The sequence below is a fragment of the Euprymna scolopes genome, chromosome 19, assembly GCF_053919585.1.
Source record: "Euprymna scolopes isolate OS-2025 chromosome 19, ASM5391958v1, whole genome shotgun sequence".
NCBI classification, from domain to species: Eukaryota; Metazoa; Mollusca; class Cephalopoda; order Sepiida; family Sepiolidae; genus Euprymna; species Euprymna scolopes.
Genome location: NC_136500.1, coordinates 82,120,120 through 82,192,208, shown reverse-complemented (window position 1 = coordinate 82,192,208; position 72,089 = coordinate 82,120,120). Strand labels below are relative to the sequence as shown.

Sequence of the window (72,089 nt, the reverse complement as noted above, 5' to 3'; positions counted from 1 at the left end):
CTGCAAAGTTGAAGCTACAGACTTGATGCAGACTTGGGAAAATGTTTCTTTCGGTACAATTAGCTAAAATGGTTATTCTAAAATGAGTTCAAGTGGTTTCGTTTGATTTTTGTCTCGTTTGAGAACAAAAAAGTTAAAACAAAAGCAATGAGTTATTTACATTGTGTCTGTTTACAAGTTGATTGTATGTCTGCCATTTTGTATAAAAATAAACTTGAGATCCTTTGCCAGATAATCCAGCCACCCAAAAGTGGTGGTGGTGGTAGGATGTGTTGGAGGATGCATGATGTGGGCATTTGTTTCCTTTCTTTATCTGCAACAACTGTCATTTTTCTGCTTTTAGAAAATGTTTGTTTACACTTGTTGATTTGTGTCGAATTAGTTTCTTTTCTGTGTATCCAACGTCCGTCTGTGAATTGGCAATTCGTTAGCTGGAAGATGATGTCATGACCGTTTCAGAAGAGTGTCATTTGTGCACTTGGTCTCTTTCCCATTCAAGAAGAGTTTCTCTTTATAGAGATTGTATCAATTGAATATGCAAACAAAGTTGTGTTTTATCTCATATGAATATTAGGCACTTACAGCCTCACACGCATTCACTGTTGTTACTATGAAAAAATAAATTAATAAAGTCCTACCAGTCCTCCTCACAAATATATATATATATTTTTGTAGTCATCGACGTACAGTCCTGTTTCGTTGTATCACAACTCATCAGTGCCGCTAGACTAGCATCGCTCCCTAGCTAAGGATTGAACCTAGAACCGTCGTATATATATATTTAATTATTTGCTATGATAATTAAATACCTACAGACACTAGTGTTTCATCCTTTCGGGAATCTTCAGTGCAGGGTGTCACGATTAACACCAGTAGATAGATTTGAATCGAAATTAGCAAAGACCGTATCCATTCGGCTACCATTAACCGCGTGAAATAACGTTGAATTTAAACATTTTATTTTTAAATGTTTTTTACGTCAGTCACAGTGATCAAATCGCTTTACGATGATCTATGCATATGAGCTAAATTGACCGACTTAATTCAACTGAAAGTGTTCAACGATAAGAAACGAGTTTCTTAAAGGAGCTGGCATAATTATTTACTATAATAATTAAATAACTACAAACGACTGTAATATATTAGACTTTTTTTGCATGTTAAAAACGAAAAAGTTATAGCCCGTTGATTTAGAATGAATGCTTTATGCTTTATGTGGATAAATTTCTTCTCATTTTTACATTAAATACTGACGGTTATATCCCACAGGATTAGTGAATCTCTTGACAAAGGCTTCCTTTCTAGGGCAATTGCTCTTGACATATCAAAGGCCTTCAACAAGGTATGGCATAAGGGTCTACTTCACAAGATTTCCTGCTACGGTATAACTGGAAATGTTTTCTCAATCATTAAATCATTTCTCTCCGATAGGCTCATAAGAGTAGTGGTAGATGGTCAAAAATCGGAGGCCTGCAATATAAATGCTGGAGTCCCTCAGGGGTCAATCCTAGGCCCAACTCTCTTCCTGATCTACATCAATGACCTCCCTAAACACATACTTAAATCATTCGTTGACATCTATGCTGATGACACGACCATCTACGGCAACACATCAAAGGCTGTAAATGACAAAGTTCTGATTCTCTCTCCTCTGATCTCGAGCGCGTGGTTCAGTGGGGGAAGATGTGGCTGGTTACCTTTAATGCATCCAAAACCAAATTCCTATCCTTACATCATCAACGCTCTGAGCCCCATCTGGCATCAATTGAAATGGATGGCTCTCGTCTGGGTGAGGCCCCGTGTTTTGACAAGCTTCTGGGTTTGACCTTTACTCCTGATCTGAAATGGAACACGTACATCAAGTCTGTTGCCAAGGTCGCTGGAAAGATGGTGGGATCCTTCTACCGCTCCAGAAGATATCTCACTACTGATGCAATTCTCTATCTATATAAAAGCCAAGTACGTCCAAGGATGGAATACTGTTGCCATATCTGGGCAGGAGCTGCTAAAAACAGCCTATCCTGCCTTGACAGAGTACAAAATAGACTTTGGTGCTTAGTGGGGGATACCCTTTTCTCTACCCTGCAACCTCTCTCCCACAGAAGAGACGTTGCGAGCCTATCCTTGTTTTATCGTTATTTCCATGGCAGGTGCTCGTCTGAACTCCAATCTCTGGTCCCCCCTCGCCAATCTTTCATGAAAAACACCCGTCTAGCTGAATCCACTGTGAAAAATTTCCCCCACTCTATATCTGTGCCTAAATCAAAATGCGGATTCCATGAACAAAGCTTCTTTCTTAGAACTGCACGCCTATGGAACTCTGTTCCGTGTGCCTGCTTCCCACCGGACTACAACTTGGATGTCTTCAAGTCCGATGTTAACAAATTCCTAATGAACCGCCCCCTTAAGTAAACACTTCATCAAATCTCCACACTAACGTAATGTACTTGCAATAACCCTTATCCCTGAGTGGCTTCCGGGCCTTGATAAGTGGTGATCACTGTGTAAAAAAAAAATCCCTATTAATCATTAAGTGCACATTGAATGAATACCATAATACTTAGCTTGCTGCACCTTATCGTGACAAAAATCTATAGAAAATTTCAGCCAGATTGGCGCAGTAGTTTCTGAGAAAAAGTGAGTACATGTGGTATGGTGATAAGTAATCCCTGTTACTTATTAACTTTGCGCATCAAATGGATATCATAATACTTAGTTTGCTGCACCATATCATAAAGATCTATAGCAAATTTCAGCTAGATCGGCTCAGTAGTTTCTGAGAAAAAGTCGAACAGACTAAGAAATATATATAATTATTTTTTAATACCTACAGACGCTAATGTTTCATCCTTTCGGGAATCATCAATGCAGATAGTTACGATTACAGCTGGTCGGGAGATTCGAACTCGGCTACGAAGCCATTTTTGACTGCATTAGCAAGGAACAAACCACATGGCCAACGTTAACCGCCAGAAATACAGTTGAAATTAAAATTTATGTAAATGTCTAGACGGCGAGAGTGATTATAACATGATCTGCGCACATATATATATATATATATATATATATATATATATATAAAATTTATTTATACAAACATTGATGGGCCTACATATGTGCATACATGTTTCTGTAATCACCCGTTATTGGGGAGATTGCGTCTTCAGGCCATCCATTATTATATGGCCTGAAGAATATGGTCTTCAGGCCATATAATAACGGATGGCCTGAAGATGTAATCGCCCCAATAACGGGTGATTACAGAAACATGTATGCATATATGTAGGCCCATCAATGTTTGTATAAATAAATTTAATATACCTGCTCTGTTTACTCATTGAGCACTTTTTGGTAGACACATGTTGTTTCATTGGATGTACTTCTAGGAAACTAAACTCTACTGCCATAATATATATATATATATATATATATATATATATATATATATATATTATTCTTTATGTAAATACAGTCATATCTTGCTACAATGTGCAGACCGTTTCAATCATATTTGATTTCATCAGGCAAGAAAAATTAAAATACAAAAATTAAAGATTTCAGACCTTTTCAAATTTTGAGGAGAAAAAATATGCCATGATTGGCATGAAGCAAAGCTAAAGTTCTTACCTCCAAATTTGAAAAGGTCTGGAACCTTTTTAATTTTTGTATTTTTATTTTTATTGCCTGATGAAATCAAATATAATTGAAATGGTCTGCACATCGTAGCAAGATAATACTGTATTTACATAAAGAATAATAAAAAATATATAATTTGCTCTCTTTGATCGAGAACTATCAATGACCCCTGTTGAAATTCAATTATTCTTAATTTTTGAATATTTTTCTACATAGTACAACACTTTGTTGAAATTCAAAGACTTACATTTTTTTCTTTTTTATAACTTTTGTTTATTTCATCTTGGATTCCTTCATTACAGCCGTTTCGTTAATGGGATGGCAGCTTTATGATTTTATGTGTTCATAAAAATCTCCTTTTCCTCACCAACTCGTCAGATGTTATTTTCATTCGATGTTACCAACAAAAAGTTAATTTTGTACATGATAGTCCTTGATAAGATGATTTCAATATTTTTTACGATTCCAATACAATTACCAATTCTGTTCTAAATTTTTAATTCTGATACAATTACTGATTCCAATTCCTGAATTTTTTACAAAAAATAGGATTTAGTATGTTTTTTTGCCATCAAAATCTGTCAAATTTAAATCAAATTAATTGATTGCCTACTTTTAGTTGAGGAAGCTTCACATGCCCTCCTGCAATGACTTGGTCCACAATATATTGTAGTCGGCATTGCACTGTAGAGAACCTAAAGTTGATTTTATAAAATTATTTTTATATAATGGCTTGAAGTAAAGTTTAAAATGCAAAAGTCAAGTATTATGGTTCAGCTGTACTCTAAACAGAAAAATTCATTTGGAACGCGCCCCTGTCTTATCAAAGAACCTACTGTTGATTTTATATGCCAGGCTCTTCTGTTTGTGCAGTGATAAAGCTTCTCAAATGAACCTGATGTTAGACTGTATAATGATGTTAACTTTGGTCAAAATTGGATTGTTCCTTCTTTAATCAGATTTTTTCGATTACCGATTTTGGATCCATATTGAAGGCATTCTGATACAAAACCTATCTAAGAACTCTGACATATAAAGCACATTTGTGTGGAATTGAAAAAATATCGGCCCAGCTGTTTGAATCAATAAGGAATGAACACACACACACACACAAAGTGCCTTTTTTATATAAGTAGAGATAACTTGATTTGCTGTATAATATTTTGATTTCTTTACTTTGGTCTTGATCATATATTCAAGGTTTCTATTTGATTTCTGATCCTGGTGCTGATGAAGAGGATATTCAAATGTAAAAAAAAAAAAAAAAAAATTGTCTCAGAAACAATCGTACACTAATTGGTTGTTAATGCTGTGTTCTTGGTGCCTAAATGAATGATGTTTCCATAAATCATTTCACCATTTCTTATATACAAATTAAGTTCAATATAATGATCAAATACAATGAACTTATAATCAATATTTTCTCCAAAAATGCTCAATACGAGGTAAATCTTTATAAAAATAAACTTCTATAGACATTAGAACTAGTGTTGGGACGATTCCTAATTTTTATACGATTCCGATTCCAGGAAAATATTGATTAACGATTCCGATACCAAGTACGATTCCGATTCCGATTCCTAGGGAATTATTGTTTTGAAATATACCAGGTAGTTTTATACTTATGGTCGATATGTTCCCTAACTTTGGAAGAGATATTTTATGTCTACACCTGTACACCGTCGTGTTTTGGTTTAAATAAAATTATTATATAATAAACTAAACGGAAAACTTAGCAAAATCTATTTTAGAGAAAATTTATTTTACTTAATTGGAATACAGAAAAAAAACTCGAAGAAAATAGAATTTATCCTTCAGAGAAAAAACAAATAAAATAGAATTTATATAACAGAACAAAAACAAGAAAATTAGAATAAATACACACGATTCATTATTTTGGTCCTCATAATTAACAGATTTAATGAATTAAATAAAAAAATATAGCGGAAGAGAAAGAAAATATATACTAATTAAATATAAAAAAGATAAATATTTAATTTAATAATTTATAAATGAACGTGCGTAATGAAAAAAAACAATATACCATGTGACATGGCGCCATAGATACAAAATAACCTTTCCAAAGTTAACGACCATATATGAGAAATACCATTAATCGAAAGTTTTTGTGTTTTATACCAAAAAGGTAGGTATAGCGAAAAGTTACAATTAAAGGAATTTCAAAAACGATTTTTTGTTTGGCTATTGATAGTTGTATTTGTGATGGCAGTTCTTCAGACCTCCATAATTCACAAGGAGTAGTTAACACCTATTATTTTTTCTTACTTTTTCATTGCTTTTACACGTTTCTAACGTGAAGAATAAGTTTAGCCAAACTAATTTTGAAATAAGGTATATCAAAGGAACACATATAAAAATGATACCACTATAAAAAACAAATGAAATACTAGATAAAATTGAGCAAACATAATTACCAAAATTACAGAAAACGATAAAAAAAAAAAATGGTGAAGTTTGTTGAGTGAAATGAATTATTGAAAGAAAATTAATTGAACTAATAGAAATGTTAAATAAAAAAATGTCACATTTCAATATTTTTTTAATAATTAAATTCTCAGGGTTGTCGAAATTAAAAATTAAGTGATTTTTTTTTTTATTAGACTTCTTTCGAAGCTTGTTAAAAAATACATTTAAAACCCTGTTTTTTTTTTTTTAAATAAATTGAAAAATAAATGCAATTAAAAAAATTTAATTGATAATTGAAACTTTAAAAGCATATTAAACATTGAAAAATTACTTATCTTACAAATTAACGTCCAATAAAGTAGATCCAGTCTTCATACAAGAATTCGGTTATAATAAATATATCTTTCCCAAACTTAAAAATTAAATCTTTTTTTTTTTTTTTTTTTTTTGAGAGAGTGCTTTAAAATCGCCGGGGAGTGCCGCCTAAAATTTTAAAGAAGTAAATTTTAGGAGTTTAGTGCCTTTCAAAGACGGTTATCATAATTTATTATCATCATTTAATTTCCTTTTTTTCCTCCCCCCCCCACACCTTTCCACGTGGTTCAGTAGTTAACCAGTGCTCCTGTTGCTGTCAGTCAGCTATCTTTACTGAAGTTTTAATTTCTAGTTAAAAGAATTTTTCATGAATAGAATCAGCATTTTTAAAAATTAGTTTTTTAGCTGTATATATTGTATTTACTCTTTGAAGTTAAGGAGGGTTAAAAAAATTGGTGACACCTAGATGGTGACGTAGGCAAAAAAAAAAAAAAAAGACACTGCGATTTCAACCCTCACTAATAAAACTGCTCTGAGTGACTAGTTGGTAATTTTTTGTTCCTTTTCTTTTTTATTTTGCTCCTCCAATTTATTTGGATGCATCATAGTTAAATGTTTTAACATGTTGGTTGTGGTCATGTTAGATGGTTTTATTCCTCGCGATATTTTAATTTGACAGACTTTGCAAATGGCTTTCAACTCATCTTCATCAACTTCAAAAAGTTTCCATGGAAGACTTTTTTTGGACTTTGGCGTTGTGCATTCTATCCCAACCATTATCAATAGACCAGAGGTCATCTAGTCAGCGTCAGACAGGGCCAAACTATTTGCAAAGAACTTTGCAGCTAATTCTACCCTATGCGACGAAGGCCATCAACTCCCCATATTTCCTCCTACAACACAGAACAAGCTAGGTAATCTACAAATATCCGTGCATGAGGTCGCCAAGCTAATCAAGAACCTAGATTCTAGTAAGGCAACTGGCCCTGATGGCATCCCAATTATAGTGTTAAAAAAGCTTCCACCAGAACTTGCTCCCATACTTACGAAACTATTTAAGCGCTGCCTTAAGGAGAAGTGCTTTCCGACCCCCTGGAAGACCTCATCAGTTTGCCCTGTGTTTAAGAATTCAGGTGATAAGTCCTCTCCCTCTCAGTACAGACCAATAAGTCTCCTGTGTGTTATGAGTAAGTTGCTGGAATCCATATTAAATAGAGAAATAGTCAACCACCTCAGCAGGAATAACCTTCTTAGTGACACACAATATGGTTTCCGCTCTGCAAGATCTACCGCAGATGTGCTGACGGTTATATCCCACAGGATTAGTTAACCTCTTGACAAAGGCTTCCTTTCTAGGGCAATTGCTCTTGACATATCAAAGGCCTTCGACAAGGTATGGCATAAGGGTCTACTTCACAAGATTTCCAGCTACGGTATAACTGGAGATGTGTTCTCTATCATTAAATCATTTCTCTCCGATAGGCTCATAAGAGTAGTGGTAGATGGACAAAAATCGGAGGCCTGCAATATAAATGCTGGAGTCCCTCAGGGGTCAATCCTGGGCCCAACTCTCTTCCTGATCTACATCAATAACCTCCCTAAACACATACTTAAATCATTCGTTGACATCTATGCTGATGACACAACCATCTACGGCAACACATCAAAGGCTGTAAATGACAAAGTTCTCTCGGATTCTCTCTCCTCTGATCTCGAGCGCGTGGTTCAGTGGGGGAAGATGTGGCTGGTTACCTTTAATGCATCCAAAACCAAACTCCTATCCTTACATCATCAACGCTCTGATCCCCAGCTGGCATCAATTGTGATGGATGGCTCTCGTCTGGGTGAGGCCCCGTGTTTTGACAAGCTTCTGGGTTTGACCTTTACTCCTGATCTGAAATGGAACACGTACATCAAGTCTGTTGCCAAGGTCGCTGGAAAGATGGTGGGATCCTTCTACCGCTCCAGAAAATATCTCACTACTGATGCAATTCTCTATCTATATAAAAGCCAAGTATGTCCAAGGATGGAATACTGTTGCCATATCTGGGCAGGAGCTGCCAAAAACAGCCTATCATGCCTTGACAGAGTACAAAATAGTCTTCGTGGTTTAGTGGGGGATACTCTTTTCTCTACCCTGCAACCTCTCTCCCACAGAAGAGACGTTGCGAGCCTATCCTTGTTTGATCATTATTTCCATGGCAGGTGCTCGTCTGAACTCCAATCCCTGGTCCCCCCTCGCCAATCTTTCACGAAAAACACCCGTCTAGCTGAATCCACTGTGAAAAATTTCCCCCACTCTATATCTGTGCCTAAATCAAAACGCGGATTCCATGAACAAAGCTTCTTTCTTAGAACTGCACGCCTGTGGAACTCTGTTCCGTCTGCCTGCTTCCCTCCAGACTACAACTTGGATGTCTTCAAGTCCAATGTTAACAAATTCCTAATGAACCGCCCCCCTAATTAAACACTTCATCAAATCTCCACACTAACGTAATGTACTTGCAATAACCCTTATCCCTGAGTGGCTTCCGGGCCTTGATAAGTGGTGATCACTGTGTAAAAAAAAAAAAAAAAAAAAAAAAAAATCCGCTAAAAAAGACAAAAAGAAAAAAATATAAAGGGATGGGGCGGTAAATTGTACCAACCGGTAGTTAACAAAAAAAACTTATAGAATTTAATTTTTGAAACCAATGTATAAAAGTTTACATAATGAAATGCAAATATGCATTTTCTTTTGAATTTTTTTTTTTTTTTGGTTGACTGTGTTCAATTCATACATGGTTGATGCGGTTCAATATTGCTAAACTATAAGTCTTAAGTAAAATTCTATTCATAAATACTTTTTAAAATGAAATTATTTAATTAATCGTAAATATTATTTAGACATAAAAATTAATTGATTACAAAACCTTTTAAAAATATATATATTTCTTTTTCGTTCGGCAAAAAACTGCGCAAAACACTTTTAATTTTCAATTTAAAATTCTAGAAAAAAGATTATATTATTCTGCTTTTAATATAATCAAATTCAGGGTTTTATCTTTCTGGAGAAAAAAATTTAAAAATGGATTTTATTTCAATGAAATTAAAAAAAAAAAAAACTTGACTGAATTGAATTAATTACCCTTGAATTAACGAAGGGGTAATTTAATAACTTTAGGTTTGGAAGAGATGGGTATGGGGTCGATTTTTTGGAAACATCAAAAGAAGCCACAACTGTCAAAACTTTGCGAAATAATACAACGTGATCAATTTCATTTTAGAGATATTTCTTTCAAAAGCCTTCTTTTAAAAAAAGAAAAAAAAGTACATTGTTCTATTAAACCGTTTACTGTTTAAATAATTTGACTTTGCTCGTTTTATTTTAAGAAAATATAAGTTGAAAAAGCATTTTCATTCAGTATTAGAAGATTTGTCAGTAAAAAAAAACAATCGCCAAAAAGATAAGCGTTTTTTCTAATTTTTACTCGCAATGTAGAGCCCTGCATACTTCTTTTCAAGTTAACTCTTTTGTAGTTTTGATTACAATAGATCTGAATGAATGAACCTTGTAAGGGAGGGGCACTAAGCATTGCCCTGTTAATAATGAATTTCTTTGGTTTCTTTTTATAACATGCTACATTTCTCTCTTGCGGTTAGAAATATCAGGATTTTTTTCTTTTTTTCAACATCAGACTAAAAGAATCGTAATGAAGGAATCGGAAAATTAAGGTATTTTTTAACGATGCGATTCCGATACCTCCCAAAATACACGATTCTTACGATTCCGATTCTGATTAATCGTCCCACCACTAATTAGAACGCAACCTATATGAGTTAACCAGCATTTTAATGCTAATGCATCTCCTGGGGGTTGTAAGATGAACTAAATGTTAAATATTGGCCGGTAAAAAAATTAAAAAATTTAACTTTTTACAAACTCATGTGATGATTGTGGTGAGACTCTTCTAAGTGTTTCACCAACTGACATTGACCCCCTTCCTGCAGCCCATACGCATTGGAAGAGCCTCGGTGTTACTCGTACATATTCATAAAATACACACACCACACAGTAAGCATAAAACTTTCCTACCCTCCATCTATTCTTGCGCACCCAGATATTATGCATGCTTGAATTAATAGAAAACAAGCTTAATCTAGATTCACACACACATTTTCATGACAGCCACATACATATTTCACCATATATTAACTCTTTACATACACAGATTATATAGAAACAATATGCAATAGTGCGCGCACACACCTTTACTCATTACATGTTCAAATATACCCTCAAATCGATAAAATTATATATAGATTTAAGTAAAATCGCAGTCATTTAAAACAACTTTAATCTTTATTATATTAAACTGGGATTCATCGTCGTGCCTGTTAATTAGATGGTTGGTTGGTTGTTTTTGTTTTACGGCATATCAACCCTTTTCGGGTCATTTAATGCCGAATCCAAAGATTTTGAAGAAAAATTTTTTTGATAGAGTATATTTTTTTAGTAGAGTATTTGTTGTTTTCACGTCGGTTTCTATTTAACCCATAGTTGGGACCCTAACAGGTACTACCACTCCAGGTCAGAGTGGACCTGGGAGCAATGGTAATTAAAGGGTGGCTCCACACTCCCCAAAGCCCACAAGCTGGGGCCTCACCACTGGATATAGTTTAAGGTCATATCCAGGACCCCCATTGAGGGACTTTTACCCTCTGCAGGGGGGCAGTCGGCATATTCTAATGCCCCACCGACAGGGCCCCTGTTAATTAGAAGATTTAATTTAAAGCTATTGATTTAATACTAAAAAAAGGATAAATGAATAAATGTTTTTTCAAAACTATTTCAAGACTGATCAGGCTGTCTGAAGATACTGGCTTCTTGACCAAACATTGATGTTATTTTTTTTTTTTTTTCCTTTCCTGTTCTGCAAAAACAAAAGCAACAATTTTTCTCTACAACCAAACCAAACCAAACCAAACACCATGGATAAATATTTGAAAATATAAAGAACTTAAAACATAAAAACTTTTACCAAAATGACTGAACCCGAAAAGGGCTTACACGCTATAAAACGATACAATCAAACCGAGCACCATGAATAATTATTTGAAGATATAAGGAACCTGAAGCATAAAAACTGTCTTCAAAATTGATTCGGCATTAAATAACTAAAAGGTTTGATATGTCGTAAAACAAAAATGACCAAGCTAAGTAAAACACTATAAAAAGATATTCGAAGATATAAAGAACTTGAAGCATAAAACGTTCACCAAAATGAACAGATTCAGCAATAAATAACCTGAAAAAGGTTGATACGCTGTAAAACAAAGTAACCAAACCTATCATAATCAAACCAAATCAAAATTCTGTAATTGCATATCTATTATATCTACAGTTTGGAAAAATAAAATTGTCGCCCTGGAAAAAACGACATGATTCCATTTCCGTTTGATGAAAGCCGGTTTTCTTGTTTTGTTGCAGACCATCTACTAGTTAGCCAGCTATATACAAATCCTAAGAGCGATAGGAGCCTTTTATCATGCCTGAAAGTAACACAATGTTCAATGAGCGTGATCGGAGATGCACCACTGTACTACTCATGCTCTCTACCAATCCAAGTTATGACAACAGGGCCATTGCCAGCAGCCTCAAAATGCACTGCTAACTGTTTCATGAATGCACATGCATGAATGGTTCACAAGACAGATTCCTTGTATTAAGAATAAGTAGGTTTGAAAACAGTTTTTAAAAATTGTGTCAAGCTGGCCTAATGGTTATTGCACTTGATTCAATGTCTTTGTTTTGGTTTCGATCTCAGTATTTCTGTTTATAATAAATAAGAAATCTGCATTAATTAAAATATAATATTTGTGCGTATTTTACGACCGAACAACGCAAGTTGGACCATTTACTGCAATAATATACTGATCATGTACGTGCCATTAACATCATCAGATCAACTAATTTGCATATTGCCTTGCAAAAGGACATCTCATTAATAAACTGTTCATTTTTATTCTTTACTAAATCAATGATGTTTTCATATTACACTAACACAAATATTTTTATCTCTTGGATAAATGCTTACAAAAGAGACTTTCTACTCTATTTACTTCTGGGAGTTGCAATTCTAGGTTCCCCCAATTCTCACTGGCAGCGCCTGGGTACAGATCCTGCTATTATGTATATCTCTACTTTTTTTTTTGTATTTTACTTCAGTAAGTTTTAAGAGATCAAGGGGCTCCTTCCTGGATTCCGTTATGATTCAAATTTATATCCGAGGGCTCTTTTAAGAATAGATGTTGTTCCCTTTATGGCTGCTATTTATATTTCGTTACAGCTTGGTCTTCCAGTGATTGCTTCTAAGTATTTATGAAGATTCTTTTTTATTAAACCAGTTGCTCCTATCACAACCGGTATAATGTTTATTTCTTTCAGAGACCATGTCGTTTTTAGATCATTTTTTAGGTCCTGATATTTTGTTATCTTTTCCCGTTCAGCTCTGTTAAGGCCAAAATCATTTGGGACTGTGACATCGACAATGAGTGCAGTTCTTTCAGGCTTGTTCCATATAACAATATCTGGTTTGATGGCCTTGTCTTTTATGTATCTGCCTGCCTGTGTGTCTTTGTCATGGAACACGGTCACATTTCTGTTTGATGATATTGGTGGTGGTTCATGTTCCCAAATGTTTGGCGATCTGTTAAGTTGCATCTCTCCACAGGTCTTCCAATGGAGGTACTTGCATACTTTGTTGTGATGAGCAGTATAATGGCCATCTGCCAATAAGATTGGGCATGCAGACATTAGATGGCTTGCGCTTTCAATCGCTGAGTGGCAAAACCTACACTGGCAATTTGTTTGTAGGCCAGCTATTTTTTTTAAATCCATTTGTAAGTAAGCCCTGATCTTGCCCGGCTACAATATTCTTTTTTGCATCAAATGGAAGTCTCCCACACTTGAACCATTGGAGTGAAGCATCTTTGTCTATGTACTGCTGGTTCAGCTCCTCTAGGAACTTCCCTGCTCGTTTATTTTGTTTCCATCCTTCTTTTCTTGTCTCTATATCTATTTCTGTGTATTTTTCCTTTATATTCTTGCAATCTGTGTCCGTAGTTTATCGTGCACGTCAACAGTGTTCTCTGGTATGACTTCTCCAAAGTTTTCAGCAAGCTTTGTGATTGAGGTTTATTGAGAAAGATGATTATGGTCTTTCACCATTCTCATTGTCACGTCCATTGAACTTTTAATATATTGGCCAATGCTTACTATAGTGGCTCGATATGCATGGTTGAATTCAGTGAGGCCTAAGCCCCCTTCCTTTCGTGGTAGGTATATCCTGTCCATGCATTGGTTTCGGTATGTTACCTTATGTAGGGATAGTTGTTTCCTGGTCTTCGTATCGAGCCTGTTTATGTTATATTGAGGCCAGTCTATAATACCGAAACCGTACGTAATCACAGGTATTGCAAGCTGGTTTATAGCCATAATTTTGGTTTTAGGGGTTAGTTCAAATTTGAGGATCTTTTTCAAACGTACTGTATATTCTTGTTTTGCTCTACGTCTCATTTTTTCATGTTCCACATTTATGTTTTCCTCAATGCCGAGGTATTTGTATGTATAAAGTTAGATATCTATATATAGAGGATTTTATCCTAAACTAAACTAATTAACCGATCATTACAAATTTTGGAACATGACATTTTCTAGAATCAAAATCCTGTAACAAATCTTGATCACAATTGGAATAAGGATTCTAGACATAAAGTCTAGTAACATTATATTTTAATTTTAATCTTAAGGAGACATAAAAGTGGTGCAAAACTGTTCTGTTTAAGGGAATTAATTTTACTCATCTCTACTTGTTTTTTGGGGGGGTTGACTGTTGCAATATTTTGGACATATTAATGGGGTATGATCCCACACAATCGGATGATTCTATTTATAAACGATGCTGCTAAGAACTGACGAATCAAATTAATTCACGTTCTGCTACGGGCCAATAAGAGACCAGAATTGCTTCATAAATATTAAACCTTTTCTGGAGCAATTTCACATGTTCTTTCCCGGGTTTCGACACGGTAAGAATATTTTGTTCTGTGGAACTGTCTACTACAAACAAGTAACCTCCCAGGACTTGTGTGTAACAGCGAACCATCTGAAACTGTTCTGAAACTCAAAATGGCTTACACTTCTAGAGGTTATGGGCCCAGCACGCTTCCACTGCGACGTCTGTACGCAAGGGAAAATGACAAACTATCGAAACAAGATACCAGACAAAAAGGCAAAAATAAAAGAAAAATCCTATCAATGGTGCATTGTGACTTAAACGGTCCCGTAGAACCGATGGCCAGAGAACATTATAGATATGTGTTGAATTTCGTAGATGACCATTCAGGTTTAATAATGGTTTACTTTTTAAAGAACAAATCTGATACCCTGCTAGCAACTAAGAAATATCTAGCCGACATGGCCCCCTACGGTAAAATCAAGTGTATTCGCTCTGACAACGATACGGAATTTACCAATAAAGACTTTGAACTTTTACTAATTAACCATCATATCAGGCATGAAACATCAGCTCCTAGATCGCCACACCAAAACGGGACTGCTGAACGTGCGTGGCGGGCACTTTTTGAAATGGCAAGATGCCTACTCATTGAATCAAAACTCCCTAAAAACCTCTGGACGTATGCACTTATGGCGGCAGCCTATATACGCGATAGGTGTTTTAACAAAACACTATCTAAAACTCCATATGAATCTTTCTGCGGTAAAAAAACAAATTTAAGTAGAATGAATATATTTGTTTCAACTTGCTTCGCATATATAGAGAAAAAGAGTAAATTGAATATTAAAGCCGACAGAGGTATATTTCTTGGATACGATAAAAACAGTCCAGCCAATTTAATATTTTTTCCCGAAAAAAATAAAATAAAAAGAATCCGGTGTGTAAAATTCACAGACACGTTTAATTGTAAAGATGAAAACCTGTCATATGAAGAGGATGGAATTATATTACCTCAAATAATTAGAACAAACGAAAACAATAAAAATGACGGAGACGAGAGTGTCCATGATGGTGATGATGATGATAAAGTCGAGAGATATCCCAAAAGAAATAGACGACCCGATTTTTTTGTGGTCGACAATATAAAGGATTATCAAATCGACTATTGCTGTTCAATGGTAAATGTGCCAAAAAGCTTCAACGAAGCAATTAATTCAGAACGTTGTGATGAATGGAAAATTGCCATGAAAAAAGAAATAGATGCCTTAACCGAAAATGATACCTATACGGTAGTGCCTCTCCCAAGAGATAAACATGTTATTTCTACCAGATGGGTTTTTACAAAAAAAAAAAGAGTACAGCATCGGGCGTAGAACAGTGCAAAGCAAGATTTGTTGCTAAGGGGTGCTCTCGGATTTACGGTAAAGAATACTTTTCTACGTTTTCACAGGCCTAACGGCAGTCAGAATTTTACTGCAAGTCGCATCACAATATGACCTAAACATCCATCAAATGGACGTAAAAAATGCTTATTTGAATGCCCCAATAGACTGTGAAATTTATATTACCCCTCCAGAGGGATTTATAATGAAAAATAAAAATAGCGTGTGGCGACTTAACAAGTCATTATATGGTCTAAAGCAGAGTGCTCAGTGTTGGAACACAGTATTCCATGATTATATTATTAAACAACAATTTATACAATGCGCTGTAGACCTCTGTTTATATACCCAACACAAAGACGATAAACTACTGATTTTGGTTTTGTGGGTCGATGATATTTTAATCGCATCAAATTGTGACATAATGTTAACTGATGTTAAGAACAAATTAAGTAAAAGATTCAAAATTACCGATCTTGGCAAAATATCCTGGTTTCTGGGGATAGAATTTACTCAAAGCAAAGGACTTGTTACGATGACTCAATCGAGATACATCGACAAAATACTATTAAAATTTGGAATGGGAGAGTGCAAGAAACGCTCTACACCGGTCGAAAATGATATTAATAAAAATATACACACAGAATCTGAAATAATAAATGACACACAATATCGCGAAATTATAGGTAGTCTTATATATTTAATGACTGCAACCAGGCCCGACATATGCTATACAGTAACAAAACTGCCACAAAAATTATCACGACCGACAATGAAGGATTTAAACAGAGCTAAACAAGTCCTACGTTATTTAAAAGGAACTAAAGAACAGAAGTTCCACTTATGAGAAGGCTCTTACTTTTTTTTTTTGCATGAATATCAGCGGAAAACCCTAGGGGTAATGCTCAGAGTATATAGATTTCTATATATCAAAAAAAAAAAAATAGTCCTGGACAAGACGTTAAACTGTATCCATTTTTATTTGTATTAACACTTTAACCTACTAATACTTTTGCTTAAAAAAAAAAAAAAAAAAAATCTTTGTAATTTTCCTTTTTGACATTTGAACACAATTAAAAATGGCGTCTTTTTAAATGCTAAAATTCTAAGATCCAAATGATTTCTAATTTTTGTTATGTCTAAGTAAATATAAAAATATATATTTATTTTTGAGCAGAACAAACACAAGGGACTTCCCCATTATAAAAAATAGGGAGGATGTTGCAATATTTTGGACATATTAATGGGGTATGATCCCACACAGTCGGACGATTCTATTTATAAACGATGCCGCTAAGAACTGACGAATCAAATTAATTCACGTTCTGCTATGGGCCAATCAGAGACCAGAATTGCTTCATAAATATTAAACCTTTTCTGGAGCAATTTCACATGTTCTTTCCCGGGTTTCGACACGGTAAGAATATTTTGTTCTGTGGAACTGTCTACTACAAACAAGTCACCTCCCAGGACTTGTGTGTAACAGCGAACCATCTGAAACTGTTCTGAAACTCAAAATGGCTTACACTTCTAGAATGACAATGGTCTAATGGTCAACGACATGGACTGACAACAACCAAGTTCGAATCCAGTTCATTCCACAAAAATCACTTTCACTTAGGATGTTGGCAACCTTAATGTGGTCCTTCCCATAATCCCGATGTCTTTCTAGAACAAATTCTGACTAGAAAGACATTAATGACTAACCAATGCCAACAATAGAATCATCAGATTCATATATGATGATGATGATGATACTTGTTTTGTTTTTTGTTTTTTGTTTTTTTTTAATGAATTTTAGAAAATGGATTTAAGCCTTTTCTGTTTATGAATGAATGTTTTCAATGCAAGACGTTTTACACCACTGTTTGTGCCAAAAGTTAAACAGAAGTTCTGTAATTTAAAATAGAAATTTGAAAAGAAAAAAAAAACATTTTATCAGAATGTCGTACATATTAAAGGTCTCCTTTGAGTATTCAAAAACAATAGATGCCCATTGTAAGAGTGCCTGGGTGGGAAGAGTCTCGTGAAGCAAGTATCTCATAATAACTGCATCTTTCCTGAACCAGCACAGGCTGTCTAAAGATACTGGCTTCTTGACCTAAAATGTACCAAATACTGACTTTTTTTTTTGCAAAACTTAATCATATTATGCAATCAAACCAAACACTGTGAATAATTATTTAAAGATATAAAGAATTTAAAGCACAAAAACTATTCAAAAATTACTATGCTTGGTCTTATGTTTAAGGTACAGTAAGTTTTGTAAGAAACAAAAAAAAAATGCAAAATATTTTGATTTTTGCAAATTTGTTTGCATTCTTATTGGACTTTGCTTTTGTTGACACGGACTTAGGTTAAGTGATAAGTCTGGGCTAACAGTAACAAAGACACAGCAACAAAATTGGAACAAATTAGTCAACAATTAAATGATTTGTTTTACGAACAAAAATTGTTTTAAAGCAAATACACTTGTGATATTCACCAAAAATGTTTTTTCTTTGCACATACATTTGTTACCTAAATTGTTAATATTTAATAGAATTTATGGGTCTTGTTTCGGAGTGGGATGTGGCAAAATTTCTTTACAGAAACTGAAATCCTATTTTAATAATGTAAATTACTTACAGTGGATCATTTTCTGATTTTTTTTTTTTCAGAATTTATACTCTAATAGTTATTTTTTTTTAATTAACCCATTCTTTCATATTCTCCCCAGACAATTTGTGACTTATTTGCATTTAAACTATTGATATTTGTAAATTTTATTTAAAGAAAGATCTCACTGCTGATGCTATTCTCTATCTATATAAGAGCCAGGTACGTCCAAGGATGGAATACTGTTGCCACATCTGGGCAGGAGCTGCTAGAAAGGACTTGTCCTGCCTTGATAGAGTTCAAAATAGACTTCATAGCCTCGTAGGAGATGTCCTTTTCTCCTCCTTGCAACCTCTATCTCACAGAAGAGATGTTGCGAGTTTGTCTCTGATGTATCGTTATTTTCATGGAAAGTGTTCAACTGAGCTTCAATCTATGGTCTCGCCTCGCCAAACTTTCACAAGAAACACTCGTCTAGCTGTAAACACTATCAATAATTCCCCCCACTCTTTATCTGTGCCTAAACCTAAACGTAGATTCCATGAACAAAGCTTCTTTCTTAGAACTGCACGCCTGTGGAATTGTCTTCCGTTTTCCTGCTTTCCGGCTGACTACAATATGGTTGTGTTCAAGTCTAAAGTAAATAAGTTCTTGATGAGCCGTTCCATATAAGTTATCAAATTTACCAAATTTTCATTACTAATGATTACTATATTGTCCAATTTCTACTGTACACTCTTTAACCCTTATCCTTGAGTGGTCTCTGGGCCTTGATAATGTGGTGATGCCTATGAAAAAAAAAAAAAGGTTAAAGCCATTGTTGTAATAGAAAGATGTAGTAATTTCAAGCAACAACAACAAAAAAAAAAAAATGTCAGCATAAATTCAGTCAGGATTAGCATAGTGTAGTGGCTTTTTGAGCTCCAATCTTTGATCCCTCCTCGCCAAACTTTCACAAAAAAAAACACTTGTCTAGCTGAAACCACTATCAATAATTTCCCCCCACTCTTTGTCTGTGCCTAAACCTAAATGTAGATTCCATGAACAAAACTTCTTTCTTAAAACTGCACGCTCATGGAACTCTTTTCCGTTTGCCTGCTTTCCACCTGACTACAATTTGGTCATCTTCAAGTCCAACGTAAACAAGTTCTTGATGAGCCGTCCCCTTAAGTAATCCAATTTACCAAAATTCCACTACTAACGATTACTACGATATTGTCCCATCGACTACTGTACACTCATTAACCCTTATCCTCGAGTGGCTTCCGGGCCTTGATAAGTGGTGATTCCGATGTTTAAAAAAAAGAAAAAGAAAAGAAAAGAAAAAAAAGACAAACAGCTGTCACTGAAGAATTCAAAGAAATTATATATATTTTATAAAGCGATTCTGGCATCTGATTGGCTTGTTCCACAGTTATAAATGTAATCGTCCAAGTCTTTGTAGTCGTACTGTCTTATAATGTTAAAAATATTACGTCATTCTCTCTCTCTTTTCTTTCAGCTCTCAGCTGGTCACTCGAGAGTCCCCGTGGTTGACCACGACAAAAAAATTATCGGAATTCTCTTGATCAAAAATCTCATCATCCTCGATCCTGATGATGCGACTCCTGTGAAAGGTCTCATAAATGGAACAGCTTTCCGACAGGTGCCGCACATTCCGATTGATATGCCTCTCTTCACACTTCTGAACCTTTTCCAGACTGGTAAAAGTGAGTCTCAATTTTTCACTGTTCTATGAATGATCACGTTATCTGCATGCGGTTATAATTTCCTCCAGAGGATGACTGAAGATAGTCGAAAGCTCATAAAATAAAAATAAACATAGTTTAGAAGTATGGCATGGTTTGCTTGAAGCATTGTTAACGGATAAAAGGTATTTTTCAAGGCTTACAATGCACGAATGTACAGTCGTTATGGGCAGATAAATGAATGAATAATAAATAAATAATTCAATAAATTTTTTTTTTATTTATTTTTATTTATTTATTTATCTGATTTTTTTTTTTTTTAACTGTGGATAGTATTTATTCCATAGGTCCTTTCTGATCAGAAAATTTACAGATAAGTAAAAATAGAATTACTTTCCTTGAACATATAACGGAATTAGTTAAACTCTGAGCGTTTGGATTTAAAATCTAAACAAAACAGCTGCTTTACAATTGACAGCCTAGAGAATGGATATGTTTCTCCACTGAAGATGGGTTATACACCCGAAAGGACCTATGGAAAAAATACCATCCATAGTTGAAAAATTAAACAAATTTAGATAAATAAATAAATAAAAATATATATAAATAAAAAAAAAAAAAATTATTGAATTATTTATTAATTCATTCATTTATTTATTTATCTGCCCATAACGACTGTACATTCCTGCATTGTAGGCCTTCAAAAATACCTTTTAAACATGGTTTAATTTAATGGCTTTCAAAAAAATGTTATTTGTACTATTTGCAATCTTTATCTTCTATTATTATACAGGCTTAGTAGTAAACAACATGTCAGCAACCTATCATATTCAGGGCTTTACATTGCGAGTGAAACAGTCGCATTTGCGAGTGATTTTTCAAAGGGGCGACTAGAAATAATAAAATGCTTATCTTTTGGCGATTGCAATTCTTTCACTGACAATCTTCCAAAGCCCACTACTGAGTGAAAAATATCTTTTCAACTTTTTTTTTTTTAATAAAACGAACAAAGTTAAATTATTTAAACAATAAAAGTTTAATAGAACAATATACTCCTTTTTTGACGAAGGCTGTTTAAAAAACATCTGAAGAAAACAGAATGTGTATACCTTCAAGTATCAACATAAAATGTGTTGCATATTTAGAATTACACTTATTTAAAAATATACAGAAAAAATTTTATGATGTACATACTCGTCACAGAACGAAGATGTCATATTCTAAAAATCATGTGGGTTTGGCTAGTAAACGAAAATATTTAGTTGTCAAAGGTCAACTAAAGATAAATTTACCCATAGATCCCTGATATTACTGTACAGGCTTAATATACTACATAACATCTCACTAACATCTTATATTACTATATAGGCTTATTCATATTATTTGGATTCTTCAGACCACTGTTCTCATCTTCAATGTTATTTTCACGATATTTCGGTCAATGCAACCTCCGACTGTGTGCATCAATACAACATGGCTCAAGTGGTGTGCCATCCGTTAGCATCCTCTGCGACCATCTAAAATCAAAGATCTGTAAGAATGTTGAGAGATTCGTCACTTTGTACAATTTTGAGTGCTTAACAAAGCAGAACAAAGATTCATTCGCATGGAAACTAAAACGATCCGCTGGTTGTGTAGAATGCTGCTCAACCATGTCTGATATGACGATATCCAAAGGTGCAATTGTCCTGATTGAGGGTAAGATAAGGGATTGGTAGCTCAGATGGTTTGAACATGTGTTGACGGCTAGCGACAACACTGTTACAAAACTTGCATTTGCATTAGAAGTCGCCAGGAAGCCACCAAGCGGAAGGCTGACGATAAGATGGGCGCACACTCCATAAAACTGTCCCTCACCCGGAAAACTGATATATTGCAAAACTCTGAATTGATGTCTTATACATATGGTTTCATCATCATCTCTCTCTCCCTCAAGGTATTCATGAATTCATTGTTGCTCATCAGGTATTCATGAATTCATTGTTGCTCATCATTTTTAATGTTGCTCAGGTATTCAGATTGTCAACATATGCTTCTTGCTGTTGTCCTCTACTTCTACCTATGATCTTTCTTGTCCGGCTAATCTGTTCTATTCCGCTTTTTCTGTAAACATGACCCATGAATCTCATGTGTCTTTTTCGTACTGTTCTTATTAGAGACCTTTCTGTGTTTGCCATTTCTAATGACTGTTGGTTTGTTTTCTTTCCTGCCCAGGATATTTTCAAAATTCTCAGGAACCAAGAGTTGAGTTGCCTCTAGTCTCTTCCTCGTAATGTTGGTGATTGTCCAGCACTCACAACCGTATAAAAGAACAGACCATACATACGTTCAGAGTATTCTGGATTTGGTGTCTATTTTAATGTTTCTGTTGGTCATAATTGATGACAATCTCTTGAAGGCGACTTTGTATTTCAGTAGGGCACCTTCCATCATATAGTTTACAGTTCATTAAATTCAGTTATACATATTTGAAGTTTTAAGAGTGTTCTGTCCCAATGTGTCACTTGGAGGTGGGGCACTTAGGTATATGGTAATAGAGGGTAACGTAAAGATTCAAGAGCACCTTCGCTCTCTTTCCCGGAGAATTTTATACATTTCAACTATATTAGATGAAATGAAAGTGAGGAGACAGTGAAATTAAAGAAGTAATATGGTGTTATGAGCATTGTGAAATAGTACATGATAGTGATTGTTCGCCAATTCTAAGTAACGTCAGCTTTTCTTGCTAGTTAAAAATAATTTTGTTTGATTTTTCCAGTGTCAATAATAACACACTCTGCATCTTGTACTACATATTTATATACATACAAGTGATTAATCTGGGTCCTTTCACCTTGCCATCCCCGGCGCAAAGGCCAGGATGGGTTTGTTGAGTTCCTTTCATTCAGTTCAGCAGACTCTGTTGAAGTCTGAAATTCTTGGCTGTTTGTCTCCTTATTTTAAGGAATTTCCAACTTCGCACTGGCTTATTACTTTCATATATAGGTGTTATTTTTTGGAGCTTGGAAAGATTTCAGTTGGCTAAAAATTCTTTGCTTTAACACCTTCATGTTAAAATTTGTTAGCTTTGGAGATTGAGAAGGAAAGTGAATTCCAATAAAATGCAGAAGGAAAATGTGTAAGCATCATTCGTCATATTTGTAATTCAATCATCACAAATATGACAAATGACGTCGCAGTTTTCAAGCTGGGAGAAACACTGATTTTTCAAATCAGTCTCTCTGTGGGTGCTGTGTGAATGAGACACTAGCAATAATGTAAAAAACTTATAATCAAAAACGAATGTTACTGAGATGTCTGTCTGTGTGCGTCGCTCTTTTTGTTAAGTTGGAAAGTTAAGTTTAAAAAGTAGATAATTAAATAGATAATATTAGTCTCTCTTTCTTTAAATAAAATCCTTGAAGAAAACTCTGCAAACGTCTTCTTGTGTCTTTCCTGCATGAAAAGAGCTTCATTTGTTTTAAACAGACGAGACACTCAAAGGCGACTCATGAAACGCAATGAAAAGAAACGGTGGCATCAGACAAGATGATAAAAAACCCATGTATAAACATCCCCGCACATGCATACATAAAGACCTTGTTTTTTTATTGAAGATGTTCCGCCTTGACAGAATACGGAATCAACCTTGCAATCTAGTGGGATGATCTCTTTCTCCCTACAACCCCTTCCTCACAAAAGAGACACTGCTAGCATTTCTCTACTCTATCGTTATTTTCATGATTGACTCTATTGTTATTTTTATGGATGGTGTCTCGACTGAGCTCCAATTTTTAGTTTTCCTCTGTAAGATCTTCACAGCAAAAACTGGTCTAACTAAAGAACTTTCCTTTCTTCCTCCATATACCTAAAACCAAATAAAACTTCCATTAAACAAAGTTTCTTTACAAGGAGTTACAATCTGTGGTGCATAATACCATGGGGCTGCTTTCCAGCTGGCTACAACATAGTTATTTTCAAATCCAATTGTTAACAAATTCTTGAGTCGCCATTGGCCTTGGTAATTGTTAAATTTTAAAAAGTGTCTAACCATTTTGAACCCGTCCTAGGACAAGTATTTCTGCTAGTAAATATTGATTATGTCTAGGTGCATACTAATGATGGGATGATTCCAATATTTTCCCAGATTCCAATACAATTACTAATTCTGATTTTTTTTTTTTTTTTTTTTCAAATTTTAAGTACCCTATTAAAGAGTTTTTTTTTGTATGTGTGTGGGAGGGATTATTGTAAAAGTCTGTAATGTATCCATATATTTTCTTAAAAGTAAAAAAAATACGCTGATGGCAGGGGGAGGAGTATATTACACAAATAGATCTTTATTTCCTCATAATTGATTAAAAATAATGATTTGATAAATTCAATTGTGACATTTTCAGCTATGTTTTTTCATTTGTGCCATTTTTCACATTTATCCACTCATTCTTTTACCTTTGTCATTTTTACATGTGCCATTTCTTCCAGTTCCATTTTTACCTAAAGTCGTCATGATTCAGACTTTAGTTTTACTGGTACTTTAAAAAGCAATAAATATTTATTATTTTATCATTAATACTAACAATGGAAAATGAAGTTTAACAAAATAAAAGTATCGTTTTGAGCATTGGAAATTAGGCACAAATTTTTCAGAATTTTATACCCCCCCCCCCCAAGAGTTCTGATTTTTCTGTTTCTGATACCGCTTAATCATCTCAATATTGGTGCATACTTATGCATGAATATATTTGCGTTTACCCACATGCAAAGTAACTTAATATAAAACTTTTCGTTCACTCTTTTCTTTTGATAGGTCATCTGTGTGTCGTCACAAATGAAAAAATGTCTTCGCATAATGCAGAGGATTGTGAACTTTTAGAAAATGAATCCAAAGAAAAGGTAAGAAAAAAATTTGAATAAAAGACAAACACAAAAATCCAAGGCAATATTTCGTAAGGGTATAAATTCTGAGTAAACACTATATTTTTTTTTTTTTTTTTGGTTTCTCTTTCAAAAATAATCAAAATGTAAAAAGAATAAGAATAACCCGTTTCTTCTGCGTTTGATACAATTTTCTTTCATTGTATGGGTGTCGAAAGTTTAAGATCTGGACATTAATTTAAGCGTCGAAAGTTTAAGATCATTGCATTAATTTGGAGATCAGTATCTAATCCCATCTAAGTCACTCACATATGAAGTATGTCACCAAATAAATTCTTCTAGGTGCTGGTGAATAAGATTTCCTATTCGTATTTCATTTTCTACAGGTTCACTCATAATATATGTCTGTTCAATCAACACTTTAGCAATGAACATACAATTTCAAACTAAAACTTTACAGACTAAAAGAACTAATTTCAAACTTGAGCGTGATAGACCGATGAAACTGCAATTTTAAACTAAAACCTTACAGAGCAAAGAAAATACAATTTTAATCTGAAATCTGTTAGACCAATGAGAATGTAATTTAATACTGAAACGTGACAGACCAATGAAAATTTTAATTCGAACTTTGTGTTCATTCAATCTGCCTATTTAGTCATAATTATGCTATTTTTAATTTAACTCAGTGTTTATTTATTTATTTATTTTTATTTTTGTAGAAAAATGATTTTTTTACACCTCATTTTAAAATGACTCTTAACATTAATTGTATGCCTGAATAATGTATATGACATTTGCAGTAAGACTATCAAAATAAATTTTAAAATTTTACCAATTTGCATATTATGATGGCGGTCATCTTGAATTTATAATGAGGTTGGCCATTTGTAATTTTCTCATGTCATTTTCTGAATTGATAGTGTATATTTGTGCTGTTTTATATTGCAAATAAAACCAGTTTTGCATGTAGCATCATCTTCTATAAGAGATGATAGATGCTTTGTAAGCTCCACACTAAAGAGTTAAATATGACAAGACATTGTAAACTTAAGCATGACAGGCCAATGAAATAATTCAGATATTAGACCAACATTAATTTAAATTCTTAGTACTATAGAAGAACCTGGAAAAGCAAAATAAGATAGATCCATCCAATCTGTGAATTTGATGATGAAAATGTTAGTTTAAACTAAAGTGATTGATCAACTCGTTGCCTTTTATAGAGATGTAAATACACATCTAAAAAAAAACTAATGATTGAAAATACAAAAAGCTTGAAGAATAAAACCTATAAAATAACTGGATACAACATCGAATACTATTCCCAAAACAACCGGATTCGGCATTAAATAACCCACAAAGAGTTGATATGCCGTAAAACAAAACAACGAACCAACCAACACATCTAAAAAGTTTTACTTTAAGTGATCATTTACTATTATATAAAAGTCACTTTGTGTGTGTGAGAGTTCTTTCCTTATAGGTTCCAAAACGGCTGAACCTACCTTTTGCAAATTTCACACAAAGCTAATTTATATGTCTGGCAGTGTTCTTAGATAGATTTTTGTACAGAAATTCATCCAATAAGTATTGAAAATCGAAAAAATCTGATCCTAAAAATAGTCTTTCTTTTTTTTAGATAAAATATTTTTTTACATGGGCCGGTTTTAGGTTGAACCGGCAAGGGGAGATAATAAAATCTCAACAAATAATTTCTTCTTAGAAAAAAACAGATTTGTTGACATCATGAAACATAGCTCAGTGGTAGCGCATTCGACTACAGATCGAATGATCCCGTGTTCAAGCCCGGGTGTACCTCACTATTTTAATTTTAATTTTTTCTTAATAATGAATTAAATTTACGATAAAAGAAAAGATACCATATAAAATTGCTGCAAATCATTTCTTCGTTTGCATATTTTAAAACTAAATATTAATCAAAAGTGACTTTTCCAGGGCATTCATCGTCAAGCCCAAATATCAGCTGACGTGATATTGTAAACAGACAGAATTTGATGAATGACATTATCATTGTTATTTTTTATATTTTTCTTTTTTTTTTTACGAATTAGTCCACTGGGCAAATTATTCCTCATAATATATAATCTATAATATAAATCTCACCTGTCTGTTTAAATGTATGTATGTATGTATGTATATGTACCTAAAACTTTTGACAGATTGGTATTGTTTTAAGCTCGACCTTTCAGACGACAAATATCGAAAAATTGGCTAAAACATTAATTTCTTCACCCTCAACTGGGCACCTTTCTACAGGGAGGAGTCTCTTTTTTCATTGATATTTTTTAAAGTCATCCCCTCTTTTCAATTGACCAGCCTTAATTTAAACTTACGTCACTTCCGGTTTAGCAATGGGTGCAACAGCAAAGATGTCGAGGGGTTTTTTTTTTTCACATTCTTTTTCTCCTTCGCGGTGCAGGTTCAAGCCTGCCTACTGCCACTTCTTTTTTTGCTCAACACACACCTCCAAACACCCCGGCAACGCCGAGCACCCAGGCTAGTATTCAATAAAGGATTCTATAATAATACATACACAATCTGCATAAATTACAGTATCATGTATAAGCATATTGCACGACTGAACAATGCCGGGCGTCCAGCTAGTAAGAAAATAAAGGCTGATAAAGAGTAAGTTCTGTTATGTTCCCTGCTGCTATAACTGTATGAAGTTAATCTCCTATCAAATAAGATTAATATATTGAGACAAAAACTGAAGTCCTGTGACATTTATCTGTCTCTATGGTAAGCTGTTCATCATGTAATGAGGAAGAAAACTTTCTTATCTCTATGGTGACGTCATTGGAAAAGTTAGGTTTCTGATGCTGGTCATGAGCATCATTTAGTAACCCAAGAACTCTTGTCTGTTTTTTAAACATGGCCTTGCCATTGAATTCTCCTCTTCTACACATATCTCCCCATTTAAGCCTATCTTTAAGAGTCACATTACATATCCATCATATCACTCTTATATCATTTCTATGTGCATGCGTGCATGATCCACAGAGACTGTTTCACTGTTCAGTGTAGCTAGACCAACAACTGGCTGAAGCTGAGATCAAAGCTCGACAGTCTAGACAACAGTCAGCGCATCTAATTCTTAAGCTATTGGACTGCTACTAAGTAGGTGCGTGAAACTACAATGATCAACATTGTCTAAACGCGATGCCATAAACAAAAAACGATAAAAATTTTATGCTTCACATTTCTCTCTATATGTGCACATAAAAAAAAATTGGTTAAGTTATCTTGTCAGATTTTTCAAGTCAAAACCATATGACATTTAAGCTGATAAATCAAATTTTGTTTCTGATTAGCCAATTTTTATTGTTTTATTGTGTTATCAGCAATATAACAACATATTGAGTTATAACTTCTTTTTCATTACTTGGTCCGATTAATTATTTTTAAATAATTACCTATCTATAATTTATAATTAACTAATACAAGGAAAATAACTCAGAACTGATTAGTGCAAGGGAAGTAAGTTCAACTTCTGTAATACTTATTCACTTATATTTGTAGGTTGAAACTTACAAAACCTTTCTAAGTAGCTAGCAGTTTTCGGTTGTTTCATTTTTGCTTATATGAAGCAGAGGTATTTCTACAATTTCTGCTTCATATAATAAAAGTCACGTCTGTATACACGTTATATAATCTTCCACACCAATTTACAAAAATCAGACCATTTATTCGTTAAAGATGAAATGAAAAAAAAAAATAAAATAAAATAAAAAAAAAAGCGTAACTGAAAATTAATCGATGTCACTAAGATAAAAAAAAATGACTTTACTCATTTTAAAATGAATTGTTCTAAAATCGAATTCTGTTGGGGTTTTTTTTTTTCAATTTTAATAGTTAAAAAAATACATTCTGCATTCTTTTTGTAAACTCAGTATGTTATTATATTGTCGATAACAATACAACAATAAATAAAAATTGGCTAATCAGAAATAAAATTTGATTTATCAGCTTAATTCTGTAATTAAAGGGAGATAACTCCTATTTTCTGTAAGACGAAGAAAGCCATAAAAACTTTCAGCATCGTTCTGCTAGCTTTTAATATTATTGTTATTTGATAATATTGCTGCTCAGCATCAGTTTTACACGCTGGCATGTGTTAGACAGCTTTTATAAATTGACTTTTACTGACTATGGCCAGGTCTTTATTTACCCTTTCTGTGTTTTCCTTGGCTTGACCCTATTACCTCAACTGTTCTACGTTTAGTAATTCAAGAACTCTCATCCATTTTTGTAATGTGGCCATATTATAATTGATGTCACCAATTCTGTATAGCTTTCTAGTTAATCTTCCTCTGAGGTCATCAGATCTAAGCCAGTCTTTAAAACTCACATTACACATCCATTATATCATTCTCATATTATTTTTCTCCATGAAATGCATGTCCTCAACCCTCATTGGTCAGTTTTCATTTTCATGCATCAGCATACACATCTTGGTTGACAATGGCAACACTCTGCTGGTTAGTAATGACAAAAGTTCCTTCCACTCAACTCTTGCAATCACACTAGAACCTGCTCCTCCCCTGTGCTCTAATGGTATCACCAAGGTCAGAAAATATTTGAACAACCTCAATAGTCTCGCCATTCAAATATATTTTCTCCACATCTGAGTTCTCGTTCCTCTCCATTGTCTTTCACTTCTTGCACACAAACTGGTTATCATCTCTCAATCTATGTGTAATTCCACTGCATTTCTTGTGTACCCAATGCTTACAAGTAAAAACATTGAGTTGCTTCTAATCTCCCTTTCCACCAAACTGAGAAAAGGAATTTTCATCTTCGGAGGAACTTTTCAACATTACAACCAATGATTATCACTTTAGTCTTGCTAACATTCACTCTCGGACGTTTTTATTTCTCCTAACATTCCTGCAAGTCTCTGACAAACAAGTAGGTTTTCCATTATTTCACAGGCAAATACTAACTCATCAGCATCACAACCTGTAAAATGTTTATAAACTCAAGTGCAAAATAAGACTCAGTATGATTTTTTGCAAAAGAACACATGGACAAACATTGATTCAATTGGAGAATACGTTTATTTTGAGGAAAATAACAAATGAATCACAAACCGCAAAATGAAAACAATAAATTCCAATAATAAATTTTAACTAGTAGTGTTTTGGGAGCGGGGGAGGGGGGGACAGGTGTACAAGAAAAACAAATAGGTACTACCATTTCTGGCAACACTTCAAAGGCCGTAAATGACTAAGATCTCTGATTCTCTCCTCTGATCTTCAGCACATGGCGCAATAGGGAAAGATGTGGCCGGTTTATTTTAATGCATCTAAAACCAAGCTTCTATCTTTCTATCATTAGCGCTCTGGCCCCTGTCTGGCATCAATTTAAATAAATGGCTCTTTTCTTAGGGAGGCTCCATGTTTTGACAAGCTTCTGAGTCTGACCTTTACTGCTGATCTGAAATGGAATATGTACATCAAATCCATTGCCAAGGTCACTGGAAAAATGATGGTATCATTCTACCGCCCTAGTTGAGATCTAACTGCTGATGCAATTCTCTACCTGTATAAGAGCCAAGTACGTCCTAGGATGAAATGCTGTTGTCACATCTGGGCAGGATCTGCTAGAAGCAGTTTATCCTGCCTTAACAGAGTTCAAAATAACTTTGTAGCCTAGTAGGGGAGGCCCTTTTCTCTTCCTTGCAACCTCTTTCTCACAGAAGAGATGTTGCGAGCATTTCTCTACTCTATTATTATTATTTTGATGGCGAGCACTCATCTAAGCTCCAATCTGTGCCCCCCCCTTACCAAACTTTCACTAAAAACACTCATCTAGCTGAAACTGTTATCAATAATTTCACCACTCTTTATCTGTGTCTGAATCTAAATGTAGATTCCATGAACAAAGCTTCTTTCTTAAGATTCTACGACAGGGGAATTCTGTTCTGTTTGCTTCCTTTCCAACTGACTACAATATGGTTGTCTTCAAGTTCAATGTAAACAAATTCTTGATGAACTGTCTCCTTAAGTAATCCAATTTACCAAATTTCCACTACTAACGATTACTATAATGTTGTCCCATTGATTACTGTACACTTTTAACCCTTATCCTCGAGTGGCCTCCAGACCTTGATAAGTGTTGACTTATTTGTACAAAGAAAGAAAGAAAATACAGAATCCTGATGTACTCATACTTTAACAATAAAGCTGTCATTAAACGTGTTGTTAATTCTAACACAACTTTGATCATTTCTGTACGTTCTTTGAATGCCCTTTGCCCTTATTTCATGCAAAGAAAGTTTATTGGTTAACAGGCAAATATTACAGAATCTCTTTCAGACAACTTGTATGAAACTCGCTGAGCAATGCTTCTATTGTCATTTAATCTAGCATATAAAGTTATTTGGATGGATTTTCAAAATCAGACCCAAACAGCATTTAAGCTGATGAATGAAACTTTGATTCTGACAAACCTGTTTTCATTTTCAATTTATGTACTGTGTTATTAACATGTTTAACTACAATGTATGTGAATCTGTAAAATATTTGGTTTGACCCAGACGACTGCTAATAGGAAATTTTTAAATAATTACCTAAAAATAAAAATCAGCATCATCTCAAAGTAAAGAATATGATAGAAGTTATCCACTTTAAATTTTAAAATGTGCATACAAATAAAAAATAAAATAACTTCACAAACAACACTAGGGATGTAGAACTAATGTCTATTGAAGTATGTGTATCTATATTATATTTCTCTTACTCTGTCTGTCCGTTCCACTTTTTTTTCAGAAACTATTGGACCGATCTGGTTGAAATCTTATATGGACCTTTATGATAAAGTGCATTGAATTAAGTATTATGGTATCTGTTAGATACAGTTAGGACTTAATAGTGATTAGTATTTAACATAAAAATGAGCACAAATTTAACCATATTCAGCCATCAATTTGGTATAAAACATTCATTCTGAGTCAATGGGCTATAACTTTTCCTCATTTTTAATTGGCCAAAAATGTATGCAAACTACATTTTTTTTTTTTTTTTTTAATTTTATTGTTTCATTTTTCATTGCAACAGTTGGTTGGGATAATTACATTGGAAGATGTTATCGAGGAACTAATCCAAGAAGAGATTGTTGATGAAACGGATATCTTTGTTGACATCCAAAAGAAAATCCAAGTGGCAAGAGCAAAGGTCTCTCGGCAACTTAGCACCAAAGAAATAAAAGTAAGTATTTCAAAATCCACAATGATAAATTGGCACTTGTATAGTTTAATCAAGACATTAAAAAAAGAAAATATCAAAAAAAAGGTTATATTGTACGTATCTCTTTTGAACTGAAGATCTCTGAATAAAAATTGCGCTTAATTTGATCGAGTAGTTTTTTTTTTTTTTTTTTTTTTTTTTAACAACGGAAAAACACTTTATAACGTTGAAGGTAGACATCTTTGAATTTTTTAAATTTTTGTTTGGATTTTTAGAACATGCCACGGGGAGATAGCTTAGTGCTGACACTCCCTCCCCATCTTTAATACTAGCTTTTCTTCCTAAAAATCGAACCTTTTGCTCGGTATCATAAATTGTTTTTTCGCTGTAAAAAAAAAAAAAAAAAAAAAAAAAAATCTTGATGAAATTAAGTGAAATTTTTTTTCGGAGAACTTCATTAACGGATACGTACAATTTAAACTTTTTTTTCAATATTTTCATTTTTTAATGTCTTGAATAAACTTTACAAGTACTGATAAATTTTCTTATAAAGTATCTCTGGGATTGATAGTTTTATTAATAAAATGTAAATTAAAATATTTATGTGGGTATTTATGAAGGCTGATAGCAATACAGAAAAACTGGAATGGTACATTTTAAGATACAGACTTCCTGGCCTAAAATGCACCAAACATTGATTTCATTGGTTCATTGGTTTTCTCTTAATAGTTGCGTAATGACTACATTTTGTATTAATGTTATCAACTTTGTTTACAATTCTTCTACAACTATCGTCGTATTTTCATTGTTACATAAAAAAAAAAAAAAGGTTGCCGCATCTTTAAAAATTTCATCCTTTTTATTTTTTAAGGTTTAAGGGCTAATTTTAAAAAACCTTACCATAACATTTACTTTTTTAAAATAAAAAAAAATAAAAAAATTGCCGCAGCTTTATTTTTAAATGTTTTCATCTAATACAAATATCGTTTGTTCATTAGTTTTTTAGCATCATAAATTATGATATGAAAACAGAAACGATTCTCTTAATAGTCGTGTAAAGACTACATTTTGTATTATTAATGTTATTAATTTTGTTACATCAGAAAAAAATCGTCACAGCTTTCTTTTTTTTTTATGTTTTGATTTAATAAAAAAAATATTGCGTCCTAAATTATGAGATGAAAATAATGAACAGATCTTTTAATAAACGAGAGTTGTCTCCCTCTACACAGTGACAAACTGTAAAACAGCACCAATTATGACGTCCCCCCCTCCTTGGAACCATCTCGATTCCACTTCCCTGTTACAGACTGACTTAACTAACTCATTACGTGTATTACCAAGCTACTTCGGCCCTGTAGGTGTGGCATTAGAATACGCTGACTGCCCCCCTGCAGAGGGTAAAAGTCCTGAATATGACCTTAAACTATATCCAGTGGTGAGGCCCCAGCTTGTGCGCTTTGGGGAGTGTGGAGCAACCCTTTAATTACCATTGCTCCCAGATCTACTCTGACCTGGAGTGGTAGTACCTGTTAGGGTCCCAACAATGGGTTAAATAGAAACCGACGTGAAAACAACAAATATATTCTATTAAAAAAATTTTTCTTCAAAATCTTTGGATTCGGCATTAAATAACCCGAAAAGGGTTGATATGCCATAAAACAAAAACAACCAACCAACCAAGCTACTTCGTCACGTCATTAACTCCTTAAGATCACCTGATGCCATCACTAAAATCATCTCCATTGTATATGTTCTAACATTCACATTCCTGTGAACTATTGAATATAAATATTTTTATTCGTCTTTTAAAATTGGAGCCCTATTTCTATTGTTTTATTTTCTTGGCATTGTGTGTGCGTGTTAACTGTATGTTCCAAATTCATTATGCCCCACAGGCAACGCATGACACCAAAACGAACATATTATATAACCATTTTTTGTGCTTGTACAAAATGTCTTTTGCTACGTCTGAATAACTTGGAGCTGCCTTTCATCAAATGTGCATAATATATACACTCGCTCATACATTAAAATGATGAACACTCGTAAAATATAAATAGAACCTTTATTTACAAATTCAGCTTTCATAGACGAGTGTTATATATTTCTCAAGGTTGATAGTTGCCATGTTTGCGGGGAGTGAGATGGTGATGGTAGTGATAACAGAGCAAAATCACTCTTCGGTGTCGTCTGTTTGTCTGCCCTTGTTTTCCCAGTCTTTATAATGACCTATTACATCAAATAGACATTCTCGGTCAATTCTGTTCTTTTATTTGTATTGCATTTTTACAATTTTCAATTCTTTGGAATGTAAACATTTTTTTTGTTTGCAATTGGAATTTAGGACGATCATGGTTGCTTACATCTGAGTCCATCCAAATCAAAAGCAAAATCAGGAATTGCGTGTTTTAATCACTGGGACATTCTGTTAAACAACTGTTGGGAATTCAACACACACACACACACACACATATATATATATATATATATATATATATATATATGTCGTCTCCTCATGAAATACATTCTAGAATATGCCTTAATAATTTTGTGAAAAAACTATGAAAAAAACTTTCATTTAAATTATGGCTTGGTCTAACAAGCATAAACGTATTGCAGCAAATTTGAAAAATAACTCAAGTGACCTAACTGTATTATATTTCTTTTACTCTGTCTGTTCCACTTTTTCTCAGAAACTACTGGTCTGATCTGGTTGAAATTCTGTATAGACTTTTGTGATGATAAGGTGCAGTGAACTAAGTATTATGGTATCCGTTCGATGCACAGCGAGGGATTAATAAGGATTAATACCTCAATACTACATTTATTCTAGAAGATTTTTCAGAAACTACTGGACTGATCTGGCTGACATTTTGTCTGGGCCTTTGTTACAAGGTCTAGTTAACTAAGTATTATAGTATCCATTTAATGCACAGTGAGGAATTAGTAGGGATTAGTATTTAATGCAAAACAATGAGCACAAATTTAACCATATTCATCCATCAATTTGGTATAAAGCACTCATTCTAAGTCAACTATTCTGTGTAAAACACTGTCTATAAAATCTAGTGCCATACACATGGTGATCTCCCTTGTTTGTTGTCTCTCTTTGTACTAAGATGACAAGACTTTTGCCCGTTTTACTAAGTTTCTATCTATATTTCTCTCACTTTGTGTTGTCTTATCTTTTATTCTTTTTCTCTCTCTCTCTCTCTCTCTTCCTCTTTATTAACAGTTAAATGTAATGTATTAAAGAAAGGAAAGAAAAAAAATTGGAATAGTCCATTATAAACAAACAGGAATATCACCATAGCCCATGATACTATTTTCATATTTATGCAGAATATTGGACAGTCCTATTTTTTTTTATTTTTATTTTTATTTTTTTTAGATAGGATTTTCCAAGTTAAATTCAAATTTTACAGTATCTTTTGTTTATTAAATTGTTAGGTAAAAGTACAAAATATATGGGGGAAAAATACCTCTCCTCATGTTAAGAATTGGTTTCTAAATGATAACGTCATTTCAACACTATCCCTATTCTGCATAAGTACCTACTATTTAACCTGTAGTTTGGGAAAGATAATGAGCAGAAAGAGACTAATTTTGTATTTTTTTTTTCTATTATTCTTGTATTAACTGGTTTTGTATACTCACTTTTTCCTGATTCAGCCAATTTAACCCAATCTTAATGGGTGGTCCAATGAGCACTGACCTGCAGATGTATGTGTGTTGAGAGCGGGGAGTTATCCAATCATGTTCAAATATCTGCCTTTCTCATAATATTTTTCAATACTTTATTTATACTTGAGATTTTGGAGCATACAATCAATAGGTATCACCAGAATATTATCAGACTTCTGCACATCATGGCCTGTTAAATTGTCTCCCTTTGTATTAAGATTAAGTTTTGTTCTTTGTGTTGAGTTCTTAGTGATCTCCCTTGCTTGCTGTTGTAGCTTATTAACTGGAAAACAAGGATGGAGGTTATGATAAATGGTTGTGTGTCTATGATTGTAGTTATGGGAAGAGTAAATTTATATGGCCGGCAGATCATTTTTTTTTTTTAAGTATACTACAATTGTCACCATTTTCTTTTTTTATTATTATGGTATGTAAAAAAAACAAAACTTTTATTCATTATATTTTTTATTTCTTTCTTACCCATAGCCTTTGGCCATCTCAACTGAACCAGTTGAATCTGGCTTTGAAGCTGGAGCAGCAGTAACGGCGGCAGCAGCAGCATCACCAATGCCCCTGGACAAAGTTTCTCGGTTTCAAGAAGCTGACAGTACAATGGATGATAATACCAGTGATATATCCGACACAAAACCTCTCATTGATATCACGTGATAAATGCAGCCATTCTTAAGCTTTTTTTTTTTTTTTAAATCTCACAAATACAAATGTTTCTGGCAGAAAGAGATCTTTTAAACAAAATATTTTATTTTTGTTTTATCAAATTATCTTGTTTTAATAATCATTAAATTATAATAAGATGAAAAAAAAAAAAAACGAAAAAGAAAAAAAGATCTGTAAAAAAAAATCAAAATGGTGATTAAAAAACAATCTTTTATGGTGTTTTATATTTTAAAAACGTGATTTAATTAAAGAAAGATTTAGTAAAATAGAAAATATCCATTTCATTATGGCCACTATATCTGAAACTGGAAATTGTAAACCGGTGTTAATAAAAAAAATCACCAATTATATTAAAATATAACTTGAAGTTTTTGGAGGATGGAGGGGGGGGGGTAATTTGATTTAAACAATTTATTTAATTATCAATAATTAATAAAATCAAACTCTATTTTTATAATTGGAAAATGTTTTCTTAAATTTCAAAATATTTTTTTAATAAATATTCAAATCAACTTTTTTTTTAAATATACTATTAAAATGTTTTTTAAAGTTCTGAATTTTTTTAGATGAGAGCAGATTGCTTATATTACTTGCATTGATCGGACTATTTCTTTCATCTTGCACATCTTGTTCTCATCTTGAGTGTTATTACTAGGGTTGTGACAGCAGAATATTTTTTTCATTGTTTTGACTCTTGAGTATATATCCATTAATATCTCATATGTTTTATATAGACTGATGTGGTTCTCAGTTGATTAACTGTGTTCAATTGCATCAGATATATGCTCGAGAGTCAAAAAAATGAAAAGAATATGCTGTTGTCACAGCCTTAGTTATTACAATCAAGATGAGAAAATATCTGATTTATACAAGTAATATAAAATGTTTTTATTTTTCTCATTTTGAAAACATTTTTTAAATTGTTTCATCATTAATGAAATATAATAATATTACAAAGTAACAAACAATTAACAAATAAATCCAAGCCGTGTTTTATAAATGATTAAAATAAAAATTCGACCAAAAGCTTTTATTTTATTTACACCAGTTCAGAATTTTTGATTTCAGATACTTCCGTCATGATGAAGTGGATACTTTCTATTTTATTAAAGATTTAATCAAATACCTTTTTTTACAAATTTAAAAGTATATGATTAACTTTGAAAATGTTTTTTATTTTTTTATGAATATATAACATTTTTTATTCAATTTTTTTACATTGTATCCCTACATTTTTTTTACATTGTATCCCTACATTTTTTTTACATTGTATCCCTACATTTTTTTTACATTGTATCCCTGCATTTTTTTTACATTGTATCCCTACATTTTTTTTACATTGTATCCCTACATTTTTTTTACATTGTATCCCTACATTTTTTTTACATTGTATCCCTACATTTTTTTACATTGTATCCCTGCATTTTTTTTACATTGTATCCCTGCATTTTTTTTTTTACATTGTATCCCTGCATTTTTTTTTTTACATTGTATCCCTGCATTTTTTTTACATTGTATCCCTGCATTTTTTTTACATTGTATCCCTGCATTTTTTTTTTTACATTGTATCCCTACATTTTTTTTTACATTGTATCCCCGCATTTTTTTTTACATTGTATCCCCGCATTTTTTTTTTACATTGTATCCCCGCATTTTTTTTTACATTGTATCCCTGCATTTTTTTTACATTGTATCCCTGCATTTTTTTTACATTGTATCCCTACAATTTTTTTACATTGTATCCCTACATATTTTTTTACATTGTATCCCTGCATTTTTTTTACATTGTATCCCTATATTTCTTTTTTTACATTGTATCCCTACATTTGTTTTTTTACATTGTATCCCTACATTTCTTTTTTTACATTGTATCCCTACATTTCTTTTTTTACATTGTATCCCTACATTTTTTTAAAATCATATTGCTTCTTTATCATTTTAATTAAGATAAAAATCTATGCACTATAGCTTTATTTTTTTTCCCCCATTTTCACCTCAAACAAGGCACAGTGCTACTTTGATGTAACAAGCTACTATCGGGAACATAAGTTGCAAGGATACTATGTAGAGAGATGAGCAGCAAGATGTCTGTTCACATTACACTTGAATTTCTGGTTGTCAGTATAGTTGGGAAAACATGAACCCGGAAGGGAGTTCGAGAGTCTAGCAGTTCTGGGAAAGAAACTATTATAGTAGAAGGCTTTCTTATATCTAAGGATCTCTAATGTGTAGGAGTGGGATTTTGCTGTTTGTCAGATTTGTTGGGGGTATTTACATCAAGTGGGTACAAGGGCTTGTAATTTGACCATTAAAATACTTGTAGAGGGATGCAACATTTTGTCGATGGGACAGAGGTTGAAGCTTAGATAACAGTTCAGGACCTACCAGTGTTGTATAGTTGGGGACATTTTTAAGGATGATGCTAAGTTCATATTGGGCCAATACATATAATGGATATGATGATGAGAGGGAGACATTTATGCATATTACAGTTCTAGGGATGCTTGGGACGTCATATATATATACAGAGGGTGATAGATGCACAGTTCTTATATTTCTTGTAATACATATAGACAGGAGGAGGAGAAGGAGGAGAGATACATATAGAGAGGAGGAGGAGAGATACATATTCTTGGAAGGGTTGCGCAATGTTCATAATAAGATGTTTATCACATTACCTTTTGGTTGTTGATGACACATGACAACAGTTTTACAAAACACAAAGATGATACTTTATTCATTAGACCAGTCGAATGCTGATGACGTCAGAAATTCAAATTTTGGATCTACATAGTTTAATCTTCTACCCTTCGCTTCCAAAGGGTCAGCTGACCACTGACTGCCAACTGACTGACTCTCAACTCTCTAACTGACTAGCAGACTCAACTCTGACCTGAAATTCGAACCCATAGAACTATATGAAGAATCGTCCTTTGTCTATGACGTCAGAAGTTTGTTTCCCAAACGTGACTAATTCCCGTGACTATGCACACGTTTTTCCAAAACATATTTCTGCAAACAAAGAATCCTCTCTTAACCTATTTTTTAACCTATTTTTTAACCTAACCTATTTTTTAACAATGTATTTTTAATTTGTATTGTTCATTCTTTTTAGCTGACATTTTTTTATATTCAGTTTTATAAAAGAATGAACAATCAATTGTTTTTACAATATAAACAATATCAAACTATTTCTAATAGAATTTAACAATAAACCTTTTTAACATCCCAATTTCTAACATTCTATTTGCTTACAAGGTTCGAGTCGCGGCTTTTCCTAATCTCATTTTCACCTATCTAATGTTCTTATTTACATGGAAAGGGGCAGCCCTTTTTCCTGTAACACCAGGTTGGCAACTCTCTTTTGAACCCTGTCCAGGAGCGAGAGACTAGATGCTCCATCCCAAATGTGACAACAATACTCCATACATGGGCGAATGGTGGCCTTGTAGAGGTACAGGATACTTTCAGGCGTAAGTAACTTTCTAGCCTGGTAGAGAGAGCCCACCTTCCTCGTAGCGGCCCTGGCAATGCTCTCAATATATCTGTTCCAACTCATGTTCCCTGTGAATGTTAAGCCGAGGAGTTTGAAAGAAGTACTTTCAGGTAATGTTTCTTTAGCCAAAGCTATTGGTGGTTGAAAAGGTTTCTTGTAATAATTGAAGAAACCAAGCTTAGTCTTGGCAGCATTGATTCCATTTTTGTCCCCATTCCACTACAGGTAGGAAATCTTCATCTAGTGTTTCTGCCATTTCCTTAGATATGTGTTCATTTGTTTTTCTCCTTGTGCCTGTTATAGAGCATGGTGTCATCAGCAAACATACCCATCTCAAAGACAATTTTATCAGAGACGTCATTTATGAATATCGGGAAAAATAAAAGTCCAAGAATAGACCCCCTGAGATACATCCGCATTTATATCATATTGTTTAAATATACAACCATCGAGGCCACCTGGAGTTTTCTCTTATTTAAGGATTTAATTATGTTAAGTATTCGTCCAGTGATACCATATAATCTGATTTTCCTGAGAAGACCATTGTGCTATACCCTGTGAAAACCTTAGATATATCTAGGGCTACCACTCTACCCTCCCCTGCCTTGTCCAGTGAATGGTATATATGTTCAGAGATTAGTTAGGATATCTGCTGTTGAACGGGTTTGCCTAAATCCATATTGTTGGTCAGTCAGAAGTTTAGCAGCTGTAAGGTGGCGGACTAGAGCTTGATTAATTATGGACTCAAATACTTTGGCAAAAAGCGGGAGGAGGCTAATGGGGCAGTTCTTTCACCAGAATTCTTGTAAACTGGTACCACAGAAGCAGTTTTCTAGCAGTTAGGAAAGCAAGATTCGTTAAGGCATTTGTTGTAAAGTTTGTAAAGGACTGGAGCAACCTCAGTGGAGCATTTTTAATAGCACAGCCGGAATGAGATTGGGTCCACATGCTTTTGAGGTTTCTAGGTTTTTTTATATCATGCACCTGAGAAGGGTTAATTTTCAGATCATCCAGTGTGGTGTCTATCCGCAAAGGAAACTTAGGGAGAAAGTGGTTTGCTGGGTCCAATGTGGAGTTTGAGGCAAACTGACTAGCTAGCATGTTAGCCTTCTCAGTTGCCGTGCAAAAAACCTCATGATTGTTGGATAGTGAGGGAATTGTTGATTGCCTATTATTTACTACACTGTTGTAGATTTTCCAGAAATCACAGGTTCCTAATTTCTGTGCTTTTGATACATTTTCTGGTGGTTTCAATATATTCTCTCATAACTGTCGCTATTTCTTTCTTTCTATTCTCATCTTTGTTATTATTCTCACAATATTTCAGCTGATGTAACCTCCAAGGTGCATCTTGTCAAACCCTGAGATCTATATGGAATTGCTAACTGACCACTTTATTTAATCCATGGGGGTAGATTATTCTTATTCCATCAGTCATATACCAATATAAGCCTTAAATTCAATAGAATTGTTAACAGTAATAATCACCTAATAATAAATATCTAAGTAGAAATAATAAAATTTTTTTAAAAATTCACATTTCTTTTAATTTGCAAGTTACAACTAAAACCTCATTTCTAAACATTTCAGTGAACCATACATGCCGTATAATTTGATTAATAAAATTCATTATGTCTATCTGTCTCCATTTTTTTTTTTTTTTTTTTTTTTCAAAGTGCATCTCCTCTGATGCGCAAGATTTTATTTATTTATTTATTTTTTTTGAGGACCTTGTCTAAGAGGGAGAGATGCACCAGCCCAGATGTGCCATGACTATTCCATGCATGAATGAATGGTAGCTTTCTAGGTATACTGGCAGGTAGGGATAGTTTTCTAGCATGGTAGAAGGAGCCTACTTTTGCAGCAGCTTTGGCAATGTCTTCAATGTATTTGTTGCAATTCTGTGAATATTAAAAGCAGAGGAGTTTGAACAATGAGCTCTCAGGTAGAGTCATGGCAATCGGTGGTTTCTCGTAATTTTATTTACATTCCGATTTCACTTACAGACTAGAGATCATTTTCTAAGGTTTTACATAAAATTGTGAAAAACAACACACTGTCAACTTTTCTTCTTTGTTCTGCCATGTTGCGTGGTTGACTAGTAGCAGCAGTTTAATAATAACAGCACAAAAACATTAATAGTTTAACAAGGCTTCTTTGAGATTTTTCTTTTCCATTATACATGCATAATGTCTTCCATGGGGTAATGGGAATAGGTCCCCTAAAAAGCAACTGTTCTCTCTCGCAGTCTTTTTTTTTCTTCAGATTATTCGCTATATGTCTTGGGTAATTTCTTGTTCATCACAACATCTTGAAACCTATTTTTAATTCTAAACATGTCAGGATAGCGTGTCGGACAAGAAGTTGTGGAAAACCACTACTCTGGCCATAATGTGAAAAATACCGTTTTTAACATTATTTTCATCTGTGATCCTTAAGAAAATATATAATGATGACCCCCCCTCCCACCAAATTTCAAGTTCCAAGGTTTTATAGCCTAAATGTAGGTAGCACACACACAAACAGAAAATTGAATGTAGCAGCAAGTCTTGGGAACATACCAGAAACAACGAGAGAGAGAGAGCATCGCCCCTCCCTAGTGTCCCTTATAATGCTATCTAAAAGTCTTTGTGTTTAGAAAAAAATTTTCTAAGTTTATCTGTTATGTCTCAGTTGACTTAATATTTCTATATCGTCTCCTTGCCTTACAATTGAGCACTCTGGGTTTTCTGATATTAGATTTCACCAACCAACTAGTTCAGTTGTACAAAAATAGGTAAATATAGTGAAATTCCTTTTCACTTGGTTATTTTGATAAAATTTGGATGTAAACTAAATTGAATCTTTTCTCTTCATGTACAATAAATTCGTTTGTGTTAATTTTTTTTTTTTTTTCTCTACATTACTTTTGATGTTCTTTTTCAACTTCATGCGCACAATATTTTTTGTCTCTACAGATATTACTTTCACAACAACAAAAAATTAAAACTTTTGTGAATTAGATTTTTGCCCTTTGTTTCTATGTTTTTGCATGGTCCAAATCATTTTTTTTTTTTTTTTTTTGAATGAAAAATCTAGTTTGATTTCTAAGTGCTACAAATCATTACAAAGATTCAATGTGTTAGCTATTGAAATCAACCTTATATGAACAAAGTTGTACTTTATTTTTGTACGTTTTATTTTTTTATATAGAGGTAATAGGATTTCTGCAAATTTTCAACAAACTTTGAACAGTCATAATTTGGTGGTTAATTTTGCTACCAAATTTATTTTGGTAACATTGTTTGTCTTGCAGAAACTTGATTTTAAACGATAAATTTTGGGTTTTGAAGACCTATGTGTGCACATGCACACAATGTCTTCTAATATTATTCCCATCAACTTGAAGATTCTTTTGTGCCTTATATTTCATGTATTTTACAAAAATATTTTAAACTGCTTTTGTATTAATCTTGTTAACAAATAAATGCAATTTTGATTTTTATTTGTTTTTTTTTTAATCTTGTATTGTGACGTAACCCTTAAATTTGATTACGTATTTTAATAAAAATTGAAGTATTCAATTTTAGGTCAATGAGAAATGTATTGGTTTTTAGTTATTTTTATATTTTATCACCAAGGCAAAATGTACATGATTTCTGAGAGAGAATATAGGAGAGAGAGAGGTGTGAGAAAAGCCTTTTAACACGTACTAGCAAGGGGTACCTGGCGTTGCCGGATGTTTGTAAGTGTGCATGGAAACTCCAGGTGTGCGTGTGGGGGGGGGGGGCTTAAAAAAAAAAAAAAAAAAGTATGAGGATCAAACCCGAACCGTTGAGGCAAAGTTGTAAATTAAAGTGTGAAAAAAAAAACGTGCGATGTTAGCATGTCGCGGTGGGGCAATGGTTAACGGAAGCACGTTTGAATTTATTTAATTACTTGGATTTAGCAGGTGCCCGTTTTAATGAGGTCAAGTTTGACTGCAGGATAGTACCTTCATTTACTGCTGAATGCTTTTTTCCCCAAGATGTTATAGGAAAAAGACTAACCCACATGTGGCGAGCGACAAATGTTGAATAATCTTCCCGAAATTAAGCAAATTTAAATAGACAGGCGAGCTTCGTTGTTAACTGTGAGATATTACGATTTATGTGATATAAAAAGTTTTAAAAAGTTGTGAAGTGAGCGACTGCTTCTCTGAAAAAAGCCTTTTGTTGACATACAGAAAAAGCGAACACACATACATACATTTTCGCTTTTATATATATATAGATGACCGGGTCAACACATACTTTTCAAAAAGAAAAGAGAGAGATAAGAAATGTATAGGGGGGAGAGAGAGAAAAATGGAAGAAGAGAGACCTTTTGGTACGACAGTTATTGCCTGGCCACCGTGCCAAGCGGGCATGAAAAAAAAATTCCCACCCTAGCAACAGAGAGAGCGATGTCGTCGAGATAGGAAATTGTCGCCCCCCCCCCCCTCCCCCAATCAACACCGAAAGGAAAGAAATAATGCCTGGGAGAACAAGCTGGCGTCGTCGAAATACAGGATGTTAATTTCACGAACACAGATACGATACTCCAGGAATAACCAAAACATTGGATGGAATTAGGAATATCACGTCATGAACTGTCACCCGAGACGAATAAAACAAAGGTTAATGCTCACTTTGAAAGTTAAAAGAGAAAAGAAACGTAAAAAAAAAAAAAAATGTAAGTTGCCTCTCTCTCACATATTGTATCAACGAATTAATTTTGTTTGGACTGAAGATTTTTTTTTTTTTTTTTTTTTTTGATATATTTCTCGTTGGTATTCTCAGACAGTAGATAAAGACACCTCTCCATACCTTCATAATTTGTTTTATCTTTTTTTTTTTTATTCTATTGGATCCCATCCCCTCCCTACCATAGTTTAGCGTTTTATAATAAAATTTAACTTTGAAAGTTACCACTGTGTGTCATGTTTTTCATTATTTTCATATGCTGTTCGTTGTCTATTGTATATTTCTGGTTTTGAAAGAGTCTCCCCATATTTTTATTTCAGCAAGGTGTACCGAACCCAGGACATATGTTTTAATGTTCATTGTATTTCATGAATGTCTTCACCTATACTTATTGGAAACGGTCAATCAACTACAAATTCCTATTTGAAACTGATCAGAAAATTTCTAGCAATTTTTTGATGAAAAAAAAAAAAATGTTTTTTAAATTTTATTTTAAAAGAATAATAATAAAAAAAAAAAAAATAAAAAAAAAGATACATTTGCTTATAGATGATAAAAAATTAAAAAATAATTGGACGGTAAAAGATGAAATGAAGACGTGAAACATGAAATTAGTAAAAAATGTTTTTAGCAAAAGTCAGCAATTTTTTTTTTTGTTATTCATCCATTTTGCGTTTAGGTTTTTTTGGGTTACGAGATCGGCTCTTAGCTTTGCATAATGGACAGATGGGGGCATTTCTGTGGATTTGTTGGTGGCAGGAGAGACAAGCCTGAAAAAAAAAAAAAAAAAAAATCTGTTTAAGTTTTCGTAAACAATTCTTGATGCTTATATATAGTATTAGTCACAAGTGAAAATCGCATTCCAAGTAGGAATTCTTTGATATACGTATGTATCATGCAAAAATAAGTATCTTCAAAAATTAGAAAAAAAAATGATCGAGTAAAAGACTAATTAAATCTTTATTAAAAACTAGCAGACTGCCCGGAATTGTCCAGTCGTAAGATAAGCTTAAATATGATATTTTAATTAATGCAGATTATTATTAATGATAAAATTTCCTATCAATTATATTATTATCTATATATTAATAGAAAATAACGTGTGTTATTTATTTTCTGTGTCACTGTCATTTAATTGTAATGGACTTCCGTTTCTTGTAATAAATAATTTTATCAAAAATTCTTCATATGTTTTGGTTCTGGTTTCAATTACAGTACTCAACTCATCTATTTTTATTTTATTTTATTTTTTTTTTTTTTAATCAATAATTTTACCAAAAATTCTTCATGAATTTTGGTTTCGGTTTTGATTATAGCAGAAGGAACTCCAGTAATCTATTTTTTTATAAATAATTTTACCAAGAATTCTTACATAAGTCTTGGTTTTAGTTTCGATTCAAGTTGATGTACCCAAGTCATGGATATATATTATTTTTGAAATCGCAACTTTATAATATATAAAAAAAATAAATAAATCAATAGAACATTAACTCTATAATAATATATATGAAATCTGCAAGAATTAAAATATCATATTTAAGCGTACTTTACAACCGGGCTACGGCGGGGTGTCCCTGCTAGTTTAGATAAATACTTTTACAGTTTTAACAAAAAGCTACAATAATATCAGAGCATCTCTATTTATACTGAACATCTACAGAGTGCCAACATCAATATATTACATATGAAAGGGTCTCCTGTGAAATTTCCACAAGTCCTTCTGGTCAAATATTATATTTATATAGTAGTGAGATGAAAACTACATATATGACTTGGGTTTCATTAGCTAGAATCAAAACCAAAACATACAACTCTCCACCTTCATTCCTTAGCCTCTGAGTCACATCCATACATATATAAATATGAATTCACTTGTTATCCCTTTTTTAAAAAATGGAATCTCCCAATCGTTGCCGACAAGATTCAAGCAAGCAAGTACGGCCAGACGGTCCAGAGTTTTGTAATTATATAGATAAAAAAAAAAAAAAAAAAAAAAAAAATCAGCCTTATACTTTTCCAATCCAATAGGAATGGAAATATTCGTAAAGCAGGGGAGATAAGTCTTTCATTTAACCAGGTAAAAATGAAACATGATTTTACTTGTAATTAAAGTTATATACTATAATTTTTTTAAAAAACTTTGGTGAAGATACTTATTTTTAATAGTTCATATATCAAAGTAGTTTTGAAATGTGATTTCCACTTGTGACAAGCACTTTTTTTTTCTTTTTTTCACGCATTTCTGGAAGAATAACTGGTGCTTATTGAATAGAAAATTAGTGTTTTAAGTGTGAGTTTTGGATTCCTTGTGGAAAAACCCTCAACTTTTACAACCTAGAATTCAATTCATGCACAAAAAATGTAATTTCCTAATATTGCAATATCACAACCTTTGATGACATACTTGAAATCTTAAAAATACAATGTTTTGGAAACTGCTTGGAGTCACAGTTCAACTTTTTAGGATTGCTTATTTTTTATGATACCAACAATTGGGAGAAAGTTTGAAGATAAAAGTTTGCTAAAAGTTTAAGAGTTTAACAATGCTTCTTTGAGATTTTTCTTTTCCCCTATACATACATAATGTCTTCCATGAGGTAATGGGGATAGGTTCCCTAGAAAGGGTAACATTTTCAAATTTTTATGGATAATTTTGAAATATCCTTTTTTAAATAGAGAAATACTAACATTTTCATACAAATTATCTTCTAAACAAAGCCATGATCAAATGAAAAGAAAATAATTTGCTGAGTGATTTTGAGTGTCTTTTTTCTTAACTTACAATTTAGAAACCATTGAAATAAAAAAATTTTAATGCAACATTGCTAATGGGAGGGAGAAAGTAGATAGAGAGAGAGCATGTAAGCCGTTACCCTCTTCCCTCTATATGAACTCTTCTTGCTTATTTCTCATCAGTATATCTCTTGCTGATAATGTTAATTTAAATTATCTTTCTTGAAAAGTAATAAACAAATATTTAAGAAATTTTGAATAATTTCTGTTTTCTATTAAATCGTTTTAATTAATTACCGTTGATATCAACAAATAATAAAAAAAAAAATAAATAAAATCAAGAAAAAATAGGACAATAAAATTACAAATAATACCAAATATTAATTTATTATGAACTGTTTAAAAAATGGTTATGCAAATTAAGCATACAAATAACTGCGTTTATGTCATATAAATACTATATGCGTAATGTTATGGACTTGGATGGCAATATAGGAGTGATAAATGGATGAGATTTCACTAGTTGTAAAAGTGGTTAATTATTTATGTGAAAAGAAATACGAGATATGCAATAATAGCGAATAAGAGGAAACCAAATACTTTGATATTTTTATATATTTTTTTCGATCAAGGAATTCATATACATACAGTATTTGCTTCCCTTCTACCACAGGAAAATGTGGCACAAGGCCGAAATGAGGAGTCAGCATACAAAAAGTAGCGTACTCTAGCAGTCCCATCAGCATTCCCTGATAGAGGCATTTCAGGTGATTGGTAATAAACTAGGATAGACCTACTAAGACTAACCAGAAGAAATACCTCAGCCAAACAGAGCATGGCCACCGTCTGTTAGACATATCCTCGACTGGTTATTAGATCAGTACAAAAGTTTTTGTCGATTTAAAATTTAATCTTGAAAATCAAAAACTGTTTTTGAAAATCTTTTTCATAAAAAAATAATGACATTTGTTCTCTATAACTTCATTCCATCTGTCAACAAGCTTATAAATGCCTAGCTTGTAAAATTCTTTAGGTTTTGATGTGAAATATGAATCTAACCTATGTTCAATCTGCTATTATGATGTTAACCTAAGACCATTTGAATAGTTTTGTAATCCTCAAAATATGTGATAATCTGAGGGAGCTAGTTCAGGAGAATATGCAGAATGAGGCAAGATTTCCCAACGAAATGTGATGACTAGCATTATTATGATGGAAGAGGACCCGCTTTCTGCTAACTAAATGTTGGTTTTGGGTCAACACGAGTGAGGATATTGAAGAAAAATATGAATAATTCTTTAATAATCCGAAAAAAAAGTTATAAATTATGGTGATATGTTTAAGTAATAATAACAAAATGAATTACAATAGTTTAAAATGCATTTTCTACAAGCCAGCAAAAACTTTTGTACTGTCCTAATGCAGTGTAACCCGGAGATAAGAGACCATAAATATAAGAAAACCGGATATAAGAGAAATTTTCTGGGGGGAATTAGAACCGGTGTTAATGTACAGTGTGACCCGGATATAAGAGAGCAGCAGCAGCGCAATTCTTATATCCGGGTTATTAATTCATATTCATACCCACACACTAACAGCTAATTTATAAGAAAGATGCTGTTTATGGTATATGTTCCCAAACCTAAAGAACCATTTAATAATGGCATTAGGCATTACCTATGTAAACATGAAAGTCAACCAAGAAGCAACATTATGCATAATATATTGTCGGAAATGACAATGTACTGACCTTCATTGGTGGTGGTTGTTGACGGAATGCTTGTCGTTCATTTTTATTGCGGGGTACTTGAATTTGTTGCGCTGCAGCAGCCGCCATTGCTAACGATTGCGGTAAAGTCGATTCCACCGTTTCAGTTTGCCATTCAACATTTTGCTTCTCAAAATATCTGAAACAAACATAGATGGAAAATTAAAAGATTTCTGCCATGTTTTTTTCTTTTTTAAAAACAAAACAAAAAAAACAAAAAACAAATATTAGATGAAAAACAGATTCGTCTATAAATATGGAAAACATTTTTTGTAAAATAAAGGGAAGTAACTGTTTACCTTAAAAATATCTTAAGAGTTACTTCCCCTCCATTTTGAGAGAGCAGATTTAAATCAACTTGCATTTGTAAAATGTTCTTATAAAAGTAATTTTTTTCATCGAAATTTATTTTCATATTTCTCTCACAACAAATGTTAATTTTTCCAATAAATACAACAGAGGTTAAACCGAAAGTCGGGTGAGGTTTCATCAATTAACTATTTACATAATTAACTTACATGGACAATCTGTGTGTGTGTGTGTGTGTGTATATATATATATATATATATATATATATATATATATATATATATATATATATATATATATATATAGGGTGTTCGTAAAGTTACTATACAGACACCCTGTAATATATTAACAGTACAGTAAGCTATTGTATTTATATATATATATATATATATCTGTATAGTAACTTTACGGACACCCTGTATCTATATTTTTATAAAGTAATAGGGTTTGTGTGTTTCTGTCTGTGTGTACAGCTCTCCATCATCAACGAAATATAAAGGAGGTAAGAGGGTAGATCTCTCCTGGTAGAGAAACATTAGAACCCATTTTAGGATGTTTATGTTATAGGAGACATAAGAATCTATGCCTAATTTCTTTATATACTAGTCTACAAACCACCCCCATATCGAATGACTTATGCTCATTTGCATATCACATTATATTAAATCTCTTTAACTAATTACCTCGACCTTATTACATATTGGAAATATTCTAATCATTTCAACTGTACTATTTACAAAATCTATTTAACATTTAATTATTTAATATATTTTCATTTAATTTTATATTCGATTTATTTCACTTTACGTATATTATCAAAACAATTCATTGGCGAGCAAAGCTTTATGTTTTGGGATTGTATTGAAAATGTAATGGAAATTTCAATTTCGTTCCGTTTTAATCTTTTATATTTTACTTGCCAATATAATTGAAAGAATACAATTCAACTATCGTAATTTTATATAAATAAACAAAAACAAATATTTTAAAATAAAACTTTATTAAAAAAGAAATAATTTTATTTTTAAATGAAAAAAATCAATTTAGTAAAATAATTGTATTAAACACCCCCAGCCTTGTCAGCAAACCTGTAAACCTATAAAAGTTAACATTTCGAATGTAAACAGTGATTTTTCGATTTTGTTAGCGCTTGCCGCAATTAAACACAATTAAAACGGAACTAACTTTATTTCCATTCTATTTTTTAAACAACCCCCAAAACATAACGCTCTCTTCCAGTTATAGCCAATTTTTTTTTAATTAAATAAAACAGGTCAAAATAAACAGATAAGCGCATTTTCTTTTACATTTTTCTTACAACCATTGTCATTTAACCAACTGCAGGATATCGTTACTTTTGTGGGGTTGTTTTGAAAATGGCACGGAGATTATAATTTCGTTCCAATTTAATCTTTCTGGTCGAGCCTATTTCGAAAGCCTGTTTATCATAGATTTGAACTACAAATAATTTATTACATTTTGATTATTACTATCTTAAGACTTAAAGCTTATATTTATTTCATTTTTCTATTTATATATTGAATTAGTTATTTCCAGTCTTATTTAAACTTAGTGCTTTCTTTAAACCGGATGAACCTTTTATAAAAATATGAGTTTAACGTAAAGAACACGAACAAGGTTTTATTCAACTGAATTTCTTCCAGTTTACTAACAAAATATATAAATTTAAAAGAGATATAAATAATAAAATAAAAAGGTTATGTAATTTAAAAGAAATACACGTACTCACAAAAGCAGAACTTTTTTTTACACATTTTTTTCTTTAAAACCATAACAATGAGACTAACAATTACCTAGATCTTAGTAATTATTTGTTTTAATAGAACTGTTTTAATTGTACTGTTTACTTAGTTAACCTAAGTTGGTATTACATTTATTTTACATTTACTTTTTTTTTTAATTATTACTTTTAGACTGTGACGTTTACACCTGGAAGTAATGAGTCACACGTAGGTCGCTTTTATTCATTCCTTTTGGTCAAGATCAAAGTGTAGTATCTGTTCCGGCAGATGCTGCACTTAAGATAATTTGTACCAGTCAATGGAGGGGAAACCCTCTATACTGGGACAATTATTATTTTTGGTAACCAGAGTGCCCCCTTTTTGCCTACTTTTAGGGGAGCTGGTTTTTACCTCACATTAAAAACGGCCTTGTGCCTAATTTGCTCAGTGGGGGAGCAAATAAATACCATCTGTTCTTCAGATGCTGCACTTCATTTTCTTGTTCTCTTTCGGTGGAGGAGAAATCCTTCACGACTGAGACAATTTTTATTTTTGTACCTTTTCTCCACGTTAAAAAACGACCCTGGTGTCTAACTCTGTCCCGTGGGGAGGCATAGTAAATAGGTACAATATAATTGTTTATAATTGTACTATTCAGAAATATTATTTATAGTTCGTCCATTTCAGTTAGTATACATTTCCTTTACGCTTAATTAATTTACAATCATTAATATCGTTAAACAATTCCGTTTAAAACCGAAATTATGCCACCCAAACGAAGTAGAAACGAAAGTGAGGAAGAAAGAATGGAAAGATTGGAAGCTAATAGACTAAGAGTTGCTGCAATTCGCTCCAATGAAAACAATTCAGATAGAGAAAGACGTCTAGAACTTAACAGGATACGTCAAAGAGAAAGGAGAGCAAGACTGTCAGATTTGGAAAGAGAAACCCAACGTGAAGCTGACAGAACTAGACATGCTGTAAGGCGGTTAAATTCATCACAAGATGAAATTCAAGAAAGGCAAAGATATGCACTGGAAAGAGAAGCAATATTACGATCGAATGAATTATATGAGGTAAGTAGACGTACACAAGGTGAGTTGAGAGTGGCTCAACGACATCAGAATGAATCGGAAACCCAACGAAGCTTTCGCCTATACCAAGGGCAACAACGAGAGGCTGCATGGAGAGAGAGTATGACTTTGCCCCAGCAATTGACAGAAAACAAGGCAGCTAGACAACGAATGACTGCTTTGAGACACCATGAAATAGAACACTGCAATAGAAAAGGATTGCTCTACAACAAAAATGACTCTCTCACTACAGCTGATATAGGAAAAATGGACAAAGTATGTCAACATTGCTCAGCTGTAAAATTTAAAGGAGAAACCCCTGGTTGTTGTTGTTCTTCTGGCAAAGTTGTGCTTGATAGCTTTCCACCACTGCCTCAGTTGCTTCAAGATTTGCTCTCCGGCAATGGTCCCATCTCTAAAGATTTTCTGCAAAGTCTACGCAGTTATAACAATTGTTTTGCAATGACATCATTTGGTCACAAAATTGCGGCAGTACATGGGTGGAATCCTTCTTTTAGAATTCGAGGCCAGGTTTGCCACCAGATTGGGAGTCTTTTACCACCTGAAGATGAAACAGCAAAGTTTATTCAAGTCTACTTCTTGGATAGTCTGGAAGAGGAACTACATAATCGGGGACGTGACAGTAGACTCAATAGAGACATTCTCCAAAGTCTGACTGAATTTTTACATGAGAACAACAGCTTTATTTGTCAGCTGAAAACAACAAAGGAGAGGATTGAAGAAGAACACTTGGTAGAACATAAAGTTGTCATAAGGGAAGACCGAAGGCCGCAAGAAGAGCATCCACGGCGATTCAATGCTCCAACAACAACGTATGAGATTGGAATATTAATGGAGAATGAACCAACAGCTAACCGGGATATTGTCTTACGTTTTAGAAATGATACATTAAAATGGATCTCCGAACTACATCCCCTCTACGATACTTTAATGTACCCGTTAATGTACCCCTATGGTTCTCCATCTTACAACATCTACATGAAGGCATCCAATGGGCGAAAAGTTACCCAACAGCAATTTTATTCGTACCATTTAATGACTCGGCCTGGAAACTATTTTCTCTGGTACCGAAGGCTATTTCAACAATGGCTGATGGATGTGTACTGCAAGATTGAAACAGAACGTTTACAGTTCCTGAGGCGTGAGCAACAGACCCTGAGAGCTGACAATTATAGCAACTTGAGAGATTCAATTCTTAGGGAGGATGGGAATCCAGAACAGTTTGGTCAACGAGTTGTACTTCCGGCAACTTATACAGGAGGCCCTCGATACATGTTTGAGCGTCAAAGTGATGCCATGGCATATGTTCGGCGAATGGGCCGAGCCGACCTCTTCATCATGTTCACAACAAATCCAAAGTGGACAGAAATTACAGAAAATTGTCTTCAAGGGCAAGACCCTCAGGATCGTCCAGATATTGTTGCCAGGGTTTTCAGGCAGAAGCTAAAAAAGTTACTTGAATTTATTAAAAAGGGAGGATTTGGCAGGTTGAGGGCTTTCCTGTACAGTATTGAATATCAAAAAAGAGGTATGCCGCATGCACACATCCTCACCTGGCAGGCCCCAGAGGACAAACTTCTACCAGAAGTATATATATATATATATATATATATATATATATACTAGCAAAGATATATATATATATATATATATATATACTAGCAAAGATACCCGTGCTTTGCACAGAGCTTTGTTGCGCACTCGGGTACCAAAATCTGTGGGCACCTTTCCAGTAAGTTGATGTTGTAAGAGCAACGATTGCATAAGGTGATTAACATTTTAACTACCTCTTGTAGTGACTGAAATTCAATCAGGAACTTCACAAAACATTTTCATCAAAAAGGAAGGTTACTTGATGTTACATAGTAAATTTTTCATTGAAGTCATTTTCAACTCTTGCTTAAATTTTATCTTGCACATTCAATACTAAAAACTTACCACAATCAGATCATGTCAGTTTTTCCTCATATCCATTTCTCGAACTTTTCACTAAAGAGCCTCAGGGTAAACTACATTTCTGCTGCTTTGATTTGGAGCCAGAATGTAGAGTTTTTCTGAACTTCCTGTCCGGCTGATGGAGACGTAGAACATACCGTGACTGAAGCAGTCTGATGTCAAGTCTACGCCAATGGTGTTAAATGTCTGACCTTGACTTTTGTTTATGCTCATTGCAAAACACACCTTCACAGGAAATTGGAGTCTCCGGAATTTAAATGGAAGTACTGAGTCCGATGGAACTAAGGGGATCCTTGGCAGTAGAACGGTTTCGCCTTTGTAGGGACCACAGGAAATGGTGGCCTCAAGTACATTGGTGTGCAATCTGGTGATAACACATCTGGTTCCGTTTGTTATTTTTGGCGGTTCCAAGGATCGAAGAATCATGATTGGCGATCCAATTTTGAGATTTAAAATGTGTGGAGGCATTCCAGATATCTCCAAAGAGTTTAAAAACTCCACAGGGTAGTGAACAGCTTCATATTCATTAGTAGCTGAATCAACTGACTTGTATTGCTTTGTGTCTCCTGGAAATTCATTCATTATTGAATTGTTCAAATGATTCACATTGCTGTTTAATGGCGAAATAATAGCCCTCTCAGCAAGCCAATCCGGTGATTTTCCATTGTTTTGCAGGTCTGGGTACACTTTGTCTTTCAGTTGCTTCTGATTACCGACACATTTACCAAGCGCAGTTGGAATCTTAATTGTGTCAGGTGAAGAAGTGATAGGAAACTGACCATTACCGATTTGGAGAAGCAATTTTGAGAAGTCTGCTGCAGCTGTGTTATCAGAGATATAGGCTCTCATATTAGTAGTCAGTCTCTTCACTATAACGTGCCTCCAGAGATAGGATTGTTTCAAACTTGCATTGACAATGTTAGCCCTTGTGCCATTTTTAACCACTGGGAGGATTTGACGGAAATCACCGCAAAATAAGGTTGGAATGCCACCCATGGGATTCTTGTTTCCTGTGATGTCTTGCAGTGTTCGGTCAATTGCTTCATAAGCACTCTTGTGCGTCATTGGGGCTTCGTCTACAATGATTGCAGAGGTGTCTCTAATTACATTTGCCAAGGCTGAGTTACCAGTAATTTTGCAAACTGGCTGATCCATTCGATGAGTATCCAAGGGTACTTTAAAAGTGCTGTGAAGAGTGCGGCCACCTTGTAGTAGAGTAGCAGCAATGCCACTGAATGCTGTTGCAAGCACAATCTTTCTCATGGATCTAATCTTTGCAAGGATCAAATTGATTACAAAAGTCTTGCCCGTACCACCTGCAGCATCAAGAAACATCATGTTTTTGTTCATTTCACCTTGTGCTTCCAACATTGCCATGAATGAATTGTAAACTTCTCTTTGAGAATCGGTCAGTTTTTCTTGCATATTTTCTGCTTGTAGGGAAGTTCTTCAAGATTATAAGTAACTTCACGTTGATACTCTCTCGCGAGTCTTTCATCTCTCCCTTGCATTGGTGCAGGTAATCCATAGCTTGCCAATGGTTGACCGCACATAAGGAGAACTTTTTCTTCAATTAGACAAAGAGTTTTATTGTAGATGTCCTCATTAAAATCTGCTTCTGGATTGTTAACTTCTTGCCTGTATCTGTGAAGAATGTCTTCAGATATTACATCACGAAAAGCCATCCAGATCTCAAGAGGATTTCTTGGCTCACAGGCTGTTAAAATTATCACAAATAGGCTTCGCAAATTTGAAGGTGATTGAGTGGCACTTGCCTCTCCTACTGCTTGATGCAAGTGATGGTCATTTTCTAGAAGGCCTCGAGCAAGGCATGCTGCTCTGTATGTTTCAAACACCTGACCATTGTATGCTCGCAAATTTTGAAATGAAGTTGGACCAGCAACCTCATTGAGCAACAGGCGTAAGAAATAACACTCCCCTGCTTTTGGACTAATCGTGTAGATTCTCCCAATGCATGGTGCCTTCCATACATCATCATTTTCAGTACCTTCAACTTGTACCCCACGCATTCTTCTCATCTATTTCTTTGTCGATTTGTTCCAAGTGTAAAACTCAGGGACTTCTACGTATTTGAGACCCCTTGCAAAGTCATCCTCATGGCAGAGTTGAAAAAATGCTGTCAAAGTTGTGGCAGGCGGTGGACCTTGGGCTCGTTCCAGAGCAGTATCAGCTGAGAACATGACACGCTGCCCATTTTCAAGATGAACAGAAAGTTGTACAATTGGGGGGAAATGTTCATGGATGGGATGTTCCAATATCCTCCAGGCTGCCTCTGAACTGCCGACATACCTTGCATTCTGGAACTGCTGGATCTCATCCACAATGTGACTTTGTACTTGGCCTTGTTGGTTAGCTGCTCCATCAGTTCTTTGTAGTTCAAACACTGCTTGATCACATCCTTTATTCACGTATTTGAGGACATATTTGATGCTTTGGATCGAGCTGCAAATTTCTACGTTAATGTGAGCGTTGAACTGCTGAAGGAGGACCTTGTTGTACGGAACAATCCACTGGTTTGTTATTTCTTGATTAACATACCGACCATTTCTCTTCATCCTTATTGTACCAGTCTGGCCTCCATCTTCTGGTTTTCTTCGCCTGTACTTGGGGTAAGAGTCTTGGCCTTGCTTGGTACACTGAAGAAATTCTTTTGGGTATTTTTTGGAACATTTGTTGTCAATCATACATGGACAATTTGGATTAAATGGTCCACAAGGTCCATGCACCATATGTGCCATCACTTTAGCATGAAGATCAGGATCTTCCTCTTTGTCAGGGATCTCTGCAGATATGCAGAGATCCATTTTTTCTGGTAGAAGTTTGTCCTCTGGGGCCTGCCAGGTGAGGATGTGTGCATGCGGCATACCTCTTTTTTGATATTCAATACTGTACAGGAAAGCCCTCAACCTGCCAAATCCTCCCTTTTTAATAAATTCAAGTAACTTTTTTAGCTTCTGCCTGAAAACCCTGGCAACAATATCTGGACGATCCTGAGGGTCTTGCCCTTGAAGACAATTTTCTGTAATTTCTGTCCACTTTGGATTTGTTGTGAACATGATGAAGAGGTCGGCTCGGCCCATTCGCCGAACATATGCCATGGCATCACTTTGACGCTCAAACATGTATCGAGGGCCTCCTGTATAAGTTGCCGGAAGTACAACTCGTTGACCAAACTGTTCTGGATTCCCATCCTCCCTAAGAATTGAATCTCTCAAGTTGCTATAATTGTCAGCTCTCAGGGTCTGTTGCTCACGCCTCAGGAACTGTAAACGTTCTGTTTCAATCTTGCAGTACACATCCATCAGCCATTGTTGAAATAGCCTTCGGTACCAGAGAAAATAGTTTCCAGGCCGAGTCATTAAATGGTACGAATAAAATTGCTGTTGGGTAACTTTTCGCCCATTGGATGCCTTCATGTAGATGTTGTAAGATGGAGAACCATAGGGGTACATTAACGGGTACATTAAAGTATCGTAGAGGGGATGTAGTTCGGAGATCCATTTTAATGTATCATTTCTAAAACGTAAGACAATATCCCGGTTAGCTGTTGGTTCATTCTCCATTAATATTCCAATCTCATACGTTGTTGTTGGAGCATTGAATCGCCGTGGATGCTCTTCTTGCGGCCTTCGGTCTTCCCTTATGACAACTTTATGTTCTACCAAGTGTTCTTCTTCAATCCTCTCCTTTGTTGTTTTCAGCTGACAAATAAAGCTGTTGTTCTCATGTAAAAATTCAGTCAGACTTTGGAGAATGTCTCTATTGAGTCTACTGTCACGTCCCCGATTATGTAGTTCCTCTTCCAGACTATCCAAGAAGTAGACTTGAATAAACTTTGCTGTTTCATCTTCAGGTGGTAAAAGACTCCCAATCTGGTGGCAAACCTGGCCTCGAATTCTAAAAGAAGGATTCCACCCATGTACTGCCGCAATTTTGTGACCAAATGATGTCATTGCAAAACAATTGTTATAACTGCGTAGACTTTGCAGAAAATCTTTAGAGATGGGACCATTGCCGGAGAGCAAATCTTGAAGCAACTGAGGCAGTGGTGGAAAGCTATCAAGCACAACTTTGCCAGAAGAACAACAACAACCAGGGGTTTCTCCTTTAAATTTTACAGCTGAGCAATGTTGACATACTTTGTCCATTTTTCCTATATCAGCTGTAGTGAGAGAGTCATTTTTGTTGTAGAGCAATCCTTTTCTATTGCAGTGTTCTATTTCATGGTGTCTCAAAGCAGTCATTCGTTGTCTAGCTGCCTTGTTTTCTGTCAATTGCTGGGGCAAAGTCATACTCTCTCTCCATGCAGCCTCTCGTTGTTGCCCTTGGTATAGGCGAAAGCTTCGTTGGGTTTCCGATTCATTCTGATGTCGTTGAGCCACTCTCAACTCACCTTGTGTACGTCTACTTACCTCATATAATTCATTCGATCGTAATATTGCTTCTCTTTCCAGTGCATATCTTTGCCTTTCTTGAATTTCATCTTGTGATGAATTTAACCGCCTTACAGCATGTCTAGTTCTGTCAGCTTCACGTTGGGTTTCTCTTTCCAAATCTGACAGTCTTGCTCTCCTTTCTCTTTGACGTATCCTGTTAAGTTCTAGACGTCTTTCTCTATCTGAATTGTTTTCATTGGAGCGAATTGCAGCAACTCTTAGTCTATTAGCTTCCAATCTTTCCATTCTTTCTTCCTCACTTTCGTTTCTACTTCGTTTGGGTGGCATAATTTCGGTTTTAAACGGAATTGTTTAACGATATTAATGATTGTAAATTAATTAAGCGTAAAGGAAATGTATACTAACTGAAATGGACGAACTATAAATAATATTTCTGAATAGTACAATTATAAACAATTATATTGTACCTATTTACTATGCCTCCCCACGGGACAGAGTTAGACACCAGGGTCGTTTTTTAACGTGGAGAAAAGGTACAAAAATAAAAATTGTCTCAGTCGTGAAGGATTTCTCCTCCACCGAAAGAGAACAAGAAAATGAAGTGCAGCATCTGAAGAACAGATGGTATTTATTTGCTCCCCCACTGAGCAAATTAGGCACAAGGCCGTTTTTAATGTGAGGTAAAAACCAGCTCCCCTAAAAGTAGGCAAAAAGGGGGCACTCTGGTTACCAAAAATAATAATTGTCCCAGTATAGAGGGTTTCCCCTCCATTGACTGGTACAAATTATCTTAAGTGCAGCATCTGCCGGAACAGATACTACACTTTGATCTTGACCAAAAGGAATGAATAAAAGCGACCTACGTGTGACTCATTACTTCCGGGTGTAAACGTCACAGTCTAAAAGTAATAATTAAAAAAAAAAGTAAATGTAAAATAAATGTAATACCAACTTAGGTTAACTAAGTAAACAGTACAATTAAAACAGTTCTATTAAAACAAATAATTACTAAGATCTAGGTAATTGTTAGTCTCATTGTTATGGTTTTAAAGAAAAAAATGTGTAAAAAAAAGTTCTGCTTTTGTGAGTACGTGTATTTCTTTTAAATTACATAACCTTTTTATTTTATTATTTATATCTCTTTTAAATTTATATATTTTGTTAGTAAACTGGAAGAAATTCAGTTGAATAAAACCTTGTTCGTGTTCTTTACGTTAAACTCATATTTTTATAAAAGGTTCATCCGGTTTAAAGAAAGCACTAAGTTTAAATAAGACTGGAAATAACTAATTCAATATATAAATAGAAAAATGAAATAAATATAAGCTTTAAGTCTTAAGATAGTAATAATCAAAATGTAATAAATTATTTGTAGTTCAAATCTATGATAAACAGGCTTTCGAAATAGGCTCGACCAGAAAGATTAAATTGGAACGAAATTATAATCTCCGTGCCATTTTCAAAACAACCCCACAAAAGTAACGATATCCTGCAGTTGGTTAAATGACAATGGTTGTAAGAAAAATGTAAAAGAAAATGCGCTTATCTGTTTATTTTGACCTGTTTTATTTAATTAAAAAAAAATTGGCTATAACTGGAAGAGAGCGTTATGTTTTGGGGGTTGTTTAAAAAATAGAATGGAAATAAAGTTAGTTCCGTTTTAATTGTGTTTAATTGCGGCAAGCGCTAACAAAATCGAAAAATCACTGTTTACATTCGAAATGTTAACTTTTATAGGTTTACAGGTTTGCTGACAAGGCTGGGGGTGTTTAATACAATTATTTTACTAAATTGATTTTTTTCATTTAAAAATAAAATTATTTCTTTTTTAATAAAGTTTTATTTTAAAATATTTGTTTTTGTTTATTTATATAAAATTACGATAGTTGAATTGTATTCTTTCAATTATATTGGCAAGTAAAATATAAAAGATTAAAACGGAACGAAATTGAAATTTCCATTACATTTTCAATACAATCCCAAAACATAAAGCTTTGCTCGCCAATGAATTGTTTTGATAATATACGTAAAGTGAAATAAATCGAATATAAAATTAAATGAAAATATATTAAATAATTAAATGTTAAATAGATTTTGTAAATAGTACAGTTGAAATGATTAGAATATTTCCAATATGTAATAAGGTCGAGGTAATTAGTTAAAGAGATTTAATATAATGTGATATGCAAATGAGCATAAGTCATTCGATATGGGGGTGGTTTGTAGACTAGTATATAAAGAAATTAGGCATAGATTCTTATGTCTCCTATAACATAAACATCCTAAAATGGGTTCTAATGTTTCTCTACCAGGAGAGATCTACCCTCTTACCTCCTTTATATTTCGTTGATGATGGAGAGCTGTACACACAGACAGAAACACACAAACCCTATTACTTTATAAAAATATAGATATATATATATATTACACACTGTAAAATTAAATTTTAGTTACCACAAAAAATCAGTTAATAATCACAATTTTTTTTTTAATTTATTTTTTAGATATGGGCACATGTTTCAATGTGCAAATGCTACCATCACACAATGAAACATATATACTCTCAAGATTATATATATATAAAAACAAAAATCTACCTGCCATTCAACAACTATTAATCTATTGCTAAATATTCCATTTAAATGTATAACTTACAGCACAGCTCTTTGCTAACAGAACCACCATGCAAAATTGTAGTCCAATCTGAGAAATAAAATTTTTATAGCAACCAAGATTTTTTTTATGAAAAATATCTTTCTTATTAATTACTAGCATTTCAGCCCGGCGTTGCCCGGGTGTTTGGATGTGTATGTTGAGCAAAAAAAATAAGTGGTAGTAGGAGGCAGGGCTGAACCCATACCTCGAAGGAGGAAAAGAATGGGAAAAATGCCTGACGTCTTTGCTGTTACGACCATCACCAAACCGGAAGTGATGTAGTTTTAATTAAGGCTAGACAATCGAAAGGAGAGGATGACTTTCAAAAATATCGTCGAAAAAAGCGACCCCCCCCTCTAGAAAAGTTCCCAGTTTAAGGTGAAGATATTAAAATTTTTAGCCAATTTTTCGATATTTGTCGTCTGAAAGGTCGAACTTCAAAACAAAAAAAGTCTGTCGCCTCTGTCAATAGTTTTAGGCAGACATGCAAACATGCATACATTTATATATTGGTAACTAAAAACTTTCCACCCAAACCAATTAAAAGCTTGTCCTATCTCTGAATACCCTTTATGTAAAATTTTAAATGTTTAGACCAGAAATTGTCTGAGTAATTTGGTAGAGACTGCAGAGGTCAAATTTTTTTTTAATTTTGACCCCTATTATAACCCCCTTAACATTTATTGTTTTCAGCTCAAATCAAGTTATTAAGTTAAATCCATGTTCAAGGAACCTATATCTAAAATTTCAAGTGTTTATACCCAAAATTGGCGGAGGAGTTTGGTAGAGTTCTCAAAGGTCAAATCATTGAACTTTGACCCCTTAACAGATGAATTTCTGGCTGAAAACTGATCAAAGCTTTTCCCAAATCTCAGTACCCTGTATATTAAATTTCGAGTCTGTAGACTTAAAATTGAAGAGTTATTGCGTAGAGAAATGTACACACACAGACACGTTCACCTTTATAGATATATAGATTGATTCTATAAAAAAAAAAAAAATTAATACAAATTTAGGGATAATTCTCTGAAATTCACATATGGTATCTACTTTTATGGTCTCATTACAATACTTTTTTGGAGAGCCAAATATGTTAGAGCTAAGGTCACAGAAAAATGGAGAAAAAAATACATTTTGACATAAATTTGAGAATACTTCATACAACATGCAGAAGTAAGGCTCAGATAAGACTTTGGCCCATCCTTGCATTGTCAAAAATTGGAGTTTTATTTTTGTAACACAATGGATAACCTTATATATCGGATAGTGATTACATCAGCTAGTTAATCTTGAGAAGAGTCACACTAAGTACAGTAAAATTTCAAAGAGTTCCCATGAAGGAGATAGAAAGAGATTTTACTTTGGAAATATTTTATACAATATGAAAAAGTAGGCCCAGATAAAACTTTGACTTATTACATTATCGGGCAGAATAATTCAATTTCAGGACCGATTAATGTTTTGGATTTTACTTACTCTGGAGTGAGTTTTTCTTCTTCTTCTTGAAGATCAGGTAATTTGATTAATCCAATCATGTGCCTGAGGTTATCCACATCATTTTTCAACGGACGATATTCTTCATATAAATGTTTAGTTGCTTCTAAAGCTTTGTTCCTCTCATCTTCTGCTTGCTTTATTGTTGTTTCCATCTAAAAACAAAAAACATTTTACTTTTACCAAAACTATAAAAAAAAATGTGAATGGATTAATGGATTATATATACAGTCCTGGTCAAAATCATAAGACCACTTAAGAAAGTAAGCGTTTACGCATATTATCAAATTTTTAATCAAACAAATGGTTGAAACCATTGCCAAAAGGGAAAATATGATGGAAAAAAAAATGAAATCTGCTTCATTCGAAACCTTAACCCTGATCTAATAATTATTTTTTTAAAAAACAAACATTTTCACCTTTCTAAGTAAATAAAAAAAATGAGCTTTGAGGCGGAGCCAATATTAACCGTATGTATCGCTTGAAAAAACAACAATAACAAAATCTAAATTTATAAGCGATAAAAATAAACAGTATAATTAATCTAGGGATTATGGCCTAACGGTTAAGGCACCGGACTGTGGTAAACATGGTCTGAGGTTCGATCCCTAGAAAGAGTTGAACTACGCTGACGAGAGGTAATGACCTCGAAACACGCGTGTACGTAGATTACTGTTTTAAAAATAATAAAATAAATAAATATATATATATATATAAAATGAATACGTATTATATGTTTGAAGCCAAAACAACGTATTATTACAAAATAAACAGACATTTATTTTGTTTGAAATTTATATTGAAATTTATAAATATATTTTGAAGGAAACCATCTTCAGTATGTCTTTCTTTCTTAATTTTTTGCCATGTTGTTGCTGGGGCAGAGAATAAGCAAGTATAAGTCTGTTTGCTGTTTATACGGTAGTTTTTTAAATCTCAGAATGATGCGTTTGGTCAATATATTTATGAATTTCAAACAAAATAAATGTCTGTTTATTTTGTAATAATGCGTTGTTTTGGCTTCAAACGTATATAATATGTATTCATTTTATTTAAACTCAACCAGCGCTTCTAAGGAACAAAAATCTTAACATATATATATATAATTATTACTATAATAATTTTTTAAAATACCTATAGACACTAGGGTTTCATTCTTTTGGGAATCATCAGTGCAGGGAGTTGCGATTACAGCTGGTTACAAATCCATCTCTGCCTCCATTAACAAGGAACAAACCACATGGCCAACATTAACCGTGAGAAATACAGTTGAAATTTAAATATTTATTAAATGTCGAGACATCCGTCCAGAGTGATTTAATGATTACAACATCATAATCTGCGCATACACAAATCATTTATTTGTTTATTTTTGCTCGCAATACTTTTGAACGAATTCATTTATTTATAGAAAAGAGCATTTTTACCTTAATGCTAATTGGGAATAATTTCCCCCTCATCAATGTGATGCCTTCAGATGAGGAATGGCATATATATCCTTTTCAATTCAATTATCCATGGACATGTGTTTTTCTGTTTATGATTTTCTCAGCATGGCTAAGATTCAGAACCGGGATCCCAGAGTCTGAAACCTGAAGCTCTATCACTGAGTTAGCTCAGTGGTAGAGCTTCAGGTTTCAGACACATTTCAGAATGAAATAGATGGTAGAAAGAAGAGGTGGAGGGATAAGGGGATGGGACAGGAAGCTTTAAAACTTGGGAGGCAAACTTTCTTGTATAAAATTCTATCAACTTTTTATTATTTATTTCTTTTATTACTTCAGGAGATATTTATCTGTGTCGGCAGTATGAACTTTGGAGACAGAATTAGGTATCAGTTTGGCCACGTACCGGAACTCTTGACCAATAACCTCATCTCTTTAACCTCGACCTTCTTGCAGTAATACCAACAAACCTACCATACATATATGACCATCAGGTAGACCTTAGGTTACTCAGAGTTGAATAAAGAACTATATCCGCTAGCCGAGAATACAATATTACCATCTTAGTATTTCATTTTAAATTTTATGATATTCAATTTTGTGAGCGGTGCTTATGGGGAAGGGGTGAATATAAATACAATGATATTTAGCAAAACAATTTTCACTAAATTTATAGTTGTAATCTCCCTCACTCCATGTCCTTGATGCACATCTGGTATTTTCCAAGAATGTGTGGCATATATGTAAAGAAGTTGGTAGCAGTTTAGTCCCTCTCCCTCTCTCACTCATACACCAAGCCCCATATCACAATTTCTATTCTTACTTTTTGAAGTTCTATAATTTTCAAGTTAGAAATCAAATCAAATAAAGCAAAAAGTCACCTCGAGTCAAGTGTTCGATAATGATGAATGAGAACTCAGATGTGAACGCGTATATTTGGATGGCAGTTATTGAATTTGTTGAGAAGTTTTGTTACCTTGGTGATGTCAGTGTAACAGATGCTACTGTGATTGTAAGAATTAAAGTGGGTGAAGTAAATTCAGTGAACTTCTGACATTACAAACCAGCAGAGCGTTACCACTATCGACAAAGACAAGAGTCTATCAGGCATGTGTATGCAGTGTGATGATGTATTGAAATAAAACCTGGCCATCACTCCTACAGGAAGAGGTGTTTATCTTAAATAAATTTGCTGTAAATGTAAAAAAAAAAATAAATAAATAAAAGGAAAACTAAGATACAGCCCAGAGAAAATAATGAAGTTATTGTTGTTCTATTTAATTTCTTCCATTATTACAACCACAAACAGAAAAAGAGAAGATCAGCATATCTACTTGACCACTATAGTTACAACATACCAACATGTGTACAATAGAGAAAAAAAATTACAAAGAGTTACAAGGATATCGAGCATGTTATAGGTAGAAGTATGCATGTGTGAAGGGGAGGTAACATACCAGTACTAATAATTACCGAAACGGCATTCACTCTAGGCATGTTGAACCAGCTTCCTCCAAAGGAGCAAGTTTCATGGGAATATGAAATTCACAAGTGGTCCAAGTCTGGATCATACATGTGAGATGGCTACGTTAAGTTTTTGCAGATCTTACAAGGTGGTGTTGACATTTTCCTACATACAGCGCCTGATATTCCCAAATAGTCACCCATGTCAACAAGATGACGCCAGCCAGTTGCATACAACAGCAAAGAAGAATTGGTCGAGTGTAACATTGCAAAAGGATATCAGGCATGTCGTAGGTATACGTAATTGTGTCACGTGAGTGTGCAACATACTAACGCTAATAATTACTGAAGAGAGTTGAATAATTTAATATTCCCGTGAAACTTCCTGCTCTGCAGATATCAAAGTTAGAAGTGGTCACATTTGCATGTATATCTCCATCAGTGGAAATGACGTTAGGTTTTTTTTACCATTCTTGCAGGGAGGTGTCAACATCCGCTCACATACAGCACCTGGTATTTTCAAATGATCACGCATTTGGTACTGACCAGGCTTAATGTTGCTTAACTTTGGTGATCTAATAAGAACCGGTGTGTCAACATGTACTAATAACACTTATAGGCTCTAAACCTACTGGTTAAAATTTCAAATTTGTCATGAAGAACCATTGGAATACTAAATCTAATATATAGAAGTCTGTCTGTCTGTCTGTCTGTCTTCATATTTTTAAATTATTTCTTCAGAAACTAAAAATCACAAAGTGGCGCTAGGAGCCTCAAATGATTGGATTTTTTATGGACTGTTTTTTTTTTTATGGGTTTTTAGCTGGTTAAAATAGTTTTTAAGGGGTCAAAAAATGGGTCAGAATTTAAAAAAAATCATTATACATTTTGTATATTTATATTAATACATATTTAATCAGTTCATATGCAATTCATGTTGGTACAGCGGTAACGTCACCAGCGTTGAAAGCTACAGTTTTGCTTTCAGTTTCAATTCTAGCTGATGGTGCCCAAATACTTTTTTTTTTAATTTACTTTTGAAATCATAACTATAATAATATATATGAAATCTGGACAAATTAAAATATCATATTTAAGCGTATTTTACGATCTGGCAAAGTTGCCCCTCCTCCTAGTTTAATAAAAATTGGAATACCAATTTAAAAAACAAAAAAAAAAAAAAAAAAAAAAATCAACCAAATAAATGACTTTTTGTCCAATTTTGATTAAAATTTAATTTAAAAAAATCTTTTTTAATTCCAGTGGTTGAAATCAGAAAACAGAATATTATAAATAAATACCAGATTAATATCAGCATGGATGAGACGGAGTTCTTCGACATGAGCCATTTTCTCCTGCAGCAGAAGTTCCATCTCTTGTTTGTATTCCTCCAAGCAATGTTCCTCGTTTTCAGTCACCTCAAATTCCTGCTTAAGGCGACTTTTCACCTTTTCTAGTTGGAGAGTTTTCGCCCTGTGAAAGAAAGTATGTTTTAATATACAGGGTGTCTCAATAAAATGTATACACTCTTTAAATGACCATAAAACCAACATTTAACATCAGAAAGAAAAGTTTCATACATCAAAATACTGTGAACAAACATAGAAACCAGCTAATTATCATAAGTGTTCAAATTCTTGGCTACTGTGCTTCATGAGCAGCTGAGAACGCTAACTGATTGAATGAAAGACGTTCCTAATCAGTTTAATTGGTATGTTGAAACATCTTCTTTCAGTGGTTGCTTTCAACTCATTCATTGTGGTCTGTTTTGTGGTGGGAACCCTGTGTTTAATATGCCTGCCACCCCCGTTCCAAAAAAGAGAAAACTCAAGGGAAGCGGGTCAAATCCGGTGAGCGTGGACAGTACTCGATACTTCCTCTTCGTGCTAAGTATCTGTTTCGCAGGTGACTATCAAGATATGTTCTTACGTCATGATGATAGTGGGGAAGTGCTCCATCCTGCTGGAAGTTCCATTCGTCATTCCTAAACATCTCTTGGGAACGTGGTATAGCGTATTTATGTGGCAAGTTGGAATAATTCAAAGAGTGTATACATTTTATTGAGACACCCTGTAGTAAATAAATAAATGGCAATTAGTTTGCTTGGAAGACGTGCTTTCAAAAGTGCTACTTTATGTTTTTAGACACATTCACACAACTGTTCATCCATCCGTGCTTAAATTTAAAAATATTGAATAAACTGTTTTAAAAACACAACATTATCATTATTATTTTTAAATTTTTTTAGGGGCATAGACCATCTACAACTTTGTAGATGCTTTTGTAGCAAGGAGTTCTTTTTTTTGGGGTGGGGGGAATGCTAACCCCATGCCCAACCTTCTAAGAAGATATATACAGCGCCTAGCCTTCCCAAATGGCCACCCATCTGGTACTGGCCAGGCTCAACGTTGCTTAACTTCAGTGATCTTGTGAGAAGAAGCGGTGAGTCAACGTGATTGTGCTGTACTCGCGTATTAGTCTACTAGGCAAATTATTCCTCGTAATATATAATAATCAATAGAGGTTTGATTCTATAATAAGACATACGCAATCTGCATACATTAACATATCATGTTTAAGCGTATTGTACGACTGGGCAACGCCGGGCGTCCAGCTAGTATCTAATAACCAAAAGTTTTGTTTATCTTCATGCATGGCAATACATGTAGGTACACCATAAAGTTTTTTCTTTGTTTGTTTTCCTAAATAAATACAAGTCTAAATAAGTTGTAGCAAGATATTTTTGAACAGCCATTATTAGAAAGTGTGTGACATTTTGTTTCTTTCCTTTTTTACGAAATTTTTAATTTTATTTTAATTCAATACATGTTTACATAATTTTTAATTTTTTTTTAATTCAATACATGTTTACATAATTAATGTTTTATTTTGTGTTATTGTCTTACTTCAGTGTGTTTTTACCTAAAAGTTACGCGAAACTTTGACAACTTAGGGTTTACTCGATTTGCTTCCCCCTTAAATGAGTTTTCCAAAATTGAAAAAAAAAAAAAAGTCCACCAGTAAAGCACAAGTGTCAAAAGCAACTTGAATTTAAGATAGTTTAGTGCTTGTTCAAAAAGAAGGCGACAGATCGATTTTTAAACTATGTCTTTTAAGAAAAAAAAAAACAATCTTTCTTAATTGTCATGCTTAAAGTAGTAATATATCAAAGAAAATTACAAAAATTCAGAGTAGAAAGTTATTTACAGTTAAAAGTAATTTTTCGGAAAATTTGGTAAAATTGCATTTTTCTTAGATGTTATAAAGTAGACGGTGACAAGTACGTAATGTTGTTCTTGCTTAAAAAGGACATATTGAAAAAAAAAATAAAATAAAAAAAAAGGTACTAGTGCAATGCAGTGGCTGCAGTGCACTTATTGATCCGTGCTGAAATAATAACGTTATTATTTAAAAAGCCATTCTTAACATGGGGAAGGGAGGGTGTTTTGTACCTATTCTATACTTTAACCTTACAATTGAATAAAAAAAAACATAACTTTAATTAAACTTGGAAATACGATTTAAAAAAATAGTGCGGATCAGTAAGTGCAAAGTGCACTAGCACAAAAAAAAAAATCGATATGCCGACTCTCTTTGTATAAGCACTGGTAGTTTGAGGGTAAAGAAAGAAAAAAAAGTTCGGTCAATTTCTGGAGAAGCACCGAAAATTCAATATCACCTAATTCAAAACTAAAATTGAGAAAGTGAAACATGTAAGCATTTCTTTTTCCTTTATCCCCCCCTCCCCACTCTCGTAAGTGGGGGAAAAAAAAAATCAATAATGCAGTGCACAACAATCGATTTGGCTGACGATAAGGGCGACGATCCTAACAACGACTACACGGCACAAAGAAAAAAAATGACAGCATGGTTGAGTTCCGATAAGAGAAAGAAAAGAAGTCAGAATTTTCATTTTCTCTTATATTATAAATTATGGCTTTCTTTAATTATCACGCGTTTACAAGTATCCGTTTATTATTTTGCAATTAATAAATAAAAATACTGTTTGCAATTTTTCTCCATAAAGCTATGAAAAAGAAACAAGTACCGCCTATCAAGATTGGTTTTATCAAGACAAAAACACACATATATGGAAAGAAAACAATTTAACACAATTTTTACCATTAACCCTAAGTCTAAGTGGCAAACCACCACACGTAACCCGTCCGACCGCATAGAAAAAGTAGATTTTCCCCCTCCACAATAAGAAGAATAGTAAAAGAAAAGAATGCACAGGATTTATCATGCATAGAACAAAAAGTAAAGAAAAGTTGGCTAACTGCCCTAAAACGCTAAAATTGTTGGAAAATGGGAAGGAGGTCATTTTACGTTAAATTTATGTAAGATACAATAAGATTTGCCACTCTAAATCGTAAAGTAATTGTTTTGCTTTATTTTCTTTCCGACAAGTTTTTCGGGATGTTCACACGTAATCGCCTAAGAAAGTAGAATCGCATTTTCTGGAGAGGAAAGGACGATTCACAGATTTAACTCTACAACGATACAAAATAAAATAAATAAATAAATATCACGAAAAAAAAAATGTACAAAGAGAAAAACGACAGAAAGTCCGAAAAAAAAAACAAAAACAAAAAAAAAAACGATGGCTAGTAGTGGTTTAAGGCGAAAAAAAAAAACATGTTAAATAATTTGATATAAACAAATATATATATACCTTAATTCCTTCAGATTCTCCAACTTATTAAGAATTTCCATTTCGTCCGCCATCGATAGATTTTCTACTGTAAAATATTGTTTTATAATAAATAGTTGCGGGCGTGAGAAATTCCTCTATTTATCGATAAAAGTTCCCCCTTCCTTTCAGGTTTGAATGAATGCGAATATGAGAAACAATAAAAACGGGCTTTTATTTATTTATTTTACTCAGTTTGGGACTTCAGCTAAAACAGATCAACACCAGAAGAGTGATTGGTAAAAGGGGAGATAACTACGCTGGTTCCTTACAGCATGTCTAGATCAAGTAGTAGATACATCCTCGACATTCAGTCTGGCAGAGACTGGATTATTTTTGAGTAAGTGATGACCTTGCATCTATCAAGATGAGGTATGGTTCTTTGAGGCTCACCCTCCCAAGCTTTACCTTCTTTCTTTGGGAAAGGATTAGTTTATTGTTAATCGCTAGGGTAGAGGAGTTATTTGTTTTCTTTTTAAAGTAATATCAGGCCATAATGCGTTATTTCGGTGAGAGTAGCGTCGGATAAAGGTCCAAAAGCATTTAGCAAAATTGCATGATCATCAAGCACCCCCCCTCCGCTAAAACAATTTGGGCTTCATGCCTTTGCAAAAACATGAATTTTCTAATTATTGTTTTGATTAAATCTTTGTTATGATTTTCATTTTTTTGTTTAAACAAAATCGCTTGAAGCTTCCCTACCAGGAAATGCCGACGGGCTGCTCAGGCATTTTTGTCGGCCAGAGTACATACACTTCTTGTGTGCTGACTTTTTAATCTCCTATCTTACGACCTTTCATTACATTTTCCTTCAGCAGAGGAAGAGGTACTTGGTTCAGTAAGGCATTAGACAGTATGTTGAAAAAGGATGGGTGGAGAGGAGTTGGTGTCATCTAACAGTAATTAATTTAGTTACATTCGTTGATCAATCATTCACCAAAACATCATGATCATATCAAACATTCATCTGACATTCACCAAAATAAAATCATATAACGAATAGCTTACTTAAAACCCATATAATACAGTATATATTGGGCGTGAAAGAGTATATATACAAAAGAGACGAGAAATAATTTACAATGAAGAAATGTTGTTAATATAAGAACCCTCCTCCTATTTTTTAAATGTGGCATAAAAACGCATTTGCCAGTTGAAAATTGGATGTAGGCTCATACGTTTTATCCATATTGCTTCCTTTGAAATTTCAAAAGGGGAGCTGTACCATTGACAAACTAGTTATCTTACAGGAGTTTATCTTCAGTTGGACCTATGTATTTATTTCTCTCTCACCACAAGAACTTTGACACTCAGGTTGGAAAGTGAGATTGAAAAGTCAACACTCCAGAAGAGGAGCACTGACTCTGCAAAAGATAACTGTGCAGCCCCATTGGCATTCCGCAGCAGAGACGCCTCAGGTGATTAGCAATAAACTAAGCCCTTCTTAAAGAGTGAATGCAAAGCCTGGAAGGGGGGAACTTCTTAGAACGGCAGAGAACCACCATTGCACTGCAATCAATAGGGACCCGGTAATTGCAGGAATGGTCTAATCTCTGTTGATTTGGGGCGCGAGGAAAAAAATCCCTTAGAAAACCAACTCCTATACAAGGTGGAACGATGAATTTGTCGCCCTAAAG

The 72,089-nt window shown here is 33.7% G+C and overlaps 2 protein-coding genes across 2 annotated transcripts in view; one reads left to right on the top strand and one right to left on the bottom strand.

Annotated features, from left to right (window-relative positions):
• The window catches only part of LOC145239790 (uncharacterized), a 193,168-nt gene extending 156,502 nt beyond the window's left edge, over nt 1-36,666 (top strand). The window contains exons 6-9 of the mRNA XM_080103289.1: nt 19,860-20,067; nt 24,836-24,921; nt 31,989-32,138; nt 36,291-36,666. Coding sequence (XP_079959415.1) covers nt 19,860-20,067; nt 24,836-24,921; nt 31,989-32,138; nt 36,291-36,473 — 627 coding nt within the window. The 3' untranslated portion in view covers nt 36,474-36,666. The remainder of the gene's footprint in view (nt 1-19,859; nt 20,068-24,835; nt 24,922-31,988; nt 32,139-36,290) is intronic.
• Nucleotides 36,667-45,155: 8,489 nt separating this feature from the next.
• On the bottom strand, nt 45,156-70,667 carry LOC145239791 (zinc finger C4H2 domain-containing protein-like). Its single transcript, XM_080103290.1, has 5 exons — nt 70,435-70,667; nt 67,061-67,232; nt 62,833-63,005; nt 49,165-49,321; nt 45,156-45,451 (listed from the first exon to the last, which is right to left on the bottom strand). Exons 1-5 carry the CDS (start codon nt 70,485-70,487, stop codon nt 45,338-45,340), a joined length of 669 nt encoding a protein of 222 aa, XP_079959416.1. The 5' UTR covers nt 70,488-70,667; the 3' UTR covers nt 45,156-45,337.
• Nucleotides 70,668-72,089: the final 1,422 nt, after the last annotated feature.

Bases quoted from the DNA above. Each gene is read 5' to 3' on its own strand.
- LOC145239791 (XM_080103290.1), bottom strand. From the start codon at position 70,487: ATGGCGGACGAAATGGAAATTCTTAATAAGTTGGAGAATCTGAAGGAA. The intron at 63,006-67,060 runs GTATTTATTTAT...TTTTGTTTTTAG, and splicing joins TCCATGCTGATATTAATCTG to ATGGAAACAACAATAAAGCA. The intron at 45,452-49,164 runs GTCAGTACATTG...TTTTTTTTTCAG, and splicing joins AACAACCACCACCAATGAAG to GCTTGTCTCTCCTGCCACCA.